General features: G+C 57.6%; 1 protein-coding gene across 1 annotated transcript; it reads left to right on the plus strand.

Moving 5' to 3' along the window:
• The first annotated feature begins 2705 nt into the window (after nucleotides 1-2705).
• Nucleotides 2706-58564, plus strand: TMEM132E (transmembrane protein 132E). The gene is made up of 9 exons (XM_027034387.2): nucleotides 2706-4313; nucleotides 46040-46970; nucleotides 48417-48563; nucleotides 48840-49032; nucleotides 49836-49979; nucleotides 52329-52534; nucleotides 54071-54359; nucleotides 55277-55468; nucleotides 56451-58564. Exons 1-9 carry the CDS (start codon nucleotides 4247-4249, stop codon nucleotides 57504-57506), a joined length of 3225 nt encoding a protein of 1074 aa, XP_026890188.2. The 5' UTR covers nucleotides 2706-4246; the 3' UTR covers nucleotides 57507-58564.
• Nucleotides 58565-69742: the final 11178 nt, after the last annotated feature.

Below are 69742 nucleotides of genomic sequence, written 5' to 3' on the forward strand. Positions count from 1 at the left end.
TGGTTCAGCCTAGCTCCCTCGGGGACATCCACGCAGGGCACAGGGACCTGACATAGAGCCCCACTGACTCTTTGGCTGTCTGGCAGGAAGGTGGGGCTGCTCCAGGCAGCGCCCAGGAGCTGGGGATCTAGGACATCCCCAACCATTGCCAGCCCTCTGGCTAGAAAGACACCTGACCCTGAACAAACTGGTAACAGCAGAAAGGAGACGCCACCACCTGAATGAATAAGGCGTCCATTTGGGGAAGAAGAGTACATACATGCCGGTCCTTCCTCCAGTCTGGGCTCCTACCCAGGTTCCAGGTGGGATCCATGAGGAAGCCCACAGGTGAGGTAGGGGCAGTCTGTGGGTGTGGCAGGAAAGGACCGCAGGAAGGTGTGAGCCCCTTTCCCAGTAAATGACATACAGGATTGGGATTGTTACGGCAGCTGGCTGTGTCTACCTCTTGCCCGCTGCTCTCTCCCTGAGCTCTAGAACAGTAACAGACCCACGGGGCTCTGGAGTTGGAACAACTTGGGCATTTTATTCTCCAGGTGGGCTGCCAGCAGCCCTCCACTCCCTAGGGTGAGGAGAACCAACTGCCACTTGGAGCAACAGAGGATAATCAGATATGCTGACCAGGCAGAAGACTCTTCGGTGGGGCGGGGGGGGGAACCAGAAGAACCTGGGACTGAAATTACATAGCAGGCTGCCCCCCTTTCCTGACCCTGGGCCTCAGTCTCCTCTGTAAGAGGAACCAAAATGTATGTTGCCTTATAACTTATCACAGTGGCCATCAGTGATTGGCTGAAAGTCTGTCTTCCCCTCTAGAGTGGAAGTTCCATGAGGATGGGCTAGGTCTACCTTGCTCTCTGTTGTGAGCAGGGCCTGTGGGGCTGGAGTCACTCACCGAAGTGTTGTGAAAGGAGGAGGGAGGGGAGGCTACTTTCCCTTCACCTAAGAGCCGGGGGAGGGGAGGGTGGATGCGGTGCAGAGAAGAACCAGAAGTCTCCTGGGCTCGGTTTCCGGAGAAGGCTGGGAGAGTGGCTGGAAATGCTGGCCCACGTCAGCGGCAGACATCTGGAGAGGATGGCTTGCCCCACATCACTGGCGGCAGTGGGTCCTCAGCTCAGAAAAGCAAACTTGTGTCTCTCCTCTGGACTTATTCTTTACAGGCCCTGTGCCCCCTTCCATTTGGGGAGGGAGAAAGGAAGGTGGCTTCTTTTCCCCCTTTCTTCCATACAGGGAGCTCCTGGCTAGCCTCTCAGTGGGATGGCTAATAAGCCTTTGGGTGACATTAATTGCCGTGAGGCATTAGGGGCCTAATGAGAATCATCTTCCTTGATGACTCCAGCACCATCCATCCATCCCCAGGGCCTCCAAGTGCCTGGCCAGCCCTCCATAGCTGCGCCTCAGAGCTCCAGACAGATGTGGGCATGGGGGAGGGGCGAGAGGGAGGGGCGAGAGCGGCTCTAGGCAGGCCCCGGTTCTAAGCTGAGACAGCAACAGCAGGCTGCCAGGGAGGAGGGAGGCTTCCAGGAACCGTCCAAGCCCATTTTCCAAAAAGAAAATGCCAGTTTCCTGGATAACAGGGTTAAGAAGTCTAGGGCAGAGTCAGGCACATGGGGGACATAGATTGAGCACCCCAGCTAGCCTTGTTCTGACCTACCTCACCCCACACTCTCTGGACGCATGCACAAGTGTGGCAGAGTGGCCCTCAAGATCCATAGTCACCCCCCCCCCCATAAGAGGTATGTCCATAGGCTTGAAGACCCCGTCCCTCCCGAGTTGAGTGGGATTGAGACCCGGCCCCTGGGGGCTGGGGCCCCACACCCAAGGATGCTATAAAATCATTGCCATTGATCGAACGCCTGGCTGACGGTTGACGGTTGACTTGTCGGGTCTGATCTGGGTTGCGCTCTAATGGAACCGGCCTGACGGTGGGAAAGAACGCCACCCCCGTCGCCCCTCCCCCTCGTCAGCAGGTGCTCTGGTGAGTGTGCCAGAGGGGCAGATCCCCACCACTACCCGCACGTCCCTTTAAAGGCTTGCAAAACAACCTGTAGAAAGGCACGTCCCCCTCCTCTCCCCCCCTCCCCAGCATCGGACGGGTTTTTCCCCAGCTGCGCCCCAGATCCATCCCAAACGAAGCTGAGCCGACGAGTTCCCGCGCGGCGGAGGGGCAGGGCGCGGCAGCTCGGTCGATTCCCACCCAGTGCCCCCCGAGAGCCCCGCACAGACTCAGGGGGTGGGGGTAGAGTGCCCCCTACCCGCGCCTCTGGCAGAGCGGCTGGAAAGCACCTCCGGCGCCCGGCGAGGAGCGTGCTTCCTTTGAAAAGGGACATCGGTGGTTGCGGTGGCGTCTACCCGGGGGAAATGCAGCCACCGCAGCCGGCCGGCCCCGCTCGGGCCCCAGCGCTAGCCTACAATGGGGAGGAAAAAATAAAACATAAAAGAGAGGCGAGCGGAATCGCGAGGTCGGCCGCGGCCCGAGTCTCATTAAGGAGCCGCGCGCGCCCCCAGGCTGGGAATGCGGAATGGACACGTGGACCGGGGTGGGGGGAGCAGGGTGGGGGGGGGGTGTCTCCGAGGCGCGCGAGTCGTGGGCCGCGCGCTCCGGGCCCACGTGACCACGGGGAATCTGGGAGGGGAGGGGAAGGGAGCGAGCGCGCCAGGCTCCGCGCCCGCTACTGCCGGGGTGGGCGCTGAATCCCGGACGGGGGAGGAGGGCGGGCGGGCGCGAGTGTGTGTGTCTCTCTCGAGTCATTTACGGCGGAGCAGCCGGCGCGAGCGCCGAGGAGGCAGCGGCGGCGGCGGCGGCGGCTTCGTGCAACTGTGGCTCCCCCCACCTCCTCTCGCTTTTTGCTCCTTGATTCTTCTCCCCCCACACACGTCCATGGGGAGCCGGCCCCCCTGCCGGCACCTCCTCTCGGCTCGGCCCCGTAGGCTCCAGCTGCCGCCTCCCTGGCCGCGGGCTGCGCGGGCGCCCGGTGCCTCGGCCCCTGGCGTGGCGCCCGGGTCTCGCCGCCCGCAGCCTGGGCTGGCGCGGCGCTCCGCTCGCCCAAACTGACTCCGAGAGAGGCAGCCGATGCCCGGCTGCACCGAGGCAGCGCGCGAGCCGGTATCCGGGGGCAGGGCGGGGGCGGCGGGGAGAAGGAGACATCGGAGACTCTGAACCCCCGAAAAGTTCAAGGTTTGTGCAGGTCCCCCCGGGGAAGGCGACGAGCGAGGCGGAGCGGCGTGCCCCTCTGCTGAGACAGCGAGACCTGGGAGGAGAGGGGAGCGGCTCGGGGCCGCGGCGGGCTGGCCGAGCCCTTCTCCATCCTAGTACGGCTTACCGGCCGGGAGGCTGGAGTCGGCACCCCTGGCAGGGAGGGCGCGGGTCGAGCGCATTAGCCGGCTGTCCCGCTCCCCCGCTTCTCCGAGCCCCATCTCCATGGGGCAGCGCGTTCCGGCCACACCACCCTCGCCCCAGCCGCGGAGCCGCTGCCCGGGCAGGCGGCGCTGAGCCAGCCTGCGTGGAGCCCGGGCCCTGGTCGAGACTGGAGAGAGCGCGCTGGAGCCGAGCAGCGAGCTCTGCGAGGGGACGAGCTGCTGGCCGCCTGCCTCGGGCATTTTGTCCCGGCGTCGCCCAGGGTGGTGGCGACCCGCGTCGCCGGTCTCAGCACCGCACGGAAACTTTTCCTGCTCCAGATGGATTAAAGTTGCCTGGATTTGCTCTTTCTTTGCGAAAGAAATCATTCATTTGCACCTAACCTGGAATTTCTATGCTGGGGCTGCTGCAGGGCGCTTGGAGGAAGGAAGCCGCGCTATCTTTGTGGGGTTACTACCGAAACCGAAGAAACTGGGGCTTGCGTCGGAAATCTGCACCCTCGAGCGAGTTCGGGTTCGAGCTGGGCCTCGGGGCTGGGGGATCCAGCACTTGGCTCTAGGCAGTCCCCGAGACGCCGGTGGCCACTGGGCTCCGGGACCGCACGTGCGGCTCCCCCCTCGCCGCACAGATCCTGCAGGGGGCACCAGCCGGGGGAGGTGGAGGCTCCTCCCGCCCGGAGCTGCGCCCCTACCAGCTCCGAGGGTGTAGCCGGCGGCGCCTGGGACGCCCCCTCCCCTCAAAGTGTCCCCGAATTGCACTCCCTGGCCCCCCAGAGCTTCGGCAGAGACATTCGGGCGCCACGGCCACCCTGAGTTGGATGTGACCAAGCCCAGCCTGGGGCCAAGTCGTCGAGGACTGTTGCCCCCTCGGCCCCTTCCCGCTCCCGCCTCGGCCATGGCCCCAAGGATGTCGGGCCGCGGCGGCGCCGCCCTGCTCTGCCTCTCGGCGCTGCTCGCCCACGGTAAGTGTCGCGGCGCGGATTGGGAAGTGAAGATGCGGCGGGCGCCGCTGGAGGGGGCACAGGGGAGACTGGAGAAAGGCGAGCCCCCACCCTCCGGACTCGCAGCCGCGGTTCCCAGCCTGGCATCTCGGGCTGCTGCTCGAGTTACCTTCAGTCCCCTAGCCCTTTGGCGGGAGCGGCGGCTGCGAGCCCCGCCCTGGGGACCGAGCCCGGCTCCCGAAAAGGGCGGTGGGGGGAGGGGGGGTTAGGCACTCCAATCCTTTCCTGGTTAGAAAGAAGGGTCCAAACCCTAGAGTCTGGGGGCGTGTCCGCCCACGGAGATCTATGGGGATCCAAGGGATCCGCTAGATCGCATCCGGGCCGCCCCTCCTTCCACTTTCACCCCCGCAACCTGCGGGGCTGGGGGCCGTTTGGGTCCGCGGGGATCCTGTCTTCTCCGCCGCGGGCGCGCAGGCCGGTGCGGGGCCGCGCAGCCGGCCGCCTGGCTTCCTGCGGCGGTCCTCGGGAAGGGAAGTGGACTGACCGGGGCCCCGGGAGCCGCGGCGGCTCGCCGCTCGCCGCCCGCCGTCCTGTGAGCTGCATCTAAATGGCCGGCTTAGCCGAGCCTGGAGGGCGGGGGTCTGGGCCACGGGCGCGGGCCGGGGCGGCGAGCGGCGCGCGGAGGGGACGGGCTCCGCGCTCTCGCGTTCTGCAATCTGTTGCGTCTGCTCCCTAGGCTCGCCCCGGGCTCCGCGGTAAAGGGGGTGGGAGAGGGAGGGGCCGGGGTTGGCGCGCTTTGGCAGTGGGACAGCAGGCATACGGGTAGGGGACAGAGGGTCGCTGAACAGCCCCCCCCCCCCCCACCTCCCCAGAGTGGGAACTCCGAGCCGACGGGAGAAGGCTGCAGCGGGCCTTCCGCAAGCTGGAGGCGCTCCAGGAGGCGAGGGGCGCTGACCGAGCGGGGAGAGAGAGAGAGCTGGGGCGGAGGAGGAGAATGGAGAAGAGAGGCCCCCTGCCCCCTCCCAACACGAAACCAGCAGACCTGGGACACATTTCCCCCACAGGGGGTGGGGGTGGGGAGGGCTTTGTCGCCCCATGCTGAGGGGTGAGCCTGGACAGGCAGGAGGCGGCTTGGATGGAGAGGGCAGGGGGCTCTCCGGGTTGATGGAAGACCCTCGATGTGTCGGGCTCAGCGTTTGCCCACATCTGCCCAGTCCTGAGGGGCCAGCCCAAGCCCCTCTTGAGCTTGCCCCCCGCCTCTAACCAGCTGCCTCTCTCACCCTGACCAAGGCGCTTCCTCAAGGTTGAAAGAAGGAAAGGAATGGGTTCCGGGAGTCTGGGGGCCTGGGGTTAGGAGTGGGTGGGGAATAAGGCCAACCTCCCTCTAGGGTAGATTGGCTCTTCTCTGCCCGGGGGTTGACTCTGGGTGGGAGCCGGTTTGAGTTCAGTTCACCAGACACAGCCAACCTCAGTTCTTTATCAGAAAAATGGGCAGGGCAGCGGGAGGGGGGTAGGGGCAGGGGGAATGCAGCTGGGAACCAGAAATCTCCGCTCCGTGTGCAAGACTGAGGGTGGGGAGGGGGTGGGGAGGTGGGCTGTGCCCGTCTGGGCACTGGAGGTGCAGGGGCTGTGCCTGTGACCCGGCCCTGCTGAGCAGGAAGTGTGGGCACCTAGCAGGAGGAAACTGAGCTGGGGCCTGGGTCTAGGCGTGGTTCTGCCCCGCTCCTGCGGTCTTGTGTCTTATTGTCGGGTCTCCTTTCTAGAACCCAGCCATGGCCCCACCTGGGGGCAGCTCAGCCGGTCTTATTAGGTTCCCACTGCCCAGCTTCCTGACCCCTCAGCCTGGTATTAAAGATCCTTTCTCCTCCCTCACCTGTTAGAATCCTGCCTGCTCAGAGACCCAGCCCCAGTGGGGCCTTGGCGTCCTGGCCCTGCTTCTCCTGAGGGGTAGCAGTCTGCTTCGTTTCCTCCTGAGATGTCCCTGTCTTTTCTGCACCCCGTTAGTCCTGGAGTGGTGGAGTGGTGGAGGCAGGTGGGCTTATTCTCCTCTGTCCCTCCACACAGCCAGTGCTAGTATGCACAAGACCCCTGGCTGACCAGCAATCAGAAAGAAGCTATTTGCAGAGGTGGGGTGGGATTCCCCCACTGAGCAAGTGGTTTCCCTTCCTGGTTACCTGGCTCCCTTTCTGAGCCCCTTCCCGGAGTTCCCATGCCATGCCTAAATCTCCCCATCCTCAGGGAAGGGTGCCAAGAGATGCTCAAAGCTTGGGGAACTCCCCACTCCAGAGCTGGATAAGGCCAGAATCGCAGAAGTTCCTCCCCGCCTTGAGAAACAACCCGTCTTCCCTGGACTTTCCTCCTTCAGGGCTGACACCCACCCACCCGGACCGTTCCTCTGTCAAGAAAAGCGGTCATGGATTTAATCTCACTTCAAGCTAACTGTTGGTTGGGATTTCTGGGCTCTCCAAAGATGCTGAGATAGGGGAGGGACTTGTAGTCTTCGGTGCCCGGCAGGCTACTGAGGCCACAGGCTTCTGACCACACAGCCAGACTGGGAGCCAGATAGCCTAGGCTTCTGTCTGACTCTGGCGCCATCCGGCAGGGTGACCTTGGGCTGTCTCCCTCGTGCTCCCCATCTTGCACAAGCAGTCCCTCGCGGCCCTGCCCCCCTCACATTCTGCCAGAACCGCTGGGCAGATACCACGTGTGGACAGAACCCCACTACGTTTTTAGGGCCCAGCTCAGCCTGTGGGACAGCAGCCCTTAGCCTCAAGGCTTCTGCCAGAGACTATCAGAGAAGGCCACTTTCCTGCATCTGGTCTTTGGGGAGGCTTTCTGCTCCATTTTTAGTTTGAATGGGAGTTTAGGGGGGCAGGGTGCTGGTTAAATGTGTTGTAGAGCTGATAATGTCAGCCTCCTACTCAGTAACCTGCACTGGCTCCCCGCTGCCTGTAGGATCAAGGATACACTCTTTGCCCCCCCCCCCCCCTTCCGGGATCAGAGGCCCTACAGGATCTTGTCTGGGTCTGCGTCTTCTCCTCGGTGGCACTTCCTGCCTCTCCGCTTTTGCCCCCACCAGCCCCTCCCTCTGGAATACCAGCCTCCAGAAATCCTTACCTCGCCATCAGAGCCCAAGTCAAACCTCATCTCGTCCAGGGAGTCTGCCTCTGTTACCCCTGGGCTTCCCACCAGCAGCCCCCACCCTGTGACAGAAACAATGGCTTTTTCTAGTGCAGCCTTGGCTCTTTGTGTGGCCTTTCCAGCACTCCTCGTGCGCCAGAGTGTGGGTGTGTGAAGGGTGTGCGTGAGCCTGTTTGTGCGTGTGCACCCCTCCTGGTCCCCACGTCCTTGCATTTAGCACAGAGGCTATGTGTTCTTCATTTTTGCCCCACTCTCCAGTGCTTGACATATGGTAGGTGCTCAGAAGAAAGGGATGGGGTGGGAAGACAGCCCCGTCTTGAGGGGCCCTCCCAGTCACAATTGAAAAGGGAGCTCTGGGGGCGCCTGGGTGGCTCAGTCGGTTAAGCGTCCGACTCCGGTTCAGGCCGTGATCTCACGGTTCGTGAGTTCGAGCCCCACGTCGGGCTCATCCCTGACAGTATAGAGCCTGCTTGGGATTCTCTCTCTCTCCCTCTCTCTCTCTCTCTCTGCTCCTCCCCAACTTTTGCTTTCTCTCTCTCTCAAAAAAAATAAAGCTTTAAAAAAAAAAAAAGAAAGAAAGAAAAAGAAAAGAAAAGGGAGCTTTGGCGGTGGGAGGCAGAGGGGGGCCATGCAGAAGCCGGGACAAGGAGGAGGTAGGCAGAGACACCAGGAAGAGAGCAAAGGAATGGGGCAGGGCCGTGCCCACACCCTCTTGAGGGGCACATATAGGGTACACGTCTCTGGAGTGACATGTTATAACAGCACTCCATAGGATACGAACGTAGCATCCCACGGCAATCTGCACAACCTCAGATGCGTGCGTCCTCACCTTTTGGTCCCCAGCCTGGCAACCTCGAGCCTCCCTGGTAGGTTGGGGCCACGCTCTCCCCACCCCACCGATGACCCTTTGGAGCTGCGTGAGGGACACCACAGAAGAGGGTCAGCACTGACCCCTGGAGTGAGGAATGGTGTTCCCCCACCCCCCAACACACACCCCCGTCTTGGTCCTGGCCACATGGAGCCCTACACCACAACACAGCCTTGTTATGTTTAAGACCAGTAGGTGGGGATGTGTTATAAACTTGGCGGCAGAAAATGAGCTTTATTAGAATCCTGAGGATAACTCAGTGCTTGGCTGTAGGAGGCAAGGCCACGTTGGAACATGAGGGGAGGGCCTGGGGCCCTCGCTGGGGCAGCCTGGCTGGAACTGACGGACCCCAGGCCTGAGATTGGCAGAGAGTGCTCAATGAGGCCGCAGAAACTGAGACCCTTAGAGGCACTAACTCCAACCCCTGCCACCCACCTAGGGCAGGGGGGCGGGTGGGGGCGAGGGGAGGGCTCGCCTTGCTGCCCTACACATGGTGATGTCCATCCCCAAACATGTGACTGAAAAGGACCACACGGCCACCGCTGCAACCCTCACGCAGATGAGGAAACGGACACTCAGAGAGGGACGGGGATTGGCCAAGGTCACCCTGCCAGTTTGTTCTGGAATCAGAACTAGCACCAGAGCCCAAAGGGAGTTCCTGGAGTGGCGGTCTGCTCCAGGCCACTTGGCAGGGATCCCACCGTCTCTGTTGCCGCCCCCCCAACCCCATCTCCCGGCTTTGTCCAAAGTCGCACTTCTGGCCTCAAGCCAGCCTCGAGTCCCAGGCAGTCGAGACAGCCAATCACCAGTGGCATTCACAGACCTCGCCGGGCACAACAGGGAAGGTGGAGGGGTTCCGGACATGATCTTCAGCTCTCTTTCATGCGTCCAGTTGAAGAGATGAGAAAAAGGCCCAAATTCTGAAATTCAAGGTAGTTTGAAATCAGAGTTCCCTAGGAGAAAGGAGGCGGGGGTTCAGATCCTGAATTTGTCATCCACTTGCTGTGCAACCGCAGTGAAGCCATCTCCCTCTCTGACTTTTTTCCTTCTCTGTCAATGAAGGGACAGTGTCCCCCACGCCCCCATCCACGTCTCTTGTTGTGATGGACAAGCCTGCTGTTTCGTCCCTTAACGTGTCTCTGCTCCGTGCGGTGCCTCCCTGCACAGATGCCCACATTAGATGCTAACAAGGGGATCGGCTTCCCTCTCTCCGTTCCCTCCCCAGAGTTCTCCTTACTTCTTCCCTGGCGGTACTGAACACAGAATTTTAATAAGAGATTAATGAGCCAGGTGTGGTGGGTTTTTTTTTTAAGAAAATGAATTTTTTTCTATTTTCTTACTCTTTTTACATGGAAAGGGGGCCTCCTTACCATCAATTCAGTCAGCTCTGCTGCCCTCCAGCTGTCCCCAAGGATGGGACACTGGTCTCTGGGAGGCCAGTGCAATAACAGGGCACAAGCCTCTCTGGGGACACAGGCAGAGAGGCCAGAAGTCCCCTTCTCCTTTCTTCTGTCCTGTTTGCCCCTTTCAGTCCCGCCTCCCCCAGCCCCCCCCCCCCCCATGCACACACCTCCACCCCAGGCTCTGGAGACAACCCAGCAGGATGTATGGGACGTTGGAAGCAATTACCTGGATTACTCAATGGTTGTTGCAGGAGAGAATGAATGCAAGAATGAATAATTCGGTGCCGGAAAAAGGTGGAAAAGGTAATTGAAGGAAATCCCTTTTGGCCTAAATTTTCTGCCTTTGGAAAGTTTTGCTTTTTTTTCTTTTAATGTTGCATTTATTTTTGAGAGAGAGAGAGAGAGAGAGAGAGAGAGAGAGAGAGAGCAAGCCGGGGAGGGGCAGAGAGAGAGAGGGAGGCACAGGCTCCAGGCTCCGGGCTGTCAGCACAGAGCCGGACGACGTGGGGCTTGAACTCCAAGTGGCAAGATCATGACCTGAGCTGAAGTCAGACGCCCAAACTGACTGAGGCCTCCAGGCCCCCCTGGAAAGTTCTGCTTTTTATCAATCTTGAATCCTTCCTGCACTCTCTTGCTACATTCTCGCCCACACCTTCTTGGCCTGTGAGGATAGGCAACCCGTTACTCTCTTCTCTTGAGTGACTTTTCCTGTTCTGCCCACACGGGAAGCAGGGGGCAGGGCACATGCTTACTGGCGGAGTTTAGCAGCCTGTCTCCATTTCCTAGGCCCCTACCTCAGGGCCCTCAGAGCTGGGGAGTGATATCCCCAGGGTCAGCTGGGTAAACAGGACAACACTCAAAATAGTTGAGCTTTTCACAGGCATCTTTCTCCAAGAAGCCAGGTCTGAATGGCATCAGACCCTAGAGAGCAGTCCCCTGGCAGCCGGGACACCCTTAACCCTGAACCCTTGCCCAGGCACCCAGTCCCAGAGGTGGCCAATCCTTAAACAGAATGAGTCACAGTCGCACTGAGTGACAACCTCCCTGCTTTTCTGAGGGACAAAAGGAGAAGAGGGAAAATGGTTTCTACCCCCCGGGAGTGCCCAGTAGGACAAGGGGCGTCACAGTCTCGTGCCAGAGAAGCCCCAGTCCGATGAAGGAGGCACAGCCCAAGCCCTCAGAGATGGCCTTTGTCCCCTTGCACGGTGAGGGTCTGACGGAGAGAGACAAGATGACCACCTTCGCCCAGAAGCGCGGGACCCCACCTTGCAGACCTCCTCCTCCACTCCCCGCCGCCCCAGGGCTGTTGGAGAGCATGGCTCTGGGCCAGAAGCGAGTGTGTTTTGGGTGGATTGATACAGACGATGCAGCAGACTTGTCACGGCAGGAGAACGGTGTCACGGGGAGCTCACGGCCCAGGCTCACGCTCGCATGTGCACCCACATGGTCATGGGCACACCCAGACATGCTTGAGAGATCAGGAAGTCCTTTGGGGTTCAGATCGACAAGCTCATCTGAGTTCCACGGCAGCGGCGGGGCGAAGGCAGTGCTTGCGATCCCCATTTTACAGATGGCAAAACTGAGCCTCCACAGAATCCTCACCACACCAGCTCTACTTTCTAACCCTGAACAGGGAAGTCTTCTTTGCCGTACCTGTCTGTCTCTCACAGGGAATAAGCACGGACATGGACAGACAGACACGTGGGCTCCCTCATCTCGAGCTCCTCTCCCCTTACTCTCTAGACCTCTTTCAGTCCCTTGAATGAATGTTCTTTTCCGTGCCAGAGCCTCTGGACATGCTGTTCCCTCTGACCAGAACACCCTTCCATAGCCATCTCCTGCTCAGCCTTCAGGCCAGAGTCTAATCACACTTCCTCTTGGAAGCCCACCCTGATTCTCAGGTGGGCAAAGACCCACTGCCTTCTTCAGCTCCTTGCCGATTTGCCGTGCACATAACTGTGCTGTGTGGCCTCCCGGCTGGCCGTAACATGAGTGGACCTGGAAAGTGGGTGGCCTCTCCCCGGCCACTGTATTCCCGTGGTCTGCTGGGAGGTCTGGGACAAAATAGGTGTTTGGTGATTTGTCAGATGAGTCCATGCACATCCTTGTGTACATACACATCTTCCCCGTCACTCTGTGAGTGTTCAGTCGGGGCTTCCTGTGGGCCAGGCGCCGTTCAAGGTACTTGTCTTAATTTAACAAAAATCCCTGCACTCATGGGGGCTGTGTTCTTGTGGAAGGTGGTGAGGCACGCAGACAGCAAGTAATAGACATACTGTATTAAATAAGTGAATTATATGTTAGAAGGCAAAAAGGGCTATAAGGAAAATAAAAAAGGTAGGGTATGGGGAATTGGGAGTCTGTGTGTGTGTGTGTGTGTGTGTGTGTGTGTGTGTGTGTTTTGGGAGGGGTTGTGCAGTATAAAATGAATGCTCACTTGATAAAGTGTCATTAAGCACACTTGAAGGAGGTAGGAAGCAAACGAAGCGAGTAGGGGAATATTACAGAGGGCAGGCCCTAGGGCAGGAGTGGGCTTGACCATTCAGATTCAACAAGGAGGCGAGACTGGGCTGGACAACAATGCGGGATGAGGACAGCTGCGGCAGACGGGTGGCTCTTGTAGGAACATTGACTTGTAGGCTCAGGGAAATGGGGAGCCATAGCAGGGTTTGGAGCAGGGGTGACCTGGGCTGCAGGCTTGCAGAGCCCCAGAACCTGTGGGGTCAGTGCCGCAAGGAGGGACCTCTGTCTGCTCCCTTTGGCCCATTGACCCTCACAGTCCCGGCTGTGGCTGCCTTTCCGGCTGCCCCACAGCCACCCCATCGGGGGCAGGCCCAGGGTGCGGAGGGGGCAGGCTGCAGCAGAGACGGTCCAAGCATTGGCAAAGCTGATTTCCAGACCCACCCGGCCGAGGAGCCGTGGGGCTGTCCGGCCCTCCTCTGATGGGCTCGGACCTCTGGAACTGCAGCCCTGGATGCTCCCACGGCCTCTTCTTGCCAGGCCCCCACCATCGCCTCCGTGATGGATGCCAGATGCCAGTATCTTCATCTCAGCTGGGGCATTTGGGATGCTAAGTTAGCTGCAGTTTATGTCACAGATTCTGATTTTGTTTTAACTAATTATCATCCCTTACCAAAAAAAAAAAAAAAAAAAAAACCCCACTCCAGCGGTCAGGCGGATTATAGGCACTTGCTTGGACAGCGATCTTCTAGACCACTCTGATTTGGGAAGGAAGACAGCCAGGATGTGTCCCGGCTCTGTGTTCCAGGAAAGCAAAACCCAATTTCCCTGGATCCCTGAACACCCTGCAGTGACTCCAGATTACCTGTTGCTTTGACCTCTCTCTCTCTGTCCCTGTTTTATGTCCCGCAAGAGCTGGGTTGGTGGCCCCTCCTTCCACCACCAGCCCCCTGCCACCCGCATGACCTCTGCAGCCCACACCCCTTAGGCAGGGAGGCGACCTGCCCCCGGGGTGGGTGTGGGGGGCCGCACTCTCCTGGGCCCTGCCCCTCCTGGGGACAGAGAAGTGGTAGGAGGCCTTTGTCCAATAGGAAAGAACTCTTGGATTGAAAATAGGAAAAATTACCATTTTCTCAGCTGCCAACACAGCAGAGAAATGATCTCAATTTTCTGTGGCTGTTCTCGGCAGGAGGAACACTGCCAGCCGCCTGCCCCATGCATGAGAGGTCTGAAATGCTGGAGGGAGGGAGGCAGGAGCCGGGGAGGTAGTGGAGTGAGATGCGGCGGGGGGGACTGGCATAGGGCGGAGGCCTGCAGCCCTCCTCCAGCGCGGCCCCCCCTGACCACAAGCCTGTGTCAGAGGAGCTGTTGAATTATCTAACTGCCTCGCTCATCACTTCTGTTAACTGAGTACCTACCATAGGCCACTCCCTGTGCTGGGCCCCAGGAGTCGTCCCCGGGGAGCCAGGAGTAGACTTTGGTCCATTGTGTTTCAGCCCTGATGCCCACCGCTCTCCTCCCCTACCCTCACGTCTTCCCTGTGCTTGACTCTAAAACCAACCTGCCCGGCGTCGTCACTTCCTGTGTGACTTCAGGCAAAGCCACTGAACCACTTCGTGCCTCGGTTTCCTCATCTGCAAATGATTATAAAAGTACCCAACTTGTAGGGTTGTTATGGTTCGATAAATGAGTCATTGTTTCATGTCAGATGTTAAGAATAGTGACTTGGGGGCTCATGGGTGGCTCAGTCGGTTCAGCGTCTGACTTCAGCTCAGGTCATGATCTCACGGTTCATGAGTTCGAGCCCCGAGTCGGGTTCTGTGCTGACAGCTCAGAGCCTGGAGCCTGCTTCGGATTATGTATCTCCCTCTCTGTCTCTCTTTCTGCCCCTCCCCCGCTCACACTCTGTCTCTGTCTCTGTCTCTGTCTCTCTCTCTCTCTCTCAAAAATAAATAAACATAAAAAAAATAGTGCCTTTGGGGCACCTGGGTGGCTCAGTCAATTAAGCATCCGACTCTTGATTTTGGCTCAGGTCATGATCTCATGGTTCGTGAGATTGAGGCCTGCTTTGGGCTCTGCGCTGACAGCACGAAGCCTGTTTGGGGTTCTCTCCCTCCCTCTCTCCCTCTCCCCTAGCCTGCTCGCACACAAAGGCTCTCTCTCTCAAAATAAATAATTAAACATTAAAAAAAAAATAGTCCCGCCCATACCAAGTGCCAAAACTGAAGGTTGTCAATGTCATTGTTGTTACTATGCTATCACATGCCCGGCACCTTGTTAAATGTAAAAATGAAGAAAATACGGTGCCTGTCCCAAGGGGGGCTCTAACTGGGTGCCCTGAGCAAATGAACCATGTCTGCACAGACTGTGATAAAACGCAGTCGTAGGTTGTCGGGAGGGATAAAGTCCTAGGTTGTGGGGGGAGAACTCTCATAACTATTCAAGAGGTCAGGGGAGGCTTCACGGAGGAAGTGCCGCCCCTGAAGACCAATCAGTCAGCATCTACTGTGTGTCTGATACCCTAGGGAAGACAGAAACACAGGGCAAAAATGGTTGCTGGCCTACAATTCAGTCCAGCGAGGGAGAGCCAAGCTGCCTGGGAAGGAGTAGCAAGATAGGCAGACTAAATGCAGAGCTTTGACTCCATGTTCCATTGAGTGCTGGGGAGCTACTGAGTGCTCTGGAGTGAGGGAGTGACATGATCAAAGCAGGGTTCTCAGCAGTGAGTTGGTTGGGGGCAGTCTGCAGATTGGAGCAGCGCTGAAGAACGCTGTTGGGTGAGGGCTCTTGGGAAGGATGGTAAGTGACCCTAGCTGTCCTAAGAGGTACCACCATATGGCAAGGAGCCCAGCCTTAGAACCAGAGAGACAGATCTGAGTGCTGGCTCTGCCATTCTTCCATGGCCTGACTTCTTTCTACTCCTTGGTTTCCACCTGTGAGACCTGATGGCAAGTGTGAGGTACAGAGCCTGCAGCATAAGGCTCAGTGTTTGGAACTATCTTGATTATTTTAGCAGTTAAAGCCCATGGAGGAAAGGGCACTTTGGCCCACAGCCATTTATGACCCCTGGGAGTTGGGGGTGAGTGGGGGGGTAGTCAGGAGTCCTGGAGAAAGTGGCTGGGTAGGAGGAGAGAGGCAAGATCGCCCTCAGTATTTTCAGCAAAAGCCCAGCCTCCCCCCTGTTTCCCACCTCCACTAGCAGCCAGGGTCAAGGGGACGGATCCCAGGGGTCCCTGCCAGCTTTGGGTTCCAGGGAACTCTCAGACGAAGCCCTGTCAGGTCAGAGAATGGGGGTGGGTTTTCAAGTCGTGCAAATGTAGGTTGGCATCTCAGCCCTTGCCTCGGTGCAGCCGGGTGACCCAGAAGCCTCGGCTTCCCCCTCTGCAGAATGGGAATAATAGCATCATCTCTCTTGAGCTGGGCTGCTGCAAGGGTGTAAGGGTGGATGTGCCCGGAACAGGAGCCGTGAGCCTGCCGGAGGGCTCAGCCCAGTAAATGTGGTAGGTTCTGTTTGTTTCTTCCCTCTCTTGCCTGGAGCCAGGCCTCGCTGCTGGGAAGCATGGTTAAGACAGTGCCAAAGACTTCCCGGAGATCTGTTTTCTGGTGGTTGGGTTTTTTCATTTCGTTTTGTTTGGGGTCTTATTTTTCTTACCCTTATGCCTCCTAGCAACATGCTGCCTGTTTGAAACACAGCAGTGGCCAGCAGCCGGCCCCTCACCCTCCCTCCATTCCTCTTCCTTTCCCTTCCCAGGAAAGCCACCACCCGCGTCGGCCCCCATTCCCAGTGCCTCTCCAGCCTGGGGCCAGGGGAGGCGTTCCTGGGTCCCCCAGCTGGCCCCGTGGCACTGCCTGGGTCTCACTGGGCCAGTGAGGCCATGGCTTCCTGATATTTGCATTGCATTCTCTGCAGGTCTGCCCGGTGGCCAGAAATGGAGTCTGGGGTTATAGACGCGGAGCCAGGGAGGTTCCCAAAACACGTGCTCTGATGCGTCCTGCAGCCCAAAGCACACGGAGGCCCTGGTCCCAGAGCTGCCTCATCCCCATCCTCCGGCTCAGATTGCCCGTCTGCAAACAAAGAAAAGCAAACCGGTCCTGTAGGGGCGTTGAGGGCAGGGTAACCGAGGTTATGCACCCTGCCGGCACAGCCAGAACTCAGTACAGGTCACAGTAACCATTTCTTATTCATCGTGAGCCCCTAGGAGTCCCCTCAGGGCCCCAGTCTTGCCAGCCTCCCACCAAATCTTCCTCTGCCTCTGGGCTGTCTCAGCCAACCACTGGCCTCAGACACAGCCTTCTTCCCACTGGAGTTCATTCTCCTTGTCTCTGAAATCGGGGCTGCTATACTGGGTCCCTGAAATCAGGGCTGCTATATTGGATCATTGCTGCCCAATGGAAATATACCACATGTGGAAGGTACATTTTCCTAGTAATCACGCGAGAAAACAGTGAAAAGAAACAGGAGAAATGATTTTGAACATACTCTAACCGATATATTCAAAAGGTTGTCATTTCAACATGTAATCAGCACAAAAGTTAGTGAGGAATCATTTTACATTGTTGGTTTGTTTTTTTTTTAATTTTATGTTAAATCTTCAAAAGCCCCTGTGTCTAACTCTTACACATCGCGATCCCAGGCAGCCGCGTTTCAGTGGCTCAGTAGCGAAGCCTGGAGAGTAGCCACCACCCTGGACGGTGCAGGGACAGATGCTCCCCAAGGACCTTACCAAGTTCTCCCCTGGGAGGTTCCTTGGGGAGCCCTGGAGTCAGCCCCCTGGGACTGATGAGCTGGGCCACTGTCCTTTCCGCAGTCCTTGGAGATTCCCTGCCCACGTGGAGTCGACTCAGTTCCGCCCCAGCCCTGGGGTGATTCGTGGGGGACCTGGAGACACATCCATGCAGGGCCCGGCAGCTCCCGGCGGCTTCCCCTTCCCGTTCTACCGGGAGATCCTGTAAACCACACGTCACACCAAGTCCCTCTCTGGCTCAGAGCCCTCCACCTCACTGAGAGTGAAGGCCAAAGTCCTTACTGTGGCTGACAAGGCTGGCACGATCTGTCACTTTTCCCGACAATACCTCTCTGACCGGATCTTCCTTCTCAGCCACTTGGCCCCCACCACACTGTCCTCTGCTGTCCTCATACACGCCAGGCACAGAGCCTCAGGGACTTGGCCCTTGCTGTCCCCCATCTGGCCTTTTCCCCCCAGATAAGGATGACTCATGCCCCCACGCCCTTCAGGCCTCCACTCAAGTGCATGCTGCGGGAGTACCCCTCCCTGGCCATCCCCTATCCAAACTGGCCCTGCCCACACCTCCCTCTGCCCCCCACTGTTTCCCTTCACCGACAGGTCGACAGGCCGTGTAGTTACATGTCTGCTTGTTCATAGACTGGCACGCCCTTGGAATGGAAGCTCCTGAGAACAGGAGCCACATCTCTTTTGTTCCCTGCTATATTCCCAGCACCTGGCTCAGGGCCGGCAAGGAGAGACACTCAGTACAAATCTGTGGAAGGAAAGAATTAAAAGCTTGCTTCTTTCTCTCCTCTCACCTTTCTCCCCAGGGAGCCACTGGGAAGAGAGATCTAGGAGTTAAATGGGTGACAGAGACCAGAGGGAAGTAATTTCTTCCTCCCTGCCTCCCTCCCTCCCTTCCTGCCTGCTTTCCTTCCTTCCTCCCTCCTTTCTCCCTCCCTCCTCCTTCCCTTCCTTCTTTCTTTTCTTCCTTCCTTCCTCCTTCCTTCCTCCTTCCTTCCTTCCTTCCTCCTTCCTTCCTTCCTCCCTCCCTTCCTTTCTTCCTTCCTTCCTTCCTTCCTTCCTTCCTTCCTTCCTTCCCACACTCATCTGCCACATCCTAACTTGGTGGTCTTACGAAAATTACTTCACTGCACCGTGGCTCAGTTTCCACATCTATAAAATGGGAGAATAAAGGCACTGGTCCCATAGGGTTGTTGGGGTGAATAAACACCTTAATGCCAGTAATGTGCTCAGAGCAGTGCCTGGCTCATAGTAAGTGCTCAGTAAACGGTAGCTCCAGTTTTACTCTGCACACATTTTTGAGCACCTACTCCGCGCCTACTGTGACAAGCAGTGGTCATGTGTAGGGAAGACGTGTTCACCAGCTGATGTGGGACAAGGGTGGAAACCTCCAGTGCAGTAGAATCGGTGCCAGGGTAGCAGAGGTGCCGGTGACTTTGGAGAGGGACAGGGTGTGGCTTCCCATCGTTTTGCAACAACCGCTCTCAAAGGCTATGCAAACTGGTGACTTGAGCTCCGGTAACAACAACTGGGGTGGCCATTCTGTGCAGAGTCTTGCCCGCCCAGTGACTGCGGCATGCTCGAGAGAGTACAGCAGAGCGGTTCGAGAACCCCGCTATGAACAACACCCACCTCTTAGATCATGGGGTCCGATGGGCTGTGTATGTAAAGGAGCCAGCACTGCCTGGATGCAGAGTGTAGACCAGAGAGACTAGACCTATTATTACCCTGGCTATTGATGTACTGGCCAGAGGGAAGGCAGACAGTGTGAATCTCCCTGCACACAGCGCCCTGCCTGCAGCTGGCACTCTGTCAGTGCGTGTTGAATACACGGAAAGCAGGTGTCCTCTGATGTCCTACCTGCACCGTGGCACAGAAGGGCCGCTCGGTGGGGTGAGATACTTAAGGTCAGAGAAGCTTGGGTCAGGGAAACTAGATGGGAGCTACGTGCCCCTCTCATGCCTCCCATCCATATTTGAAAGATAGGGACACTAAGGTCCAGAAAGGGACAGATCTTGGCCCAGCTCACACAGCGGTCTGTGATGTCAAAGCCACACCTAAGACCCAGGTCCCTGATGCCCAGCCCAGTGGGCTTGCCAGGGTGCCCTCGGAGGTTTTGCATGAGGGCGTTGGAGGCGAGGGCGTGGCCAACAATCACTGGAGGAAGCCGGTTGGTCAGTCGCAGATCAGGGTAACCCCGCCATCTCCGGCTTCCCCCACGGTTGTATCTGGGGGGTAGGTCTCAGCGGGCATGGTGTTTACACCGAGTAACCAGATTCCATCTCCAATAATCACATCACAAACAGCATGAAATGCGAACTGTGGGGAAGGCTTTGCTAAATGTGCAACCGGTTTTCTGATTTTCCCTCCGCTCGCTCCTCGCCCCCACTTCTCTCGCCGCCCACTCTCACGCCCGCACATGGATGCACACATACGTGACCTGCATTCTCCAGACATCCAATTCAGGCCTCTGATCCCAGACCAGCCAAGGTCACTTAGGTCCTTGTTCGGGAGAGCAGCTTCCCCTGTCTGGGGGGCTGGGCAGGAGGAGGGGGTGTTTGAAGGTCAGGTTCTCATCCCTCAAGTTCGCCACCGTTTCCTACCGAGACCAAGAGGGTGGTACCCTGGGCAGTTCAAAAGTGGCTACCACACACTTTATCACCTCATCACAGGTAAGCCCAGCTTGTGAAATTGGCAATCCTGATCCCCATTGTATGGACGAGGAAACTGAGGCTCAGAGAAGGGAAGTGACTGGCCCAGGTCGTAGAAGGGGAAGGCTGCCTTTGCCTCTTGAGAACTGTCGTCTGCTCCCCCTGGGCCCTATCTCCTGAGTCTGTTGGTCCAGGCCCAAGGCCCCTCCTCTTGCCCCAATATCAGAGGAAGAGTCACATCCGTTCAGCTTGGTCCCAGAGCCATCAACTCACCCATGCAGGTGCCCCAGTTACAAAAGGGGAAACCAAGGCATACATCCACTGGTGCTGGCTCCCCTCCTCATGTGTCACATCTCTTCGCCCACCATATACTCCCCATCCATCCATTTCCTGGGTCCCTGGCTGCTGCTACCCCAGCCTTGAGAGATTTGTCAGAGCGGGACCCTGCAGGCCCCCTCCCCCTCCCCACACCCCTCAGAATCCAGATTCTCCTTCTTGGCAACCCTGCAAAGCTGATCTGCATAAAACCATCCCCGGGCCCTGCCTTTAAAAGTCTTCATCTTTTCTCTTCTCCCTAAACGGCCCCTAAATGATTTCTGTAAATTGCTCTAAGTAGCTCAAAAAAAAAAAAAAAAAAAAAAAAAAAAGAAATAATAATAACTCAGTGAGTGGCTGCCTGACCAGAATGTGGATGGCTCTCCTGTCTGGCCGCAGCTCCCAGCTCCTTCAGGCCCAGCACCCAGGCACAGGGTCCTCTGCTCCTTAACCCAGGAAGGGGCGGCACTGCCTCTGAGACCCCACCTTGCCTCCTCCCTCAGGCAGGAGCATCTCCCATCAGACAGGAAGATCCCTGGGACACTGACATTCTCCCTTCCCCTTCCCCCACCCCTCCAGCCTGTGGACCCGCCAAAGGCAGAGCTGTGCCTCCCTTCTCAGTCTGGGGCTCCTCCCCCATCAGACATGAGGGTTTCCCAGGAGAGACTGCACCTGCCCGGTCAGGCAGGGGGTTCTCTCTGGGCAGGACTAACTCTCCTTGTTCTGCAACCAGCTGCCCTGTACAGCCTCATTTCCTTCACCCATGTTAGAAGCTTGGGCCCTGATTCCTAGACTGGGCTCCATTTCTATGACTCAGTCAAGCATGCACACATTCATTCATTCATTCTACGAAGCTTTCCTAAATACCTCCTTTGTGCCAGACTGACTGGGCACGTGCCCTTCTGCAGAGTTGACTCCTTTATGGCGCTCCTATGAGCAGGACCCCCAGACATAGGCCTGGTTCTCCTGGGGGTAGGGTATCCAGCCAGAGGGCCAGCCGGGGTGGCATCCCTCATGGACATGAGCCCAGCCTCACCCCTTAGCCACCGTGATGACCTCTTGGCCAAGGTGGACCAGAGAGGGGCCCCTCTTGGGGAGCAGAGGCCAGGGGTGAGAGGGAGGTGCTTCCAAGGAGACCCTGGCCTACCCCCCCGCTTCCCTCCATAAACTCTCCACAAGCCCCCCACCCCCACCATCTCCTGGCCACAAGGGGCTGAGATCAGGGCCAGGAGACCCTGATCCTAGCAACCTAAGTCCTAAAATGGTGGCATGGACTTGAACAAGTCTCTTCTCCCTTCTGGGCATCAGTTTCCCTTTCTAAGAGGTGACAGAATTGGACTCCATCAGTAATTTTTTTTTTCTGACCAGGGAAATACATAATCCATAATATATTATAATATGTAATATATATTGCCAGGGATATACATAATCTATAATGTATCATATACTATATATTACATATGATACGATTACTATAGGATGCAGTCAAAGCAGAGCTACTGGTTAAATGGAGAAGAGAGGTGTCCCCCGCTGAGGGCTCATCTGCCCCACCCTCCCCTGCCACCCCAGGGCAGCCCTGGAGACACCCGAGGGAGCCCAGCTGGCAAGCCCTGGGTCTACTTAATCCATCCCTGAGGCCCCATCCACTCTGCCTTTGGGGGGGTCTGGCTAGAGCTGCCTGATTAGGGGCAGTCCTTCCACCTCCCTGGCCCCAGTTACCTGGGACCACACTCAGTTCCCCTGTGGGGTGAAGCCCATGAGAAGACTTAGGGCTTTTGCCTGGGCCCCCAGCACCCCCTAGGGTCCCTGAATGGGTCCATCCTCCGGTTAGAAGTGCTGGCATGAGAGCTACTCAGAAGGTGGCAGGTGGGACCGGCCCCAGGACAGCCCCGTCCACCCCTGACAGGAGGCGGATTGTTCTAGATGGGATGAATCCCGTTTGTCACCCTCCCTGCACTCCCGGTGATGCGCAGAAGTTGAAAGGGGGAGAATAAACAGACACAGCCCTCCGCTTCCTCTCCGATTTAATTGGAACCTAATTAAGTGAGTAATTGCTACAAATGTGAAATCACCTTCCACCAACTTGGGGACGTGAGCCTATGCTCAGCCTGACCCTGTGGGACCCAGGCAGGGACCCAGCCCCGGCCCAGCAGTGCAGGCTTTCCAGGGGCTGGGGAAGTGATGACTCACAGAACTCCTGACCGCGCCCCCCAAAGCTGGGAGATATGCGGGGGATCCCGTCCAGCCCCTGCTGCCCGAGCACAGCCTCTGGCCTCCACCCTCGGGTGTCACATTTGGCTGCCAAACTTGATTGACCCAGGATGTGGACTCCTCGCCCCAGGTCTCACAGACACTTGCTTGGTCCGAATGCAGGTGCGTGGAAGTGTCACCATCGAGGCAGGGACAAGGGTCCCCAGAAGAATGGGGGTGAGGAGGGGTGAGGGGCAGGTGTGATGACAGTGTCTGTGGATTCAGGGGCAGGGAACGAAGTAGAACAACTCAGGGAGCAGTTCTGAATCTTGGCTGCACATTCAGGAGTTTGTAGATAACTCCTGGTGTCTAGGGTCCCAACCCTAGTGATTCTGAGGCCACCAGCTTGGGGTGCGGCATGGGCTCCCAGGTGATTCTTCAGACTCACTACTGGGGCAAAAGGGGTCGGGGAGGAGTGAGACAACTGTCCCCTTCCAGGACCCACCCAGACCCGCCCGCCTGGTGTGGCTGGGGAGGGGTCTGGGAACCTGCATCTTACAAAGCTTCCTAGAACCTGGATGATCCCGGTGGGGATGTCCCCATGCTGGGGTCCTCTGGGGAAGGGACACTTGGAGGGCCTGGGGGCCAGAGGCGCTGGGGTCCCTGGGGAAGAGGAGGAAGCTAGAAAAGGTATTAAGGATGGGCCTGTCTATTTTTAAGTGATTTGAAGAGAAACTTTCTCTGGTTTTCTCTCTTCTCTTTCTCTCTCTTGCGTGATCCTGTTTCAGGACCCAGAACTCAAGGTGACACTCTTAGAACTGCTGTTCAGTTTCATTACACACATAGTAGGTACCCAATAAATATTTAGTGAGAGGCGCCTGAGTGGCTCAGTCAGCTAAGCGTCCGACTCTTGATTTCGGCTCGGGTCGTGATCTCACAGTTCATGAGTTTGAGCCCCCATCGGGCTCTGTGCCAACAGCGTGGAGCCTGCTTGAGATTCTTTCTCTCTCCCTCTCTGTCTCTGCCCATCCCCCATGCTTGCTCATGCTTGCTCGCTCTCTGTCTCTCTCTCAAATAAAATTTTAAAAATATTTAATAAACACTTTATAGGCAAAATCTGTTGGGTGGGCTAGCCTGGGAATGTAACTGCTGTCAATAATACTGGCTTTATGGAGGAAGGCATTGAAATGTGTTTCTAATACCCAATTTCCAGCAAACTTTTGATGAGCAGCCATGTAGAAGCTGGTGTGTGTGTGTGTGTGTGTGTGTGTGTGTGTGTGTGTGTGAGGGAGAGAGAATATTCTGCTCCCAGTGAGCCCAGCATGGACCTCACCCACCTTGGGGCCCACAGTGAGATGTGATATGGGTACCCAGATTGAACTCAGTGGGCATTTATGGAGATGGCAGAGACAAGTGTGGTCAGAGGGAGGAAGGCCTGAGTGGTGGTTGAGGAGAAGATCAGAGAAGGGCTGAGGCATCCAGGACAGGCAGACGGGCAGGGGTTAGAGTGGCCAGTGCTGAGCTGGGGCCCGGGATGTGGCTGTGAAGGACACAGATGTCAGGGTCCTTTGCACATGGCCTCCTCCACTGTGGGGGGGGGGGAGGTACAAGGACAGATCAAAGATTCCAAGTAGAAAAAATGGCTGGAGATGGGGAGCTGTGAAGGGGAGGCCATGAGGTCACGGGACCCCCTGACCTGGAGCTTTAGCCCGGGTCCAGCTCACCGTGGGCCTCTAACAGTGTTTGCTGTGGGAAGAGAGAAGGGACAGTCCCCACCAGGGAGCAGGCAGAACCCAGGAGAAGTTGGAGTGGGGAGGAGTCTCCTTACTGCCTTCTCATGACACAGGATTTGGGCAGTGACAGCTGACCAGAGTCCTGGGAAGAGTGTCACCAAAGACCAAGGAGGGCTCTGGCTCACAACCTTCTAGGGGTTTGCAGGAGACCCCAACTTGACCATTACCCCAGCGTCATTAAGGAATATGGTGGAAAGAAGAGAGAAGCAGAGCCTGGTCCAGAGGCCTGGCCAACAGTGTCCCTTCCCGGAGCCTCTAAAGTGTAAGAGTCAGGTAGCATCTCCAAGGAGGAGTGACAGTCAGCCTACTGGCCATTGGTCCCCAGGGCATCGCTGTCACTCCAAGCGGCAGCCATTAAACTCAGAATGAGGGGCTTGGGAGAGCCCCCCAGCTCTCTAGGCTGCCTTATATCTGGGACCAGGCTGTCTTTCCTACAGCCAGGCTCAGCCCGGCAGGGTGCTCTGACCTCTGGCCCAGGGCTGTCTTTGTCCCCAAAGTCCCAGCCCTACTTCCTGCTGACAGAGGACTCCAGAGAGGCGGCCATTCACAGGAGAGGTGACCCTGATGGCCTTGGGGGAGGGGGCTATCCCTGACCACACAGGGTGACAGTGATTAAATGTACCAGCAGCTGGGCCATCCGGGCCCTCCCTGCTGCTAATTTGGGTCAATTAAGCCAATTTGTCTTTGTCGACTTGAAGTCCCTTCTCTGTAATGGCTGCGGTCCCTCTGGGGCTTCCAAGGGAGGAGGGAGCGGGAAGGGAAGGAGGAGGCAGTGCCCTGGCCTCGGTGGCCATTCTCCCATCCCCATCCCAAAGCCCCAGGCTCAGGGACATTCCTGAACCTTGTGACCCCTCCCATTGCACTGCCCAAGGGCCTCTGCGGCTGTCACCCCCGCAGGGGCCCCATAAGGTAGGTCAGGCAGGGTTAATCCCTGTCCCACAGATGAGCAATTAGGGGTCCTCCAGGTAGGAGATGACTCCAGGTTAGCGGAATAGGAAGATCTGAGCCAGGCATTCAAAGCCCAGTCCAGCGCTCCTCTCCCCAGGCCATTTGGACTTATAATTTCCTGAAGGCGCTCAGTCTGTGCTACTGAGGCCCAGGGGAGCCCCGCTGCCATGGTCCCTGAGAGGCTCCAAGGAACACAGTTTGGAAACCACTTCCCCACTCTCTCAGGTTCCACCTTCCACAAGAAAAGGGAGGCAGGGACAAAAATCAGTGTCTCCAAAGCAAAGCCAGCTGCCTCTGCTTGGCCTTCCGGCCAAGGAGAGAACAGCCATCTTCTGGAAAGGGCAATAGTGCTGCCTGGAAGCTGGGCCCTGGGAGCGTCTGGACCTGGCCTCACCCACAAGAGGGGTGGGAGCAGCAGCACTTTAGGCAAGCACGGGGTCAGAGACCAAATCCCCAGCCCGACATGCAGCTCCAGCTACCCGGAGTCTCGTGAGGCCCCTTCGCTCCTCTGGGCCTTAGTTTACCCATCTGTAGCATTGCCGGACGCGAAGAGGAAATTGGGCTAGGACCCTACTGCTCTCGCATTTGACAAGTCCTCCTAGAGGGAGTGGAGGTCGAGGGGAAGGAAATGGAGTGCTCCCTCTCTGCCTCCATTCTGTCGAAGTGAGGGCAGACGCAAGAGGTGAGAGCAGTCCTGGAGGACTGGCAGGGAGGAGGGGGATCCAGAACTTCACAGTGTCCCCTGAGGGCAGCGCCTGCTCAGATTTCATCCCCAGGGACCCAATCTGGGCCTAACACTCAGGGCAGAGGGAGGGCATCAGCCGGGGCAGTGGTTTCCGGGGGAGGCGGGCAGGAGAAGAGAATCTGGAAGGCGCCACAGGCAGGGTCAGCGTCCGGCATACAATGAGTCGAGCTCCCCGTTAAGCCCCTACCAGGTGGCTTCCTCAACCCATCTCATGACCAGAGTCACTTCCACCAAGAGCAGAGGGTGGGGGAGCACGTCCAAGTGGGATGGGGTAAGTGCACCGTCTGCAGAGAGATGAGAGTCCCCTCTCGGGAGACCTCCAGCTGCACAGGGCCACACAGTGGCTCGGCCTCCTTCGGGAGTTCGTCCTGTAAGATGCGTCCCAGCCTAGGCCGGGCTCCCAGGAGAGGAGGAGGGCCAGATGGCCAGGGCGGGGCCCAGAGGTGGTTTGTTGGTGCTAAGTTCTTACGTGAAGTCATCTTTGTGGCTGCGTCTTGGCCGACAGGAGACGGGATGGGTGAGGGTCAGGTGCAGGACTGTGGCAAATGCGGGAGAGCCTCACCTCCCCGGCATCCTCTCCCGGGTCATTCCCTTTGAGGGAAAGCCAGTGCTGCGTCTCAGATGTGTGTGACCTCAGAGTCTATGGTATCGGGGCCCCCAGGACAGGAGGCTAGGGCGACAGACTCACAGACCACCTGGAGCCTCGGGGCAGAGGCTTCAGGGCGGGAAGGGACCCAGGGAGGGGCCAGCTTAGCCTCTTCCTGTTGTTACTGGTGGGGAGACTGAGGATCGGAGAGAGAGGTCACAGGGCCGGCACGCCGTGTAGACGTGCTCCGTGAAAGCCAGCCGACGACTCCCAGCCTTGGCCAAGTGTTGCCTTCGGGGTCCTATTAAATAAACCTCCACGCCATGGTAGGTGGGAAGAAGGGACGTATGCCGTGCCCGCTCCTGCACAGGCATCCATTTGACAGGGGACACACGGGGCAAGGTGGGTGGCAGAGCTGAGCAGGCTTTGGCCTGGACCTTGGAGGGAGCCCTCAGGGGCCGTTCCTTCCCTGGGTGTGATCGGTGGCACTGTCCTCCTCCGGCCAGCTCTTTCCCCCGGGTGTCCGCATGTCCCCCGACCCTGCCTTCTCAGCCTCCTTGCAGCTTCTGTCTGTGCCTGCCACTCTCAGCCATGTGCCCTGGTGGGCAGCCCTCCCCCCTCGGCCGTCTCGGCCACGCTCAGATCCCTGGGCACCGGACCCAGCCATCATCCGTGTCTCCTCACACGGCTTCCTCACTCTGGTCACCCACCGAGCCTGGTCACCCCTGAGCCCTCCGTCATTCACTGCAACTGCCCTCCTTCCACCCAGAAGCCCAAGTGGGCAAACTGCCCACCATCTAGACCTCTCCCCCTCCTCCTCCTCCTCCCTCCCTCTCCTGGCCTTGGGTCTGGTTGACCGAGTTGCTTTAAAGTGACAGCAACAAACACTATATGTTAACCAGCTTGGATTTAAACAAAATTTTTTAAAAAATAAGAAAAGAAAAGAAAAGAAAAGAGAGGAAGGGAAGGGAGGGAGGGGACAGAAGGAAAGGAAGGAAGGAGGAAGGGAAGGGGAGGGAAGGGAAGGGAGGGACAGGAAGGGAAGGGAAGGGAAGGGAAGGGAAGGGAAGAGAAAAAGTGACAGCAACCGTAGTTGTCACTTACTGGTGTTTACCCATTACCTGGCGTTTTTCTAAGGGGTTCGCACATATTAACTCATTTAATCCTCCCAATGACCCTCTCAGGCGGGTACCAGTACTATTTCCATTTTGCAGACAAGGAAGCGGGCCCAGAGAGAGTGGTAATTTACCCAAGGCCACACAGCAGCTGGTGAACGTGAAGCCAGGACCAGGCGCACATATGCCCTCGAGTCTGCGCCTCACAGTGGCTTCTCTGGGAAGGGCCTCTGCTTCTTCGCTGTCACCACCCCGCTCGGGGCTCCACGTCTCTCTGCTGGACCGCTGCACCTGCGTCCGGTGTCCGGGGCGGACTTTCAAAATGAAAGTCTGACCGTGTCACCACCACCCTCCCACCTTTCCTAGTTGCCTATGTATGGGGTGGAGGGAATATAGGGTGGCACCCGAGGCCCTGATCTGGCCTTGCTCTTTCTCCTGTGCCATCACCCACCTCTCTGCCCTCTCCCCCGGAACACATGCCCTCAGGCTGCCCCCACCACCCAGATGGCCACTGGTGCCTGAACTCCCCAAGCCCCGCAAGTCCCACAGCGCCTCGCTGACCCGCCCATCCCTGACTCTTCCTGGCAAAATCCCGCTCACGGGCCCCAGCTGAGGGCCCTGCTGAGTCCCCGTCGGACTCCATTATTCCCTGCTCTGTGCACCCTCGGCAGCTTAGTTAGCTACCTGTGAGTCTGTCCCTCTTAGAATCTAGTTATGACCTCTCTGGGCCTCACCTGCACATGGAAAGCCTTTGAAGGACCAAATAAAGGAATGGAGGCATTTTCAGGAAGATCAAGTCCTGAGCCTAATGAGAGTGGTTTATTATTAATAACCGTTGCGAGCCTTTATTACTGAGCACGTATCTGTACCAGGCACCACACGTGGAGTTTGCTTCGTATCCTCACGGCACCCCCTTGAAGCATCCACCTTAACGGAGAGGTGGCTGAGGCTCAGCGAGGCTGAGTCGCTCGCTCAAGGTCACCCAGCTGGAAAGAGGCAGGGCTGGGATTCAAAGCCAGGTTTCTCAGAGTCCAAACTTGAGCTGCAGAACCCCCCACCCCCGCCACTGCTTGCACTCCCGCTGCCCAGAACGGCCCAGAATAATGGGGCAAGCCTGGAGGGGCCGTGCCTACATGGACAGCACTGAGCGGGACGTGCCTGTCCTCTGCTGCCTGAAGAGCGGCTTGCATTTCCGTATGTAATCAGCCATGAAGTCCTAAGTGAGCAGACTCAGGTCCCTTGTCCCTGACTGTCACACGGGCAATTGGGGCCCTCAGAGCATGAACCATATGAGGAGTGAGGGCTCAGCCCAGCTCCAGAACCACGTGGTTCTTCACAGCGGAGCCCAGCGAAGGTATCTCTTTTTAGAATAAGGGGTCGGGTCGGCTGTGCTTGGCGCCCCCATCTCCGTAGCTACGCGGGACAGGAGGGGCTGCCCCTTTTAGGCGAGCTCCTATGGAGACCCTTCCTTGGTCATCTAGAGCCAGCCTGGAGGAGGTGCAGTAGCCCCCAAATACACCCCCAGCATCAGAACGGCCTGACCCCATCCCGCTCTTCCACCTGGGCTGCAGACAGACAGGGAACTGCGCTGTGCCTCCAATAAGCCATGGTCTCGTCCACTGGCAGAAGAAGGGCTGAGACGATCTTTCAAAGTCCCTCATCAGCACCAGGATTCCACACATCCAGGAAAGGCTATCAGTCAGCTATTGCCGTGACGATGCCGCGTAACAGACTTCCCCATCTGTCTTAAGGTGTGCCTATTTCTCGCGAGTCTGCCTGGCGTCTGGGGTTTGGCTATTCTAGACCGGGTTTGGCTGGCTGGACTCCAAGCCGCTGTTTGGACCCCGGGCTCTCCATGTCTCCCAACATCCTCTTTGGACCAGGTGCTGCTTGAGGGCTTACTCTTCTTGTGATGGAAAGTCCCAGTCGTGCAAGCACATCTCAAGCGTCTACATGCGTTTCCTTCGCTCAAATCTCACTAGCTAAAGCAAGTCCCGTGGCCAAGCTCCAGATCAGGAGCTGGGGAGGTGTACCCCACCTACCACAAGGCCACGGCCGGGGCACAGCTGCACTGTACGGCTGCAGGACGTTGAAGAACTGAGACCAATAATTCCATCTGCCACCCAGGGAGAAAGTGAGCCAAGTCAGAGCCGGAAAGGGACCAAGATATCACAGGCATAGAAACTGAGGCCCAGGGAGGGGATAGGACGTGCCCAGGGAGGTGCGGGACCCAGTCTCATACCCTTAGTTTGTGCTTGTGTTGGGCGGACCGGACCACCTGGAGTGGGGAGCAGTGTCCACCCCAATCCCATGACCTCTCCTACCAAGCAGAGACATGACTGCTTCAGTGTCTCCAGCTGCAGTCCTATCTGCCCTCCCTGCCCGCGCCTGGCCTGCCAGAAAGACAGCACTGGGCCTCTTATCCCCTCTCTGCATCTCGCACTCACCCCTTCCCCCCCTCCTCCTTTCCTTTCCTTTCCTCCGCCCTTCCACAGCAGACAGCAGTTCCTAAGAACGGTAGCCTCCCAGAATCTCATGGTTGGAAAGTCATCCAGGCCAACCCTCTGCCTGTGCGGTATCACCGATGGAGATCGTCAGCCTCAGGTGGCTGGGATCCTTCTGGGGATGGGGAGCTCACTACCCCCACGAGGCAGTCCTTTCTGTTATCGGGCAGCTCCGACCCCAAGAAATTCCCAACTCATTTTTAGTTCCAAGTCTTCCTCCCCGCCCCCCCCCCACCAAATTCCATTCACTGATCTTAGTTCAATATTTAGGAAAACATACATGCCAGCCGGGATCTGGGGATACAGAGATGAGAGTCTGCCCACGTGTCCAAGGGGCTGCAGTCCACATGGGAGGCAGACAATGGTACAGGGTGACAGGCATTTGGGTGGGAGGAATCATGGTTGTGCTTGTGAGACGTCCTCACCTTCCTGGAGCGTCAGGACATCTTGTCCTCTTCCCCAGGGCATCTTGAGACGCTCTGGTGTGAGCAAAGACTGTTGAGAATGTGACTCTGTTATCTCCCTTCTGGTTGCTTCCTCTCGGAAATGAGCAGTGACGCGGGGCCCTGAGAACGACCAGGGGGCATTAGGCCCACAGAGGAGTTTGAGCAGATCTCTTTAGCAGAGATCGGGAAGCAGGTGGCCTTAGCATGGAAGAGAATGTCATCTGCTCTTATATGGCCCCTCCCAGAATCTGAGGGCTGCAGGGAACCTCGAAAATGTCTAGTGGAATATCCATCTGGGTGCTTGGAGTCAGGAGGGGTAGGCACACCAAACATGGACACAGAAGCCACTGTTCCCCCATCCGGCCCTCACAGAAGACATTGTTCATCACGTGTGGCTCTCTTTTTCCCTTGAATGTGGGCTCAGATTCAAGCCACTCTCAACTCCGGCTCCTCTGCAGGAGGGATAAGAATTTCTTGACCGGTCTTGCTTTACAGCAGCCCACACAGGCTTCCTAGAGGAGGTGGGATTTGGGGATTGAAATGAGCAGACATGGGGCGAGCACGTTCCGGGTGTGGAGTTGGGGGGACGTCTGGGGAGGGCCCTGTGCTCAGTTATCCTGCCTTCCCGGCAGGTGCCTGGGAGATCTCTCTCAGAGAGCCTCTGGGAGGCGCTGGCGTGGAGTGGGGCAGGGACAGGGACAGGATGGGAGAGGAGGGAGAAGAAGGCAGTTGTGAGCGGAGGGGGCCATGGGGTGAGATGCGGGGCTAGGGCAGGCGCCCACCTCAGGATGCCTGGAGCCCAGGCTGACCTGACGGGTTGTTGCAATAACATGAGCTCAGGAAATTCTTTGTAATTATGGCACTTGCTTCCCATGCCCTGTATCAGCCCCTCTGAACAGCAGTTTTATCCGTGTCTCCTGCTTTTGCCCGCTGTCTTGAGTGTATGTTGGGGGTGGGGTGCCTGGGAGGCGCTGGGAGATAAGGCTGGGCCCCACCTCTGGCCTCCCTGCCTTGCTCCAGATCCCTAGGGGCTCCCCATCACCCGCAGCATGATGGCCCAAACTTTTAAAGGCAATTATTCACGTGAAAGCCTTTGTGAAAATCCCTGTCTACAAAACCTGCCGAGGACCTCTGTGGCACCCCCCTGGCACCACCCCCAGGCCTTGTAGGGTCCGGGACCCTTCTGCAGGGCCCCAGGGCCCCTGGGAATACAGTCTGAAAACCATTGGGATAAAATCCCCAGACTCATCCGTCCAGCACCAAAGCCTTTCCCACGCCCTCGCTGCCACCTGCTGTCCACCTCAGCTCCCTATGCCACCCAGCCCAGAGCTGCCTTCACCCTTGGCCCTGTTGCCCACCCCCGCTCGCTCTGCCTGAAAGCCCCCCACCTCCCGGGTCTCATCACACTCCTTGGTTGATGTATTTCTACCCTGCTCCAAGGCCCCGCCACTCAGTCCCTCCTCCCCCTCCCGGCGTTTCTTGTGTGGGCATCTGGCTCCTCCTAGAACACCCAGGGTACCCTGCACTCCTCCTGAGCCTTGCAGCATTCTACCTTTTAGCGTGGTTATTTATGTACCTGTCTGGTCTCCCTGTTAGCCTGCAAATTCCTTCCGGGCAGAAACTATCTTCTTTATCTCTGGCTCCCTGGCAGCTCCCAGCAGGGTTTTGAGCAGAGAAGGGGCTGAGTAAATATTTATGTGTTGAATATCTTTATTGAGGACTGTTGTACTGGGTGGTCAGGCTGCAAGGTGAAAGGCCCAGCCCCTGCCCTCAGCAAGGCTTCGGTCTAAGAGGAAGCAAAACCTGTACAGAGAAAAATGCGGAATGGTGAATGCGAGCAGCTCAGAAGTGCCTAACCCGGTCTTGGGGGCGGTCAAGGAGGGCATCATTGAGGAGGTGACCCTTGAGAGGAGTCAAAGGTCAAGGAGCACCCACCAGGTGGAGCGTGTGGGGAACAGCACCACAGGCATAGGGAACAGCATGTGCAAAGGCACAGAGGCAGAGGGCATGGCTGGAGTGGCCCAGACCCAGGTGTGTGGGCTGGGGAGTGGAAGGAGGTGACTCGAGAGCAAGTAAGGACCCACGACCGGGGCACTGTGGGAATGAAACACTCGTGGGGATGTGGGACCGGGAGGAGGAAAGAAAGCATCCCATAAGGAAGAGGAATGGGTTGCAGTGAGGCAGAGCGGAGGAGGAGGAGCAGGGTGTCTGTGTTCTCCAAACCTCAGTCTTCTCATCCGTAAAGTGGGTGGTTCCAATCAGAGTCTGGAAGACCCCAGCCCTGGATCAGAAACACCCATGGCGCATCAGGTAGATGACTGACCATCAATCATTGTGGTGCCAAGAGAAACCAGGCACAAGAGGGCCTAGGCTTCGAGGGGCAGTTAGGGTAAGGCAGAGCAGATCCGGAAGGCTCCATGGGGCCGAAGGGGGACACCCGTGAGCCAGAGTCCATGAGAGCACTCAGTAGGGATGTCCACACCTGTTCTTTATAACACCCGTATAGAGGTGGGTTTCCTTGGCCCCATTTTGTGGGTGAGGGAGCTGAGGCTCAAAGAGTAAGTGGCTTGAATCCAAGGTTGTGACGCTGACCCTCTGCTCTCTTCCCAGCTGGCAGGCGGATCTCATCATCCAGGGCTCCCTGCCTCCACCCCCAGGAAACCAGCCCAGGTCCTACAGTCACCCTGCGGGACACTTCCTAGTTCTTTTTAACGCCCTTTGACAACCCTGTGGGGCAGACAGAGAAAGGATGGTTAGCCTCCTTCTTAAAGTGACCAACTGTGTTTTGCCCAGGCCGGGGGGGGGGGTGGGAATGGGGGACTGTCAGTATCAGATTGGTCGCCCTACTCATTCTGCAGGCCCAGGTCACTCCTTGCAGGGGGCAATGCCCTGGTCCCCAAACTGGCCCTCACACACACATGTTCCAGCCCAGGGGCCAGCTCAAGAAGGGGCCTCCCTGGCCAGCTACCCAGTTCCCAAGGCCCCAAGCTGGGGGCCACAGAAGACTCTCTAGTGAAGACACTAGACAGCTTGTAAGTGAGTCAGGAAGACCAAGGCAAGGCTCAATACCAAAGGACAATCATGGGGTCCTCCTCCAGGTCCGGATGCCCAGACCAGCTTGGAGTGCGCTCTCCTCCTTCCTGGGTGGCTCTCTCTTCCCCAGCTGGAAACTCCCCAGATGGGGCTTTGGCTGTGCAGCCCCAGCAGACCACCCCCCCCTACCGCCACCCTGCTGACCTGTCCCAGGGGCCAGGAGTCTGAGTTCCAAACCCTGCTCTGCCACAGAACCCCTGAGATCTTGAACAGATACCTTCCTGTCTCTAGGAAGCCTCAGTTAAAACAGGCTCAGAGGAAGGCCCACCTCTCGGACCGTTGTCAGAATGTGAGACCTGGGCTGTGGACGGGCCGAAAAGTCCTGTGTTCGTAATAGCGCCAGCCGCCGGAGCTGTTCTGGAAACACAGCTCAGTTGGTCCAGCATGCCAGGTCTCCTGCTTCCATTGCTCCCAGGAAATGAGCCCAGGGCTAGGGAAATCAGGAGGCCTGAAGGAGCCTAACCCCAGCTGTGTGGCCTTGGGCAAGCCTCTTAGCGTCTCTGAGCTTTGGTTCCCTCATAGGCAGAAATAGGGATGTTATTTATTTCCTGGAGTTATCGTGGGGACAGGAGTCTAGCCTAATGCCTGCGGTCCGTAGGCAGCCTCTAAACATGAGCTGGGCCCCCCATGGGCTTGCTCGGCCCTTTGGGGCCACTCTGTTCACTGCAGCCCTGACCCCCAGACTGAGCTGGGCTGGGCTGCAGGGGTGAGGTGGTTTCCCAGCTGTCCCCAGAGCCTCCCTTCCCAAGGCCCAGCTCCAAACCCCACCCCCAACCCCATGGGCAGGCGCACACACACACACTCTCTCTCTCTCTCTCTCTCTCTCTCTCTCTCTCTCTCTTTCTGTTGTTTGCGGCTAATTGTTTATTAGGAGATGCGGGGCGGCTGCGCCAGTGGGAAGGCTCAGCTTGCTCCGCTATAATTAGGATAATGCCCACTAGTCATTTAGTGAAACTCAGAGAGCAGCCCCTCCCCCGCGGTTCCTGCTGCAGCTCCCAGGCCCGGCTGCCCAGCGTGCTCCAGTGCCAGGCCGCCCCACCCCTGCCCTCAGCCCACCTCCTTACCCCTCCATCCCCCTGGGCACCCGCCAGGCTGAGGTTTTCCTCCCTCCCTCTCCTGGTTTCTTTCTCTCTGTCCTCTTCCTCTACCTCCTCCCTGCTCTCCTGACTCTAGCTTCCTCTCTCCTTTTCTCAACACCAACCCCCCCCCCCCCCCCGCCCAGTTCCCTCATCCTTGCCTCATGTTTGCTTTCCCCCTCCCCTTGCCCTCCTGGGAGCCTGAACCAGAAGCTGGGTTGGGAAGGTCAGCAGAGTAGGTCAAGCCTGGGTTTCCAGGCCCCAGGCGGGGGCAGTTCTAGTGGAGGCTGTGACCTCCTGGGGGACCCGCTTCCTTCAGGCCTGCTCCCTTGGAGGGTCCCTCCTTGCAGCTGCCCTCCCCTCTTCCCGCCGGAGGCTGAGGACTGGACCGGTAGAGCAGGGCTTGATCTCCAAAAGCCCCCTCCCATGAGCACAGCAGTATGACTCTATTGCCCTATCCCCCATGCACTTAGGATCTTCCTGAAATCCCAGAAACAGGGGTGTTTGGGGGGGTTAGGGGCTTAGGGTTCTGGGTGTGAAGGTGGGGACCCCCACAGGAATGGCCAAGCAGGGAGCCGTCCGCCTCACGGGGCCCGAGGTGGGGAGGGGCAGCGGGCTGCTGAAGAGTATCCATTAGTTCACCAGCAACCAGGGGCTGTTCCAGCAGCTTCCTTTTGCTCTGAGCCCCACAGCCACCAGTGGAAACCAGACCTGGCCACATATGAACCCCCAACCCCTCTTCCTCCACCCTGGACCCCACCCCCCACCCCCGCTCAGCCCTTTCCACCACAAAAGAGACCTCACATCAGACCCATTACAGCTGGGCAGACTGAGGGTTTCACTCGCCCTGATAGTTGTTGCAGGGGGCAGAGGTGAGGACGGGGTCCCTTCCAGCTTTTCAGAAGTCAATAAAAGAGCTGTTCCCCAGGGGTGAGAGATGCTTGCCTGGAAATACAAGGCCTCCTTGTCCTCACAAGCCTGTCTGAGCCTCTGGTCCCCATCCTGGGATCACAGATGCAGACAGACTAACAGACAGACACACACTCACGACTCATAAGGGCAGGCTCACAGAGCAGGCACTGGGAGGGGGGCCTGGGACACTGGGCATCTGGAAGGGGCCGGGCTTCTGTCCCTCCTCTCCTGGGCTCCCCCAGCCCAGGAACCCTGTCTCTGGGCTCAGGCTCCTCCAGCCCAAGGTCACCGTCCCACATCTTCAAGTCCTTGCCCCCAAGAGGTCTGTATCACCCTCTCTAGGGCTAACGCTTCTCACCCTCCCTCTCTTCATGGGCCCCAAGGCTCTGGACCCCCGGGCCATCTGTGGCTTACAGCATCCCACAGAGAGAGCAGAAGCTGGAAGGGAAGGGAGTGAGCCTGGCTCAACCAGTCCCTCAGGACCAGGCTTGGTCTTGCCCTGGGATTGCTTCCCTCTGGCTGCAAGGCTCTGGGGCCAGCAAGATAGTGCCCCTGGGACCAGCAGGGAGCCGGGGAACAAGAGCCCTGGCTCCAGCGGTCTCCCATCTGCCTTGCTGTGCACCCAGGATATCCTCCCTGCCTGGGCCTCAGGTCCCCTGCCAGGTGCCCAGGAGCAGGACTGGACAGATGGTCAGTGCCAGCACACAGGGGCCACAGCAGCTCCCTGGGGGGCACGGCTACCCAAACTTCCGGTGCCCTGGCCCTCCTTTGGGCCCCTGAGAAGCACTCCCAGCCCCCAAGTTAGCAGAGCTTGATACTGTCTCTCATTCACCAATACTCTCCTCCTCCCCTCTGTTTCTGCCTGCATCTGATTTCTCCCCTTGTTCTCAAAGATGACCGGTCACAGCTGAGCGGCAGGCAGCCGCTGGTCTCATGGAGCAAGAGTGGCCAGGTCAGGATGCCGGCCCAGGATAGGGCTGGAGCAGGGGGCCTGGAAGCTGGAGACTGGCCCAGACTACGTGTGTGCGCGTGCGTGCGGGCGTGCGTGGCTGTGAATCAGCACACACAACCTCCCAGGGCCCCCCCCCCCACCCCACCCCGGTCGTTCATTTGTTCATGGCTCTGTGCAAAGCACCAGAAGGCTTGGACATAGTGAGGAAGGGGAACAGTCACTGGGTTTCGGAGGCTCTCTGGGCCCTGGCTCAGGAGGCTGTGTGGGTTCCCTTCGGTGATGGGGACAATGACTGCCAAACCGTAGCTGACATTTAAAGAGGCTGACTGTTGGGGCGCCTAGGTGGCTCAGTCGGTTGAGCCTCCGACTTCGGCTCGGGTCATGATCTCACGGCTTGTGGGTTCGAGCCCCGTGTCGGGCTCTGTGCTGACAGCTCAGAGCCTGGAGCCTGCTTCGGATTCTGTGTCTCCCTCTCTCTCTCTGCCTTCCCCCACTCACGCTCTGTCTCTCCCTCTCTCAAAAATAAATAAACATTAAAAACAATTTTTTAAATAAAGAGGCTGACTGTGCACCAGGCATGGGTGAAGTACTTTATAGGTCATCTTATAACACGTGCATTTCCTTCTGAGAGCAGCCCAGCGAAAGAGAGACTATCGCCCCCTTGGACACTTTAGGAAACTGAGGTAGAGGGATGCTAAGCCGTTTGCCCAAGCTCACACAGCTGATTGATGGCACAGCCAATCTGAGGGGAGCCTTCCTGACCCTCAGTTTCCTCATCTGTAAATGCAGGGTAGGGATCTTGCCATCGCTACAGCTAAGGGACCAGGAGTTCTCCTGTAGATGCAGGAAGCGACCTGGCCAATCATCAGTGCCGCAGGCAGCAGGCAATTTGGGCGGAGTGGACAGGTGCCCCTTCTACTGGTCCCTCCCTTCGGCTTGTTCCAGCCCGGTGTGGCAGGGGGTGTGACAGCATGGGGAGGCTGCCTCCCCAGGATTTGCAGCCTCCTGGGGGCTGTGGGATACTGGAGGCTTGGCTTGCCACGGGTCCTCTCCCTGGAGCTCCTGCTCCGCTCAGCCCATTCAGGGCTACAGGCCCACGGGGGTCCTCAGTGCTGTCACACCAGGTGCATGGTGAGACAGCCTCGCCTTGAGGGAACCGCTTTGGGAAGAGGCAGAGCGAAGCTGGGGAGGGAGAGATAGTGGGGCTCAGGGTGGGGACAGACATCTCAGGACCCAGACCTCAGGGAGGCACCCATTTCTCCACCGGGCTCCTCCTCAAAGAGGTGGTTCACCACAGCCCCAGCCTTGGGTGGGGACATACCTATATCGACCAGCCCGGATGGCATCACATAGGGAAAAGGCAGAAGCATTTCTGCACCAGGCTCTGGGCTTGGTGAGCAGAGCCCGGGGCTGGGTTTAATTTCCTGCTGGCTCCCTGGGCCCAGCATCTTTGTGCAAGACCCAAACTGTTTAACAGTATATAGAGGCCCTGCCTTAGGGGATACGGGAGGGCATTGTTTGGGGCCCATGGGCCCAGCTGTCACCTCTCCTTTATCCGGCTGACCCCTGTCTGCCCTAGAACCCACCAGACTCCCTGCACACATGGCCCCTGCCCACCCCTACGTCCCCCATGTGGCAGGCAGCTCAGGGACTGTCCGCTTCTTCCTGATGAGGTGCAGAGAGGGGAGGAAACTGCCCCAGCTCACTCAGCAGGCCACCGGCAGATCTTCCTGAGCTGGATTCCAGGGGCCCCCAAAACTAGTAATCCTTTCAGCCTCGGTGACACTTTCGAGCTCCTTGGGACACTGTGCTTCATGTGCCTGTCATCTCTGTACTTGTCCTTTTTAACTCAACAGACATTGACAGAGGGCCTGCTGTGAGCTAAACAATGCATCCAGTGCTGGAGAAAAGCAGATCAGCATTTCTCCCTTCTCACAATGAAATAACCAATACGTGTTGAGTGAATAAATGAATAAACACTGAACACCAAACACTGACTCTGTGCCAGGAATTACACCAGGCAATTTGTTTATTTAGTCATGGCAACCCTATGAAATAGGTTCTATTATCCTCATTTCCCAGGTGTGGCAATCGAGGCTCAGAGAGGTTAAGTAACTTGCCTAAGGTCGCACAGCTAAGGAAGTGTCAAAACTGGGATTTGAACGTGAGTTTGTGTGGCTCCCAAACCACACAGGTTCTTCCTTCCTTTTCTTTCTTTCTTTTTTTTTTTTTATTTTCCTTTTTTAAAAAAATCTCGGAATAGCTTCAAACACTTTCCTTCCTTTTCAATGACATTTATTGTTTTCTTTCTAATTTTACAAGCAGTACATGTTCATCGCAGACAACTGGAAAGTACATAAAAGCATAAAGTAAAAACTAACAATCACCCGTAATCCTCACCCCCCAGAGATAACCACTATTAGCATTTTGATGTATTTCCTCCCGGTGTCTACATCTTTTTATGTAAAATTGATATCATGCCATAGAGCCAATTTCACACCCTTCTTTGTCTAGTTCAAACTATTTTGTGAGCATTTTCCCATCTGAGTAAATATTTTTTTTGAAAACTTGATCTGTAATGCTTGCACACATCCATTCTTAAGCATTTGCTTTTATTTAACCATGTCTTGCTTTTGGACACTTAGGTGTTTCATATTTTTTACTTATAAACGTAACAACGCAGTGAGTATCTTTTTACGTAAATCTCTGAGCCGATGTCTGTGGACAAGATTCCCCAAGGGGAGTTCCTGGGGCAACGAGCATGAGCACCGCCAAAACCTTTAAAACGTATCTTGAAAGTGCGTTCTAGAAAATTGTCTACAGTGCCCTCCGACAGTAGGGCGTGCAGATGCCCCGTTTCTTAAAACCCTTGCTAATACTGGATCTCACTAATGAAAACAACCACAAATGAAAACCAAAAACCTTCCTCAAGACAGGTTTTTCCCACTTCAGCACCTCACTCCATGGTTCCTGGCATATGGGTTGATGATTGATTCTCCGTGTTACTGATATGGGGAAATGGGTCCTCAGAAATGGCATGCTTGCCCCGGGTGGGAGCTACTCGTTAGCCAAGGAAGAGCAGGACTGGAACCGGGGCACCCCTCCTCCCGGCCAGAGCCCTCTTCCAGGCACCCTCAGAGGGGAGCTTCCTCCCCTGCAGCTCTCCAGGGCCAGGGGTGTTTCACACCTCTGCTGTGGGCCTGGAGGTTTGAGCTTGGGGGGGGGGGGGTCACTGTGCAAACCCATCCCTAGCCTCTTGATAGTGGACACATAGACCCCAGGATCCTCACCACCTACAGCAACCATATCTCTTGCTCCCATTCATTCATTCATTCATTCATCTCTTCACAGATTTGGCACCTGTATGTGCCAGGCACCGTTCTAGGCTCTGGGTACTTCATCATCCACTGTCAACATCACCAAATTATGTCATACAAGTCACTTCAGTGTCTCCCAGCCTTTCCTGCTGGGCGCCATGTTTTCCAAACTTCTGTGATAACAGCGCCTGGGGTGCTTGATAAACACACATCATCAGGTCTCTCCCCTGGAAACTCCGATTGTGTTAAGCCTGGGTCCAGCCCTAGAATCTGTTTGCTTTTGTTTTGCTTGCTTCCTCTGATTCTTAACATTCAGGCAAGTTCAGGAGCAAGTGCCAAAGGCTCCCCAAACATTGACATCTGGTGCGGCTCCTGTGTGTGTGTGTGTGTGCACGCGCTCACACACAGGTGAGTAACCAAGCGGCTCCCAGCACAGCCCAGCACCCTCAGGCCCTGCTAGGACACCCTGCTGTGTCCCTCAGCCTCAAACTCACCAGAGCTAATGACGATCTTTTTTTTCCGATTTGCAAGCGATTAGTTTTAATTTGGGGACAATTAGAGGTAGAAGCAGGAGGCATCTGATCTTGATTAGAAGCCGGGAAATGGCCAGAGGCACCCCCATCCCCAGCCTGCCTGGCTGTAGCCTCCGTGTAGATTAATTTATATTTTCAGTAGGTTCGTGGGGGTGGCAGGCTGGCCTGTGTGTCTGGGGAGAAAGTGGGAAGGTTTTGTGGGGGTGGCCAGAGGCCCCTGCTGTGCTCCCAGACCACAAAAGCCAGACTGAGTTGAAGAGGGAGGGCCTCTGTGGGGCACCTGGGTGGCTCAGTCATTTGAGCGTCAGACTCTTGATTTCAGTTCAGGTCATGATCTCACAGTGTTGTGGGTTCGAGCCCTGCATCGGGCTCTGCGCTGGCAGCTTGGTGCCTGCTTGAGATTCTCCCCGACTTCCTGCCCCTCCCCCGTTCATACCCTCTCCGTCTCTCAAAATAAATAAACCTATAAACTTAAAAACAAGGAGGGGGGAGGGCCTCTGTCCAGCCACTGGCCCTGCGCAGGTGTCTCATAAGAGGGTAGAACTGAGACTTGTTAAGCACCCCCTGAGTGCCACCCTTTGCGCTGCACAAAGCTGGTCCAGGCCCCGTGTCTGCCTGTATCGCCATCGAGCTGGAAAAGCAAAAGCATAAATAAGTAGGTGCCTTCTGGTGTCGGGGGTGGCTTGGGAGACTTCTGCACAGGTGAAGGGGCACGCAGGCCAGCGTCCTGCCTGCGGGGAGCATTCACTGAAGTGACTAACGAAGCAGTTCGATGGTGATTTGCATGTTACACCCAGACCAGGGCCAAGCTCCAGATCAGTCGGACCCAGAGCTGGACAGAGCAAAGCAGCACCCACGGGTCCTAGTGAGAGGCGTGGGGGAGTGCTTCAGGAGGAGGCGGAGCCGGGGCGAGCGTGGAAAGAAGATGGGACCCCACACCCCATCCCAGCTGAGCATAACCCCAAAGTGGCCCTGGGTCGGTGCTCCCCAAGGGACTGGGCAGATTCAGTGCCCAGGGAAGCTGGGTGGGGGAAGAAGATTCGAGGAGGATGGGAGTTCAGGCCTGTTGCATCCACAGACACCCCATTCTTCGTTACCAAGCTGTAAAGAGCTGTATGTGCCTTCTGGGGCTGTGGGAAGAAGGAGCTGGCTCAGCTGAGTTGGGAAGGGTCACACTCTGGGTCTAGTCTCAGGGAGAAGCTGAGACTGCCTCAGCCGCCATCATTATCCCTGAGCACAAAACCAGCATGATCCCCGCCCAGCTTCTTCCCCTGGATGGTGTCTCCACTCCTGACTGGGGAAACTGAGGCTGTTGGGGGGCAGAAACAGCCAATCCCCATGTGTTCATCTGCTTGGGCGGCCCTAACAAAGCACCACGGACTGCATGGCTAAAACAACAAATTTTGGCTTCTCGGTTCTGGAGGCCAGAAGTGCAAGGTCAGAGTGGCAGCAGGGTGGGTTTCTCCCGCAGCCTCTCTCCTTGGCTTGCAAAGAGCAGTCTTCTCCCTGTGTGTTCACGTGCTCTTCACTCTGTGTGTCTGTGTCCTCATCTCCCTACTTGTTGGGACACCAGGCGTATTGGATTGATGACCTCGTTTTACCCTGATGACCTCATCTTACCCGAATCACCTCTTTACAGACCCTGTCTCCAAACACGGCCACATTCTGAGGTCCTGGAGGTCAGGTCTTCCACGTATGAATTGGGGTGGGGGTCACAATTCAACTCCTAACACCCATCATGCGCCTGAGAAGATGTGGAGAAGCCCTCTCTATCAGAAGGCGGCTCAGTTGGTTGAGCGTCCAACTTCTGCTCAGGTCATGATCCCACAGCTTGTGAGTTCGAGCCCCATGTCAGGCTGTGTGCTGAGCTCAGAGCCTGGAGCCTGCTTTATATTCTGTGTCTCCCTCTCTTTCTGCCCCTACCCTGCTTGTACTCTGACTCCCAGGGCTGCACCCAAATGCCTCCGGAGGCCCAAAGCTGTTTACACAGAGGGGAACCTAGCTGCTGCTCCGGGGGAGAGTCAAGGCCACTGACAGGAACACAGTGCAAAGGGTGGTCTGCAGGGTGAGCTGGGCCCAAACACAAGAGCAGGAGTTGGGAGCCTGGAGGCCAATGCTCTGGGGAGCAAGTGAGAGGGTGAGGGGCAAAGAGTGGCCAGGGTTCAAAGCCAAGCCTGAAGAACCCTGTGGGGTGCCTGATGTGGGGCCCGAGGGGTGGATGTGCGCCAGCCCGTGAGATCAGCCCCCCTGTGTTGGGGGCGGGGGGGGGGCCAGGCTGTCATGTCCACCCCAGCCACACCCCTTCAGCACCTCTCCCCCACCTCTGGGCCCAACCAACCTCAGTTCTGTGTAGATCCTCCCCTCCCCTGACTGTTGTCATTCAGGGAACCTGCCAGCAGCTCTTTCCTCCCAAGGCCAGGCCCTGCTTTATGCTGAGATAACAGGCCAGTGCGCACATTAGCGCACACACACACCTTCCCAGATAGCCTTCCAGAAAACCTGACCTGTCTGCTGACAGCTCCACAGGCCTCAACTTCCTCCCCTCCAGCCCCCCACCCACCCCAGACCACCTCCAGGGCCTCTCCCACCTCCCTGGGGAAACTGAGGTCCAGAGAGATCAAGCAGCTTCCTTTATGCTCCAGAGTAAGTGGGCAGGAGAGCAGAGGTTATAGTGCTGGGGCCTCAAAAACACTCACCTCCACCACAGAGGAGGCCTCAGGGCCTCAGAGGATAGAATGACTCACAGTGGTGACTGGAGGGGGTGTCGTGTGTCATGATGACACAAATACGAAAATTGCACCACCCTAATACTGTCTTTTCTGGCTCTCCTTTCTGAAAGCGAGCTGTTTTCTTAGCACAAGTCGCTTCCCCTTTCAGAAACCCAGACTCTATCTGCAAGGTTGCTGCCTGCCACCGAGAACCATCCCCCTCAGCGGCCATCCGGTCTCCTCTCGGATGCCTCGTGGAGGAGGCCCTTGTACCCCACAGAGCGTCCCAGTTGTCAGGTTCTGAGAATTCCGCTCATTCCACAAAAATCTATGGAGGGCAGAGGAGTGCATGCGGACATGGCCTCCAGGCCCCTCCCCCATGCCCCTCTGAGTCTTCTGCCCATCTGGTGGCTCCTGCCCCCACTGTGCCTCCAAGGGGTCCAGATGGCCAACCGTGGGGTGGGGACGATGAGAGTGTCGTCAAAGGGGACTAAGTGCTTACTTAGCAGCCTTTGGGATCTCCAAAGACAGTAAGCAAGGCAGGGTCAGTGGTTATGAGTTCCGTGTCCCCAGCCTGTCCACCCCGGATGCTGAGCACTTACTGCTATGGCAGCTGCCCTTCCCCAACCCCAACGGGACAAGCACGGTGGCCCCTCCCCGCCTCGGCCCAGTGCCCACAAGCCCTGAACATCCCACCACACGGAGCAGTGCCCCCTTCCTCCTCTCCCTTGGCCTTTTAGCCACTCTCCACATCCTCATGAAGGGGCTGATGTCACCATCTCAATTTTAGATATGGGAACCAAGGGAAGTATCTTGCCCATGAGTGTCACGGGGAGAACCTTGCACCTGAGTCCTGGATTCTTTGTTTGCCTGCTTTCTGCCGCTTCCAAAGCAGTTTGGTTGGTTTCTGAGCTCTGGCTCAGGCTGTTCCCCTGGATTCCAACATGTGTCACTTGGACCAGCCTCCCCCGATGGCAAGGACAGCATCTCAGAGACTCCAAGGGTAACTGTGGGGCAGGGACTGCAGCCAGGAAGGCTCTTCCCATCTCTCCAGACATCTTCCTGTCCTCGTCTTGGACCTAGCTGTCCGCCCCGCCACTGCAGCCAGCATACCTTGCAGGGTTCAGAGCATCTAGTGGGGAAGGTGGCCTGGGAGCAGAGTTCTCCAGGGAATGGGAGGAGCAGTCTGGTGATTAAAGCATGGGCTGCCTGCCGCACGGGCCTATGCCCTGCCCCAAGCCAAATGCCTCTTTTTTTGAATGAGGAAATTAAACCACAGATTAAAAAAAAAAAATAGGCCATAGGCACCAGAGCCTCAAGAGCGGGGAATTTTTAGTTCATTGCCTTTATGAGGAATTGGATGTGAAGGTCTGTAGAACTATCAAGGTTTCATTGATGGTGGCAAAATAATAAATGGGCATAAACTGCAAGGAACCACTATAGCGTTGCTTAGGAGGCTCTTCCTTGGGACACAGGTCTCTGCAAATCACTCCGCGTAAATCAGGCATGATTTGTCAGAGGCTTGCTCAGTGCACGGCCTCCTAGATAACTAACTTCCATACAAGACAGGATGCGAAGTCCCGTCCGAGAAGGAGAGTCCCAGGGATTTGAGGTCATACCTTGGAAGGCTTCCTGGAGGAGGTGGCATTGGAGCTGGACCTCGGAGGAGGATTCCGATGTGGATGCGTGCAGTTGGGAAAGGGGAGAATTTGATGCAGAAGGCACAGCATGAGCAAAGAGGGGAGATGGGGCAGGATCAGCAAGTGCTACAGGCAGAGATGGTCCAGTCATGCTGGCAGCGTGGGTTTGGGAGGGGAAGTCCTGGGGCAAAGGGGAGCCTGGAACCCCACAGTAGAGGACCCTGAATGCCACACTCAGGCCCAAAGTGAGTTTGGATTTTGTCTTGTAAGCAGAAGGGAAAGAGTCTATAAAAATGCTTACAGACATTGGCATTGCGATGCACAATTTATAGAGTTCTTTCTTATTTGATTCTCAAAAACAGAGCAAGTGACAGCACAACATCCTTTAAGACCAGTATTATTATTATTATTATTATTATTATTATCAATTACTATTATTATTAACTTGATTTTAAAGGTGAGGAAAGTGACTCAGGGCCGATGAGAAGATCCAGAGCTGCTTCTCAAACCTCAAACCCCCACAGCTTGGTCCTTCCTATTCCAGAACAGTGTCCAACGGGAATTGAGCTGGCGGTGAGGGGCCAGCAAGGTCTCATTTGTGTCCAGGAGAAACAAATCTCTCTGCTGCTGTGGAGGGGAGTGGATGCCAGGGAGGTGGTTAGAGGGAGAGGGGAGACCCAGTCAGGCGGTGTTATGTTGTCATAGCAGTGGGATCAAGGCCAGAACTGGGGCAGGGTTCTGGGGATGGAGGACAGGGGGCAGCTCAGGACACCTCACAGAGTCAAGAGGTAGAATTGCTTTTGGCAGGGTCCTGCTGGGATGTGGGGAGGGAAACAGAGATGGCAGACCCAAGGCTTGAGTTGGGTTTGGGAGAGTGGGGTCCCATTCCCTGTGTATACAGTGCATGGGGAGAGGGCGTGGGGTGGGGGGGGGGGAGACAAGGGATCTCTGGGGGCCCTGCACCATCTGAGGCAGAGGGAGCAGGAAAGGGCTTGGGTTTGAAAGTCAGGTGGCCCTGGGTTGGAAGCCTACTGCTGGCCCCTTTGGCTCATGTGGCTCGGGCAAGTTGCTTAAGCATTCTGCACCTTTACCTGTGACATGTGAGAATAAGCTCTCAAAAGAGAGAAGTTGTTGACAGAACACGATTGAATCCGTGGAAATGGTAGACTGTGTAGCTCAGAGGATCCATCTGAGGATCAAATAAGCTAATGCCGGTGGCGCCAGCGTGGAGCAGGTTGGAATGGTAAGAGCGCTTTCTGGGGGCCCCCTCTCCGCTCTCGGCCCTTTACCCGCACTCACTACTCGGGAAGTCTTCAGCAACCTCACCTGGAGGCAGAAAGCAATTTCATCCTCATTTTACAGATGAGGATGTGGGGGGATAAACCCTCTTTAAAGCCTCACAGGGCTTTGCGCTAGTGTCCGGTTTACACGCACGCTGCAGCAAAAGAAACCAGGCAACGGTGAGCGGAAGGTTAACACAGCAGCACAGGGGGGCGCGCTTGTCACGGACGCCCGCTGCGGGGTGGGAGGCTGGGGTGCCCTGCCGTGCCAGCACAGCCTCTGCTCACCCCTCTGGGCTCTTTCCCCTGTCTGTCCCCAGCCTCGGGCCGCTCGCACCCTGCCAGCCCCAGCCCACCCGGCCCGCAGGCCGGCCCGGTGCTGCCGGTCAGCTACCGCCTGTCGCGGACGCGGCTGGCCTTCTTCCTGCGGGACGCTCGGCCCCCGCCGCCTGCGGTGGCCAACGGCTCCCTGCAGCGCTCCGAGCCCTTCGTGGTGTTCCAGACCAAGGAGCTGCCCGTCCTCAACGTCTCCCTGGGGCCCTTCAGCACCAGCCAGGTGGTGGCCCGGGAGCTGCTGCAGCCGTCCAGCACCCTGGACATCCCCGAGCGCCTGACGGTCAACTGGAAGGTGCGGGCCTTCATCGTCCGCGCCCGCGTGCCGGCCTCGCAGCCCGAGGCCCAGGTGCTGTTCTACGTGGCCGGCCGCGACTGGGACGACTTCGGCGTCACCGAGCGGCTGCCATGCGTCCGCCTGCACGCCTTCAGGGACGCGCGGGAAGTCAAGAGCTCCTGCCGCCTCAGCGGGGGCCTGGCCACCTGCCTGGTGCGGGCGGAGCTGCCCCTGGCCTGGTTCGGGCCCCCAGCCCCCGCCGCGCCGCCCGCCGCCCGCCGCAAGTCCCCGGATGGGCTGGAACCCGAGGCGGCCGGGGAGAGTCAGCAGGCTGAGCTCTACTACACCCTCCACGCCCCGGACGCGTCTGGGGGCTGCGGGGGCGCCCGTCGGGGGGCCGGGCCCGGGGCAGGCGCCCGCGCAGAGAGCCCCACCCAGCACCCCCTGCTGCGCATCGGGAGCATCAGCCTGTTCCGCCCGCCCCCCAGGAGGACCCTGCAGGAGCACAGGCTGGACAGCAACCTGATGATCCGCCTGCCTGATCGGCCCCTCAAGCCTGGCGAGGTGCTCAGCGTCCTCCTCTACCTGGCCCCCAACTCCTCCTCTCCCTCCAGCCCCAGCGTGGAGCATTTCACACTCAGGTAGGGGGCATGTGGGGGGAGGGTCGGCCCGCATCCCAAGGTCAAATGCATACCTGGCCGCTTGCAGGGGTGAGCCAGCACCTTAATCCGACTTCTTCCATTTCTCACTTGAGCTACTTCAGGAAGGCACCTTACTTATTTGAGCCTCAGTGTTCTCATCTGCCCGGTGACAACAAAAATTTCTGCCCTACCTCCGTAGCTCACAGACATGGGGAAGGAGAAATGTTCGTTTTCACAAGCATAGGTATCAAGAATCATAGAATGGGGTTGGAAGGGCCCTTAGGCCTTAGCTGGTGTAACTTAAAACGGTGTACCCATTTTGCAGCTGAGGAGACCAAAGGCAAAGAGAAGAAATGGAGATCAGACAGCAGCCCGTTGGCTGGCAGTCAGAAATGAGCAGTAGTGTGTCCATGTGTCAGGACATTTGCCCAATCTTGGAATTAAGAGAAAAATTTTCAGGAGTCCCAGCCTTTTCTGTACCCTGAACAGGATACAATCCACAAATTCAGAAATACCTTAAGCCATATCACATCCTCACAAAACAGAATGGAATTTAAACCATGTTGAATGATTCTGAGAATGTAGCAAAGGCCCCACCAAAATATTCCCCCCACCCCAGGCACTATGCATAGGACCCACAACATTGCCGTTAGCCTCCGACTTCTTTGAGTTAAGTATTACCCTCTCTCCTGAGTGTACCACCTTAAAGTTCAGATCTTCCTGGAAGGGATGAGACCTGATTCAATGATTGATACGTGAATGTGAATATGAGTTAAATCAGTCATCACAGATCTTGGGCTACATTAATAGGAGTAAACATGTAGAGTTAGGGAGGTGATCACCATTCTGCTTTAGCCAGTATGAATCGGAGCATAGCTGAAGTGTTGTATTTAGTACAGGGCGCTACATCTTATGTGTGCAGTGTCCAGAGGACGGTGACCTGAACCTGTGGCAAAAAGTAACAATTGGAGGAGCTAGAGATTTTAGGCCTGGAGAAAAGAGAGACTCGGGGAACACCCGCTCCCCTCCGGCTGTCTGAAGAACTGTTACAATTGAGACGAAGGAGGATTGTTCTCTCCTGCCCCAGCAGAACCCATGACTAAGTATAGGAATGGGGTTTCCAATCCTTAAGGGCTTTCTGAGAATGGAATGGGATGTGCACAGTAGTGAGTTCCCTGTCACTAAGGTATGCAAGTAGAGGTTTGGTAAAACTTGGCAGAGAGATGGGGTAGAAGCAATTGTAGCCTCCACTGAAGGTCAGCATTTTCAGCCACATGATACCAGATTCCCCAAGTTCATCTCAAGCATGAAGTCTAGGACTCAGGGTAATGTACTCACCTGCTCCCCCTACTCCCAGCCCCAGCCTGGGGGGTGGGGGTGGCCAGGTGGGCAGCCATCGGGCCCTAGGCTGACCCTCTCGCTCTTCTCCCTCCCACTTTGTCCCAGGGTGAAGGCCAAGAAGGGTGTGACCCTTCTGGGCACCAAGTCACGGAGTGGTCAGTGGCATGTGACCTCGGAGCTGCTGACTGGGGCAAAGCACTCAACAGCCACTGTGGATGTGGCCTGGGCGCAGGGCACACCCCTGCCCCCCTGGTAAGCTGAGGTGGTGCCTCTGCCCACCTCTTTGCAGGATAGCACCTGGGAGGGGTGGGGGAATTCTTGATGGAGGAAGCCAGACCAACAGAAGGGCTGGGGCTCGGATTGTGGGGGCTCTGGGGTCTGGGTCGGGGCACCTCAGGTAGCTGGAAAAGGCTCAGAAAGCTCCAGGAGGCAGGATGCCAAGGAGGGCGGGGGTCCTCATCGGGGTCCTCATCCCGAGCTGCTCCCAGCTCTTCCCCCCGGGCTCTGCTTCCTTCCTCCCCGCTGCAGGGAAGGCCAGGGGCCCCTGGAGATCCTGCAGCTGGACTTTGAGATGGAGAACTTTACCAGCCAGTCGGTCAAGAGGAGGATCATGTGGCACATTGACTACCGAGGCCGCAGCCCCCTGCCTGACCTGGAGCGGGCGGTCACCGAGTTGACGGTCATCCAGCGGGATGTACAAGCCATCCTGCCCCTAGCCATGGTGAGCGGGGCAGGTGACTGGGCCAGTGGATGCACACGTCTGTCACGGGCGCGTGTGTGTGACAGGCACATGCACAGCTGAGCGTGTGTATAGATCAACGCATGTCCGTGTGAGCCTGCGGCCAAGTGCATGCCTGTGAGTAAAGGTGTGCGCATGTGTGTGCGCGCGCTCACTGGAGGCAGGCAGTGCTCTGTGCCTGGTGCTGGAGTAGGACAGCAGAGGCTCGCGGGGACAGAGGTGGGAGAAGTCACCCATGGAGAGGGCACTCAGGAGAGGCTTCCTGGAGGGGCGGCCATGCAGTTGAACCTGGAAGGAAGGGCTTATATAACCAGAGATGAGGAGGGTGCTCGAGGCTGAGGATTGTGTGGGCAAAGGTGCAGTGATGGGAAAGTGAGTAGTTTGTTCTAAGGAGCAATGGACTTGGGGGTGCCATGGGAGGTAAGGCTGGAGTCACTGGGCCAGCCTGAGGGCACCTGGAATGGTCAGCAAATGTGTTGGATGTGACGCTGAGAAGCATGTCAGATGTTGAGAGAAGATGGTGGGGGACTGGCGAAGGGTTGTCTCCTGGGGGCACAGTGGCCTCCTGAAGGCTGTGGCAGGAGGCCAGGTGAGCAGAGCACCTGAGAAGGCAAGTGAGACTGGGCGGAGGCCCCTCTCTGCACATGCGTGCTGGTGTCCCCAGGGGAAGGACGCGTATCTGAGGAGTGGGGGCTCCAGGAGCCTGGGCCTTGGCTGGCCTGTCGTGGGAGAGCAGATGACCACCATAAGCACCCCAGCTCATCAGGGCCCCACCCTCCCTGCAGGACACAGAGATCATCAACACGGCTATCCTGACGGGCAGGACGGTGGCCATCCCTGTCAAGGTCATCGCCATTGAGGTGACTGGACTTGTCCTAGATGTCTCTGCCCTGGTGGAATGCGAGTCTGACAATGAGGACATCATCAAGGTGGGCGTCCTGGAGATGGGCCCCCCACACACAGGGAAAGAGGCCTCAGACCTTCAGGGGGAGCGGAGCCCCAAGCCAGTGGGGATTCACATCCCAGGCAGCTCCCCTTGGTAGGCAAGTGGAGGAGAAATGGGGGTGGGGGAGAATAGCTTTGCATCCCACGTCTAGCCTGAGGGGGGTGAGGAAAAGCCCTGGGTACTGCTATCCTAGAGGGCTTCCTGCAGGAATTTGAAAGAGGCCATTTGGCAGGCAGAGGGGAGAAGGCAGTGTTGACAGCCTGAGCTCAATCCAATCCAGCAAGTGATTATTGAGCCCTTGCCCATGACAGCCATCAGGGAAGGCAGCGGGGGTAGGGAGGGGAGCCTACCCCTCAGGGACACGCCCTGAACCCAGATGCTGGTGACCTAATGGAGAAGCTTCAGCTCTGGGAGGAAGCCCCAGAAACATGAGAGTTAGTCCAGGGGTGAAGGTCATGTAAGGAAGGACTCTCTCAGGGCACATGCCCCCAAGTCCTCCAACTCCTGAAGCGCCCCCCCCCGCCCCAGCTAGAGCTCCTCCCCAGAGACCCACTCTGGGCCCCCAGTCCTCACGACCCAGCAAACAGGACATCGGTCTGACTCAAATCTCCCAATTTGCCACCTCCCCAAGAGGGCCTCCAGATTTGCCCCTGGCCCTGGTTTTGGATGGTGTCACAGGCCATGATGCACAAGGGTGCAGCCCCAGTATCTGTGTGGTGGGTGAGCTGTTTGTTGGGCCAGCCTCCAGCAGGTGCCAAAATCAGATGATCAGACAACAGAATCTGTTCCCTGTGTCTGTAAATAGCTCAGCGTGAAGGAGAACGGGAGGAGTGGGCCGTGGGTGTCCTTCTCCCTCTGGCTAACTGGGGCTAGCCTGGAGTGCGCTCGCTCTCTCTCCCCACATTCTGCCCCAGATCCCTCCAGGTCTGGGGAGCTGGAGCCTCACTTTACCCATTCCCCACCCAGGAAGAATGCCCCCTTCAAAGTCAGCCAGAGCAGATGGCTGGGTACCACAGCCCCATCCCCTGCAGAGCAAAAGCCTTGCCCAGGCCCTTTGGGGCTTCCCGGTGCTGGCAGGCTGAGTCAGGAAGAAATAGACCTGTTCTCAAAGGCTGTCACCCAGCACCTGCCCCTGCCCCTGCCCCTGCCCCTGCCCCCCGCCCCACGCTCCCCGACCCCGGCCGCAGAATGGACCAGAACAAAGTCTTGACGGCTTAGATACCAAAGGGGAATTCGCAAAGATGCTAAGTGGAATCTGTTTCCGTTCTCAATGAAATACACTCAGGTTCTTTATGGAGTTGGCCAACACTCTGAATGGACTTTGCCAGCCTTCTGAAGTGGGAAATGAACATTTCTGGCAGGGCTGCTGTCCCACGTCCCACCACCCCCCATCTGAGATGCTTAAGGGAGCTGGCAAGAGTTTGGGACGAGCCAGGGGCTCATCACAGATGAACCACAGCCCTGGCCCCCTCCCCGCCCCCACCAGAGCCTCCAGAGTGTCCCACGCCCGCAAGCCGCATGATTAGACCCTCCTCGCACGTGAGGGTGGGCACCCAGGGGCCTGTAGCAGCAGGAACACTTAAATGCGTTGCACACAAGATTCACTGCTGCGTGTGCCGGGTACATACTGGGCACACTTGACGTGCACACCCACCTACATCTGCCCTGAAGTACCGGCACAGGTGTCAGCGAGTGGGCACAGGTGTCCACCAAGATGTGTTCAACAGGCACGTGCCCACCCAGCGAACCTCTAGGAGTATAAGCCGGTGTCCTGGTGGGCATGCATCCGTAAGAGCTGCACCCACTGGTGGCAACCATCCACCTGTCTGTCCTGATTTTTCCTCTCCCCGTCCCCCACCTCCACCCCAGGGCTAGAGCAGTCCCCGCGCCTGAAATTAACCAGCGGCTCATTTTCCTGGGGCCACAGGGCCAGATGGGCCGTGGAGGAGTCGTGGGCTCAGGACAGACTCCCTGCCCCCTCTGCACTGTGGAGGGTCCTACCAAGTGACACCTGCACCAGAGCGCAGGCAGTCATGCAGGGGAGGGGAGCCAGCCCCTGGGGGCGGGGTGGGGGGGGCATCCGCCGCAAGGCTCATCTGAGGGATGGTCTGTGTAAAATCACGGGCACGCTGGCTCCTTGCCAGGGAGCAAAAACCTCCCGTAGTAGCCACTGAGAGATGATGCTCGGTGGAGAAACAGTGGGAACAGGGACACCAGAGGCTGACGTCTCCCCCCTGAGGAAATAAATTCTAAATTCATCACCTCCCCTCCAGCCCACAGGATGCCCCCTGTAGGGCAAGACAGGCCAACCAACCTCCCTCCCCCTCCCCAGGTATCCAGCAGCTGTGACTACGTGTTTGTGAGTGGAAAGGAGTCTCGCGGGTCCATGAACGCCAGGGTGACCTTCCGCTATGACATCCTCAACGCTCCCCTGGAAATGACAGTCTGGGTCCCCAAGCTGCCCCTGCACATCGAACTCTCGGATGCACGCCTCAGCCAAGTGAAGGGCTGGAGGGTACCTATCCTCCCCGACCGGAGGTACAGCCCCTCCACACACAGTGGACACTCGGGATACTCACAGGTGGACACAGCCCTGGCACATAGTCTGATCCACGCATGTGTGTAAGACCCCAGGTGTATACAGTCTGCAGGTCGGTGATGCAATCAGCAAACTTTTATTGAGCAGCTTCCTGTGTGCTAGGCACTGATGGGTGCTTGAGACATGGGGTGAGTGTGGCCAGTGCCTGACCCAGCCACGCCATGAACATGGTAGACACGGGAAGCCCTGTGCACAGGGAATCGAGTGGCACTAAAGGAGACAGACAGCCACCTGTTCCTCCAGGAGAAGTCCAAGCAGGCTTCCTAGAAGAGGTGACTCTGGGTATGCCTCTCTGGGGCACGTCCTCCACTCACCCCTCATTGCTGCTGGAGAGGAAAGCCAGCAGGGCAGAGAGAGAAAGAGTGGCAGGCAGCTAAGAGGGGAGGGGAGGGGCTGGGGGAGAAGCAGGCAGCCAAGGGAGAGCTGGGCTCAGCTCAGTTCTGTAGAGATTGGGAAAAGCAAGGTCCGGTGGATTGGTGGATCGGAGCCTCTCAAATTTGAATGTGCACATGAATCCCCTGAGGGCCTGTTCAAATGCAGATTCTGACCCAGTAGGTCTGGGAGGGGGCCTTCTGCAGGGGAACCAGCCCCTGCCCTGCCCCCCCCCCCACTAGGTGCTGCTTTGAGTCATGACGGGGGAGTGAACTCTGCAGCCAGACAGGCTGGGTTTAAATCCTAACTGCTGTTTACTAGCTGGGCCACCTTGGACTACTTACATACCTCTCTGTGCCCCCGTTTCTTCGTCCACAAAACGGGCACATTAACACTTACCTCATAGAATGGTTGTGAGGATTCATTAACACGGGCACAAGAGACCTGTGTGAAGGGATATTCTGGTTGCTGGATGCGTCCAGAGCAGTAGCAAAGCACGAGCCACGCCCTCTGCTCTCTCTCCAGAGCACGCTTCCCTGACAGTGAAATCTCCTGGTTTTAGCCTCTTAGGCAATCTGGATAGGCTGAATTTCCCAAATCCTCAAGTCCTGGCGCCCTTTTGCTTACTAGCGCCTCCCTCGGCTCACCTCTCTGCTCTCAAGTTTCACGATGAGCAGCAAGGGGAACCAGGCCGCACATTCCACACGCTGCTTGGAAATCGCACCAGCTAAACCTCCGAGTTCATCTGCTTGCCGCACGGCTGTAAGGATACAATCTGGCCGAGCGTTCTGGCAGTCTGTAACAAGGGCTGCCTTCGCTCCAGTTTAGAGCTGAGAACAAGGCCAGGCGCCTGGCGCCGAGAGAGAGAGATGGCACTTGTCAGGATTTGACATCAGCTTCTCCCGGGCGTGCCCAGCAGAGGCTGGGAGGCACAAGGGAGGGTCAAGGAGGTGCCTTTCTAGGAGAGGAAAGGCTGGGGACTCCGGGCTCCAAGCTTGTCAGAGACAGAAGGAACGGGGCAGGGAGGGGGCTTGCCCCTTTGCACGGCTCCCACCCACAGCGCAAGGGTGAGGGAGTGACCCCCCTGTGCCCCGCCCCCCCAGGTCGGCCCGGGAGAGCGAGGACGAGGATGAGGAGGAAGAGGAGCGTAGGCAGAGCGCCAGCCGCGGCTGCACCCTGCAGTACCAGCACGCCACTCTGCAGGTGTTCACCCAGTTCCACACAACATCGTCCGAGGGCACCGACCAGGTGGTCACCATGCTGGGCCCGGACTGGCTGGTGGAGGTCACCGACCTGGTCAGCGACTTTATGCGGGTGGGCGACCCCCGCGTGGCACGCATGGTGGACAGCAGCACGCTGGCGGGCCTGGAGCCAGGCACCACGCCCTTCAAGGTAGGCACAAGGCCAAGGCAAGCAGCTCTGTGGATCTGCGGGCAGAGAACACAGACGTTCCCGGGACGGGATCTCTAGGACCTCTGGGGTCCACCCCAGCCAGCCCCCAAAACACACTCTCTTCCCCTCACCCCGCCCCTGCCCCCCCCTCACCACCACCAGAGGTGAGCTCCTTCACTGCCCCCTTGGTGAAGGCTCTCCCTGCAAGCCCTATCAACCTTTACCCACCCGTGTAGATCGCTCGGCGTGTTCCCTGAGAGCAGGTGTGGATGCGGAGAGGCGGCAGAGGAGAGGGCCCAGGAAGGGGAATTCGGGGACCTTAGGAATTCAACTCTGACCCTCCTACAGCGGGGTGCCTGGGCAGAAACCATCCATCTAAGAGGTTGTGAATAATGGCCCCTGGGCTAGGATCTGCCCGCAGACGTGATTTATCTGTAAAGCAGTGGATCCAGTGTTGAAATCTTGGGAGGTTTCTCATTTTTCAAAATCTAGATTTCTGGTTTTACAAAATACCAGGCCCACATTCCCACCTGGCAATCATCAGCTGGTCGGTACTGGTGCCTCCTTGACATGAGCGTGAGTTCTGTTTGCCAAGGTCCCTACCTTCCCCCTTTGTCTCTCTGACATCGAGGCCAAACATCAATGGCTATTTATCGCTGTGGGGGGCTGTTGTTGACCTTAAAATCTGCCCACCTGTCTCATCCGTGTTCCTGCCTGGCTCTGGCGAGCCCCTGACTCTCACTTGGCCTCTGGACCCTGGTTTCCAGTTGCAGCCCTAAGGCAGAGCCCAAGAGTCTTGCCCCCCAGCTTGCCCCCAGGGGTGGGCCTCTCTTGCAGCACTGGCTTTTCTTCCCAGGCTGGGAATTGGGGGGGGTGCTCTCCTGGCCTTCACCCATCCCTGCCCCACTCTGCCTCAGGTGGTGTCCCCGCTGACGGAGTCTGTGCTTGGGGAGACGCTGCTAACAGTGACGGAGGAGAAGGTCAGCATCACACAGCTGCAGGCCCAGGTGGTGGCCAGCCTCGCCCTCTCCCTGCGGCCCAGCCCGGGGAGCAGCCACACCATCCTGGCCACCACGGCCGCCCAGCAGACCCTCAGCTTCCTCAAGCAGGTAACTGGATGCCCAGCCGGCCAATCTGGGGGCTTGGGGTGTGGAAGGAAGAAGGAAACTCCAGTTTTCCCTGGGGCCATGAGTCCCCAAGTTAGGGCTCGAATGGAAGATCTGTCTGCCCTTTGTGCCCTACACACCCGGCCCACCCCATTCCCCTGCCATCTGCACCGGGAGTCTGGCCAAGGTCCCGCTTCTTGCATCTGCCACCAGAGATGCTCCTGCTGAGGGTTCCCTCTCCCAGATTCTCAGAGAACCCCCGTCACCTGTGCCTCCACCCCCAGGAATTACCCTCAGCCATCTCTGGAGCCCCAGTTACAGCCACCCCCCCCCCCCGACAGATCCACCAGGGCGTAGGCTACAGGACAGAGGTACAAAGGTGACAGGCAGGAGCACAGGGAGCCAGAAGGCTGGTGTTGAGCACCGGGCCAAGGGTCCCCTGCCCCTAACCCGCTCCATGACCCCAGGCCAATCCCTTCTCCCTGGGCCCTGCTTCCTCATCTGCAGGAGGGGCAGTGCTCAGAATGTTTTAACGGAGGACAAGGGTGGGGTGGGGTGTGTGTTCTCAATGTCCACGTGTCTCATGGGGATGATCCCAAGGTCAGGCGTGGAGATATGGGGTTGCTCCTGCAGCAAAAGGGACTTGAGGTAGACCCAAGGCAGAGCATACGTTCAGCCCATCAAGGGGCGAAGGATAAAGTGGGCAAGGAAACTCTCAGGGCCGTATGAGGCCATATTGAGCCCTTGACGCTCCCCACAACCTCCAGAGGAAGACTTCCTGCTCCTCCAACAATTCTCCCTAAGCACCTGCCACCCATCAGGCACAGTTCCAGTGCTGGGAGTTACAGCAGGGAGGCAGAGTACCCCAGTCCCTGTCCTCATAGAGCTCAGCATCTGCTCGGTATCTCCCAGTGAAGCCAGCCAGGACTAGCTCTCTGACTCCTGTCCCCTTCTCCTCCTCCTCCTCCTCCTCCTCCTCTTCCAGGAAGCCCTCCTGAGCCTCTGGCTCTCCTACAGCGATGGCACCACAGCCCCACTCTCCCTGTACAGCCCCCGGGACTACGGGCTGCTGGTGAACAGCCTGGATGAGCGGGTGGCCACGGTGACCCAGGACCGGGCCTTCCCGCTGGTGGTGGCCCAGGCCGAGGGGGCGGGGGAACTGCTTCGTGCAGAGCTCACCATCGCTGAGAGCTGCCAGAAAACCAAGCGCAAGAGTGTGCTGGCCACGACCCCCGTGGGCCTGCGGGTGCACTTTGGGCGGGACGAGGAGGACCCCACGTACGACTACCCCGGGCCCAGCCAGCCGGGCCCCGGCGGGGGCGAGGACGAGGCCCGGGGAGCCGGCCCACCGGGCACCGCGCTGCCCCCAGCCGAGGCCCCGGGCCCGGGCACCGCCAGCCCCGCCGTGCCGCCCACAGAAGACTTCCTGCCGCTGCCCACCGGCTTCCTGCAGATGCCGCGCGGGCTCACGGACCTGGAGATCGGTATGTACGCGCTGCTGGGCGTCTTCTGCCTCGCCATCCTCGTCTTCCTCATCAACTGCATCGTCTTCGTGCTGCGCTACCGGCACAAGCGCATCCCGCCCGAGGGCCAGACCAGCATGGACCACTCTCACCACTGGGTGTTCCTGGGCAACGGGCAGCCGCTGCGAGGGCAGGCGGAGCTGTCGCCGCCCGCGGGCAACCCGCTGGAGACCGTGCCCGCCTGCTGCCACGGCGACCACCACAGCAGCGGCAGCTCACAGACCAGCGTGCAGAGCCAGGTGCACGGGCGGGGCGACGGCTCGTCGGGCGGCTCGGCCCGGGACCAGGCCGAGGACCCCGCCAGCTCGCCCACCTCCAAGCGCAAGCGGGTCAAGTTCACCACCTTCGCCACGCTGCCCACGGAGGAGCTGGCCTATGACTCGGTGCCCGCCGGCGAAGAGGACGAGGAGGACGAAGAGGACCTGGGTTGGGGCTGCCCGGATGTGGCGGGCACCACACGGCCCACCGCGCCCCCAGACCTGCACAATTACATGCGCAGAATCAAAGATATGGCGTAGAGGCGCCGTCCCGCCCCCTCCCCCCGGGGGGGTGGGCTCTGTGTGGGACGCGACCCGGACCCCTGCTCACACTGACGCAGGCGGGCCGAAGCGGATGTCGTACTCCCTGCCCCTGCAGCTTTGCTCTGTGCTGGGAGGCCGCCTGCCCCAGCTGGGCCTTCCCCGCGGCCACCTCGCACCATACCCAATTGTGCCACCGAAGGCGGAGGGCTCCTTCCTCAGGAGCTTGCTAGGAGGAAAGCAATCCTTGTTCGACTCTTTCCAAACCTCCTCCCATCTTAGACAACCCCCTGCCCCAAAAGTGAGGCATGGAGGCCAAGCTTGGGGTGAGGTGGGCCCACACTGTGCCCCGCCCCTGCCCCCCCCACGTCCCCTGTCTTCCCCCTGTGTGGGGGAGCTTTGGGGGGGTCTTGTGTCACAAGCTGCACAAAGACTTTTCTCAAACCAATATTCAGGGATTTCTGTCCTGCAGGGTGGGGAGACGCGGCTGCCCGCCCTGCGGAGGATCTTGCTGTGGACAAAACATGTGGGGGATGGGGGAGACACTTGTAGCATCTGCTGGCTTCCGGGTGCCCCCCCCCCCAGTCCCTTCCCAGGACCTGGGAGCTGACCCTACAGAGGGGTCTGGGACCAAGCCAGGCACCTTCCTGAGATCTCAGGACTCCCTCTTCTATCCCCACAGGCTGTGGGCGGAGCCTAGAGGGGGAGGAGCCCTGGGCCGGCCCTGAGCAAGCCACACCCCAGCACTGTGGTCTGAGCAGTCCAGGGAGGCCCGGTCCCCCTGCTAAGCCCACAGCAAGGTCAACACTACGCCTTAGCCGCCCCTCTCGCTCTGCTGACCACTCCTCCCTCTCTTTCCGGGGGAGCCACCCATCCCCCCAGGGAACGGAATCGGTGGGAGAGGGAGGGGGCACCAGGGGATGCTGTGGAGGACCTCGGGATGGGCAAAGGCAGCGGGGAGCCTGGCGTCTCCCTTACCCCTCCCAGCCCACAGCCACTTCTCTCTTGGGTTCTACCCACCACTGTGTCGGATTTTCTTAAATAAATGGGGGTGACCAGACTGGGGCGGGGCAGCAGCTCCCGGAGAACAGAAGGCTCATGGTGGCTGGCTCTGCGTCTGGTCCTTGTGCGTGCGTGCACACACACACACACACACACATGTGCACTGTGGACACACTAAATGACAGAGATCGACACCCCGCTGAACCCGGCTGCCCCTTCTTCCAACATCCACATCCCTTCGGGCCCTGTCTTGCCGAAGGGGGTGCCCACGTCCGGTGTGAAGGATTTGCTGGCCCAGAAATGTGCCCTTACAGAGAGGTAGCTCCCCTAGGAAATGCCAAGGTTGCCTCGGGAGGGTGGGGCAAGCCTCAGGGCCTCGCCTCGGGCGAAAAGGCTTGGGGAGTGAGGGGGCACAGAAGAGTAAGGAGAGGGGTGAGAGCAGGTTGGTGTGCACACCTGAGTTGCTTCTGGATTCCCTCTCCACCTGTAGTCCACCTCCCAGAGACGGTCCCTCCCTGTCACTGTCACTGTCACCACCTCCCAGGGAGGCCTCTCTTCTGCATGGATTGATGAGGAAAGCCTGGGGCAGGGTCTCCATGTCCAAGCTGTAGGCAGGAGAGAGCGAGGGCTGTTGGGTGAGCACATGGCCTCCGACGGCCCTGGGGCACTGCTCCCCAGGAACTAGCAGCAGCCCCGGCCCGGAGGGGCACAGGGACCTGGCCAGAGCAAGAGCCCAGCCGAGGCTGCCTGGCCAGGCTGCAGCGCCCTGGACGGGTGACTACAGCCACCAACATCTGTTCCAGAAGGGACCAGGGAGGAGGCCCGGACCTCCCTCCTGGCTCAGAACCAGGGCTGCATTGGCACCCGTGCCCAACATGCTGTTGCCCACCATGGAAGGAAGCCTGCTTTCCTCAGTCTTCTGCTCAACAGATCATGGTGGCCCTGGGGTTGTTGTGAGGACCAAATGACACCACATATGCCCGGCAGGAGACTAAGCTCCTAGCGCACACCTGCTCGTAGAGGTTCCCAGCAAATGGAGTTTCTCAGGCCTCAATGTTCAGGATCCATTTGTTTATGCAACACATTAAGCTCCTGCCATGCACTGGGCCCTCCCGGGGAGCGTGGGGGCAAGATCATGGGCCTGTCCCCCAAGGAGCCACAGCCCCACTGGGAAGATGGACGCGTCAACTGACGACGGTTATCTGGAATGATTGATGCTACGATAGCTTTACCCTGGGTTGGTGGGACGCAGTTTGCTGAGGATGGGGCCAAGGGCATTCCAGGAAGGGAAGGGAGCGGGTATAAAGGCCCAGACGTCGCCTTCTCAATACCCTGTACTTTCTTTTGCTGCCGTGTCTTTGCGCATGTTTTCTTTGTCTCTCTATGCACATGCTTCTGGAATATGAGTCCCAGGTGGTAGGGGGAGCACAACAAACATACGCAAAGTTGTGGAGGCCAGAGGCAGTGCGGTGGGTTCAGCATGGACTGGGGAGTCAGGCTCAGACTAGAGGTTCAGACGGTCTCTGACTGGGTGCCTACAGGGGCACCCAGCTGCGGAATTGTCAACTGCGTCGTCCTACCTGGGGATGAGGGGAAGGAGACACAAGCCACGGCTTGCCACCGAGACCTCCTTCCCTAATGAACCTCAGAGGCCAGGCTGCCCCAGAAAACAAGGTGAAAGCTTCCACAGAGGTGTCTATCAGCATCCAGGCTTTCACAGACAGGGAAACTAGGACCCAGAGAAGGGGAGCCGTTGGCCAAAAGTCACACAGCAAACTTAATAACGGAGCCAGCAGCCTGCCTCCCGGTCTGTCCTATAATTTGTGTCCCTTTCTGTTCATCCCTCACCCCCTGTCCGGATGCGAGAACTCAGAAGCAATTGCTAGAAACAGCGAGCCCTGACCCTCGTGCAGTTCAAGAGGGAGCAGGCTTGGAGGGAACGAGACAGGACATTAAGTTAACAGCCCCTCTGGAATGGCCCTGGCACCGAACTTCTCTTTAAAAATTTGTCTTCAACCCCAAAAATGAATCGAGGGACCTTGTAAAGAATAGTTACTGACAGAGAGCTGCTCGGGGAGCACTGAGACACCGGGCCCATGAATCAGCTTGCGAGGGAAATGAGATTTCCCAGACAGCCAGGCCTGGCAAAGGCAGAGCCAGAGGTACAGAGAAGCCAGCTCGAGCCTGTCCCCACCGTGGTGCTCAGCTCCTTGCCCCACCCCACACCGCTAGCTCCCCACCCCCACCAGCCCTGCGTGTGTCTTCGTGCCTGCTTTCAACAAATATTGACAGGCACCTACTATGTGCCAGGCACTATGTTCCCCCTGAGAGAAGGCTTCAGGAGAAGAGGGAGAAGCCATGGAGCCCGCTGAGAAGGCTGAAAATACAATGCATGGGCCGGAGAAAGGAAACTCTCAACTGAAAGGATGATTCTTCCCAAGACAGGTTGGCAAGGACTCCTGGGTCTGACAGTGCATTTGCTGTGTGGCCTTCAGCCAGTGTATCACCAGTTCTGGGCCCTCGTTTCCCCTTTTGTACAAACATGGAAATCACTACTGCTAGGCCATGTCCACTGACCTCCCTCACAAGGCCCCAACTGTTTCAACACCTGTATCACTACAAAGAGTCTAGAGAGGTAGGAATTACTACTCCCATTTCCAAGAGACCATAACACAGAGAGGGCAGGTAACTTGCCAGCGGTCTCCAGCTCAGAAGTGACCAGGCAGGCAGCTACAAATCTATCCTCCTTTTGCTACCTCCTTAAGCACCATTGGCAACTGAAGGGGAAAGAGGTTGCAGAGATTTGGGGGAGGTTAAGAAGGGGGTCTCTAAAGATTTGATGGGCTGGGATGGGGGCAGCCTGTGGGGCCACCGTTCAAGGCATGGATAGATCACAGAAAGTGTCTGGGGACAGATGGAACATTATGAACCCTATGACCTCTCTGCCATCGTCAGAGGGACAGTACTCGCCTGCTGAGAGAATTCTATGACTTGCCTCGTGGCACATAACGGATAAACAGCAGAGTCCGGATGCAAACCCAGATTACGTGGTTCCGAGTTCCAGGTCTTTCTGCTGCCCCGCACCGCCCTCCTCAGCGGGCATCTGGACTCCAGAGGATCGTTCTGATGAGGCCGAAAGAACAGCCAGGCTGGGAATCCAAGGGCTTGGTGCAAGTTCTCAGCCATGAGTCTGGCATGGCCATGTGTGGAACAAGCCAGGACCCTCAGCTAGAATCCAGGGGTCAGATGGTCCCTCCAGTCCCTTCAGTCTTGACGCTTTGTGTGTCTTCAGGTGGGAATCCCTGGGCACCACCCAGCCCTGCCAGGCCACACCTCCCCCACCTCTACCACCTTATAGAGATAGATGCTATGGGGTAGAAGGGAGAGTAATGGGCCTCAGCGGTCCTCAAAGCTCTGCCAGCCTCTACCCGACACCAGCACGGGTTTGGATTGGCCGTGTTGGGGTGGGAAGAGCATGGTGAAGGAGCAAAGGGGGGTGGGAACGGTAACTATCCCTGTGTGCGCCAGACAGGCAGTGGGTCTCAGGGCTGAGACAGAGCGTGCAGGGTCCCCTGCCCACAGGGAGCTCCCAATCTGATGGCAGAGACCAGAATCTGTTCCACGGGAGCTCCCGGTCTTGGGGGGGGGGGGGGCGGGGAAGCCACCTGCCTGTGACGAACGCCCAGTCTGATCAGGGCAACAGGTCGCACCCTGAAGAAAGGACATCATGCATTCAGAGAGATATAAGCACTGAGCCCACAGAGCAGAGGGGATGAAGTGGACGTGGAAAGCAGACAGCTCATCCAGGAAGGCAAAGGGGAGTGTCAGTGGCGCTGAGGGGAGTTGTGAGGAAGGGTCTACCAGATGGCTGGGACTGGGAAATCAGGACCCAGCACCCAGAGGTTTGGGAGATGGGATGGATTTCTCCTGGAGGAAAGGGATGGAGTCCTGCGGGGTCCTGACCAAGAAGAGTGGGTATGGGGAGGCAGGATGTGACCCTCCCTCGGTGACCCTGGAGAAGCCCTGGGCTGCTGGGGAGAGAGCCACTGTCCAGGCCTTGGAGAGGCAGGGGCGAGGGCCCCAACCCTTTACACCCTTAGGGGAGGAAAAGGAGACTGGCGCATAGTGGGGAGGCCTGGATGGGGGCCAACAGGCTTGGATTCCAGCCCCCTGGGCATCCCCATTCGCAACGGGCCCTGGCATGAATCTCTGGCCCTCCTCTGGCCCAAAGGATCTGGACTGGATGGCATCAGAGGGCCCTCCCCGGACTGACCCTCTGTGCCCTCCCATCAGGAGCCCCGTGGTGCCCCGTGTGCAGACACATATACATCAATTCGAGCACAGGGATCACTGTGCCAGGCAACCCCTCCCTGGGCAGTAGGAGGGGACCTCAGGCAGGGGTACTGCGGCTGCTCCCCATAGCTCTCCCACTCCCTCCTGCAGTGGCCCTGTCAGCCAAGAGAACTGATGGCGAGCAGAGCAGGGCCAGGCACGGATCTCTGCGCCCTGCCACCCAGCACTTGCCCTGAAAGTGGCCTCCACCTACAGACCTATCCGGGAGGGGGGCGGGAGAAAGCCACAGCCAGTGGAAGGAGGCAAGCGAAGGGTCACCTAGGCACCCCCCCCACCCTCCTTATTATTTACTCCCCACAACCACCTGAACAAGACAGAGTGGAGCCCACCCGAGGGATGCACTTCATCAGCGCTGAGTGAGCTAGAACGCTGTTCCAGGCCCTCCTCCCTCTCACACTTTTGCCCACGGGGTCCTGCCTCTGCCCCTCTCCTCCGGGGTGCTCTGGTCCAGATCCCAGTCCCTTGGTGGGAAGACTACCCAGGGAAGGGGTGGGCCCAGAGGAGGGGAGCTAGGCTGTGGTTGGCCCTTGGGTCGGGGACCACTTCCTCCAGGGAGGGAAGAGGGGAGGAGGGAGAGCGCAGACCACTCCAGCCGCTGCAGCTCAGCCAAGGAAACCTCCAGAGACGCCAGAGTCACGAGGCGACCCCTCCACCCCAGCAAACCAGGCTCCGGGAACAGACACAACAAAGCGCCAGAAGCATCCAGTGATTAGAGAACTGCCTTTGTCAAAAGATGAGGAGCCAGGCTCTGGTGAGTGGTGCGGGGCAAGCAGATCACGCATACACACGCTCCCCACGCGCGTGCAGAGCACACATAAACGCACGCTCTCTGAGCACCGCTGCGCATCCACACACCTGCCGAACTCACTGCCCCCCAACACGCATGCACACACAATAAACACATGCACACATGCACACATAGGGCGCGTGCACACTATAGCCCCAGAGCAGTAATAAGCAGAAGCAGCCAATGTTTTTTTCACTATTTTTTTTAGTGTTTATTCATTTTTGAGAGACAGAGACAGAGCGCAAGCAGGGGAGGGGCAGAGAGAGAGGGAGACCCAGAATCCGAAACAGGCTCCAGGCTCTGAGCTGCCCGCACAGACCCCGACGCAGGGCTTGAACTCACAGACAGGGAGATCATGGCCTGAGCCGAAGTCGGAAGCTTAACCAACTGAGACGTGTTTGAGCACTTGAGGGGGCAGAACCCTCCAGGCCCTCCCCGCCCCCAGGCAGGAAGGCCCAGAGTTTGAGAGAAGGTCTGCAGGGGCCTCATGAAGAGGGGCTGGAATGAAGACAGGTGGCACACTCTGGGCTCCAGTTGTCCCCAAGGGGTCTCTGCAAAGGGGTGCTGTTGCCCCTCTGTGGAAGTACCCTGGGGCGGGGGGTGGGAGGGGGGTTGGTCGACTGTAGAGCAGCTTGTCTGAGGGAGGGGCGGTCAGGAACATCTTTACCCCACACTTAAAACAATAAATAAATAGTCTCAGGCACTCAGAGGAATTTCCATTTACATGCAAGCCGTCACTGAGTTAATTACAAAGATTCTTATCTGTTCATTAAAGCAGACTGGAGGGCCCTCTATTTGGAAACACTTTGCAGTTAAAGGGACCATGTTATTAACTCTAATGAAATGATTTATTTTGGACTCGTGCCTAGTGAGGTAGAACCTGGGACCAGAAGCCCTCATGGGGTGGGGAGGGTGCGCCCTGGTTCTCTGCGCTGACATTCTTGGTCCCGGAAAACCTCTGTGGGAAAGGGGACAGGGATCCGCAGAGATTAACACCTCTCCTGTGGATGGAGGGAGCCCCGCTGAGGCTGGCTGGAGGGGAAGGGTGCCCAAGGGGACTTGGGGGCCATGCTGGCCAGTCTGCCTTTGCCGCAGAAGGCAACCGAATTGATTCCTCCCTGAGCTCAGTTCCTTGTCTATGAAATGGGGGTAAAATAGCACTTAACCTCATTGGGTGCTTGTAAGGATAAAATAAGTTCCTGCATGTGAATAACAGAAAATGTCCGGCCTACAGCTCACCTGAGTAAATGCCAGCTATTAATTTATCATCTTCCAGGGAAAGATGAATTTTCTAAAGTGATGTGACACCTTGATCTGATCCTCCCTATGATGCTCCCAATTTTTTTTTTTTCCCAGCTTGGTGTTTAGATGTGGGACTTCCCTCTTAGGTTAAACCACCTCTCTGGGGTACCTGCACAATTTGGAGGGGAGGCTTGCAGTCCCTAAAAGGAAGATATCAATGTTTTGCTAATTTGGGGCAGGGGGAGTTCAGTCAATTCATCTGAGAGCCCAAAAGGGATCTGAATCCAGGCTGGTGTCAGAATACCTACATTTAAAATATTTTTCAGGACGGACTCTACTGATATTCCTTGGAGCCATTCTAATACTAGGAGGTATGAACTGAATCTTTTGCGTGTGCTGGGAGCAGAGGGGTGGAGTAACTCGATTCTCTTGGTCCAGGTGACCTCATCAGGAGTAGGAATGCTTCAGGAGAGCAGGCCCCTGGAGCTGAGGGCAGGGACAGTTGACTCAGAGAAGCAGGATCTCAGCTAAGGGGGGCCAGGGGGCAGCTTGCCAGGCCACACAGATCCTGCTCCCGCTCCTCAAGCTGGCATGGAGCTCAGAGGACCACTGTGGGCCATAAGCAGGCAGCCAGGCAGAGATGTATATCTGCAGGGTGGAGATAAGGCCCAGCCCAACAGCAGGGGGCTTATCTCCCACTGGCCTGTCTCTCGTGGTGCTCACAGGCTGGTTGGCCTGCTACCATGGCTCCCCCCCACCCCCAATTCCCAGTTCCAATCCCCTCCTGAGGCCTGCATCTCCGTGAGCCCCCCAATGAGACCCTGCACCGGAGAGGGTGTGTGGTTCTGTTTGGGCCACTCTGTACTCCAGGCTGGGAGGGAATGAATGTATAGCAACTTTGTTTCTCGGCCACTGGGGCCCATAGGTTAGGAGGCAGCCCCGGCTGGTCCCCAGGGACATGGTGGGCAGCTCCTGACTTTCCTGGCCCACCCGGGACCGACAGCCCATAGGAAGGCATGGCAGGAGCAATGCTCAAAGACCAGACTGGAAGAATCCCTCCCTTCGAGTCTTCAGGCTCAGCCCTCCCTACCTGTGCTTCAGTCTCTTATAAAAAAAGGTTCTACCTTGGGGTGCCTCAGGTCTACCTTCCGGAGGGTTTCCTGAGGGGTGCGGACGGGGGTGAAACAGAGTCCAATGGCCAAATAGAAAAGGCATTGAGAAGCTCAAAATTTCCTCCTGGAAACCACATTAGGAGAACTCTTGCTGGCAAGGGAGGAAACCCAGACTCCAAAGAGATCAGAAGTAAGAGAGAACCCAGGGATTTGGAAACACAGAAGCCTTCTCCCCTACCTCACCCCCACCCACCGGAGCTCAGCAAGCAAAGAGGCAGGTGAGGCTAGGAGTGTGGGCTATATCCTGGGGCCCACTGAGGTCTGAAGTTGCACTAGGAGTTACCTGAGTCTGGGAAAGGGAATGCTCTCCCCCAGAGCTCTCTCAAGGCTCCCAAATCCCTCCTTTCCATTATTTTAAAAAAAATTTTAATGTTTTTTATTTATTCTTGAGAGAGAGAGAAAGACAGAGCATGAGTGGGGGAGGGGCAAAGAGAAAGGGAGACATAGAATCAGAAGCAGGCTCCAGGCTCTGAACTGTCAGCACAGAGCCGGACGCGGGGCTTGAACTCACAAGCAGTGAGATCATGACCTGAGCCAAAGTTGGACGCTCAACCAACTGAGCCACCCAGGCACCCCACCCCCCCCCCACCCGCTTTTCCATTATTTACTTCTCCGTGAAATTCCCTAAGTTCCAGGCCCCCAGGTGTCTCCGCACCCCGGGATGAGCACATCATTGAATAAAGACTGTGGAGCTGACAGGGCTGGGTTTGAGTCTTGGGTCTGCCATTCACTTCTCGAAAGTCCCTTCAAATCAGCATCTCAGTGATCCAAAGTGTAAACCAGGGCTAAAGTGCTCTTGTGAAGACCAGCCATCTTTTCCATACTGTCTAAGGCACACAGTAAGTGCTCAATAAGTGGTGGGACATTCATATCGGATCTTTCAATCACCAGTGCATCATCTGTCACCAGCCCTGGGAGGAATCCATTCCAGTTGTGGAAGAAAACAAGACCCAGAGCGGTAGAACGATTTGCCCCAAGGCCTAGAATTTCACTGATTCGAATCCGGAAGGAGCCGGATTCGGATCTGGGTCTCCAGACCACTGTTCCTTCTTCCCAGCTGCCCCATCCCCAGGCGGACCTGACCTTCGGCGTTTCCGTGAAATGACTGCCCTGTGTCAAGTTTTAAGATTGGGTAAGGCTACCAGGCCCGAATGCAGGGCCTCATATCTCCTCTCCCCTGACCACAACCTCATCCTCTCTCTGTCTTCGGAGGCCCAGGGCGGGCCTCCAGCAGAGCGGAAGAGAAGGAGGAATGTTCCTCTTGTCTCTCGCTCTCCCCTGGGCCCTAGAGCGGGGCTGAGGGATAGGCCAGTGCTCTGTCAGCAGCCCCGGTCCAAGATGGATGTGGAACCTGGTAGGATGGTGTCGGCAACACTTGGTGAGATTCATTTTCCCCGCTGCTAGGGGAGAAAAATGTGGCCTCCGCGCCATTTATCTGCTCTGCAGCAAAGTGGTAAACAGGCAAGCCTCTCGGAGAACAGCCTGGAGCGGAGCCCAGCTCAGCAGGCCTCCCACAGGGGCTGGGATGCTGGGAGAAAGCACTGGGACTCATTTCCCCGGGGCGCCCACGACTGGAAGGACTCCCAGGTGTAGACCCACGGGGTGGGACCCTCGGGGGAGCCACACACACCCTCAGGAAGCAGAAGTTAGGAAGTCAGATGGACCATCTGGCCGCCGAGATGGATCCAGGAGAAAAATGTCTGGGTGCCCCCTGTCCCTGAAGCCCTGCCTTTGCCTGCGCTGTCCCCCGCATGGGGTGTTCTCTCCGCGTCCCTCCTGGGAATACCTGGGGCCAGCCCACAAGTCACCTCCTCCGAGGAGCCTTCCCAGATCCTAGCAGCTTTATTTCCCACTGCTCTTGGCACATATCCTCTGAGCAAATTTGGCTTTAAATGGTTGAATAATTTTTATCCCACTTCTGCTCCCCGCAACTGTATCATTTCTGAGCTTGGTCCTCCCGCACTTCCCCTATAGTGAATTATCTGTATTCCAGGGCAGCCCAGGACTGGGCTAGAACATGCGTAAAATCAAAGTTCACTATTTCCTTCCCAGGTCAAAGGCTGCCTCCTTCCTGGCGGGCTCTGTCAGATGCCCTTGTCAATTCTATTGTGCTTCCTGGGAAGGCAAGTAGACACGCTGAGTGGAGTTTGATGCTTCCTTCTCGGGCCCTCCCTCTCCCTTCCGCACTCCCCGCCCCCATCACTTCTTCTTATACAACAGTCCCACATCTGTTCTCCATAAGCATCAAAGTGCGTTCATGCCCACCCTCCTGTCTTCGGGCCTTGCTTGCAAAGAAGAGTTGCTACTATGATTCCCATTTAACAGATGAGAAAACTGAGGCCAACACATAGAGAAATCTTGCCTGGAGTGACAAGAAACCAAAGCACACACGAGGACTAGATTTAATCTGAACCTTCAGAAGCAATTCCTTTCCACATTTTTCAAGTTCCCAGCCCCAGCATGAGATCCGCCCCTCCCCCTTTTGTCACCCACCGGCAGGGACAGGGCTGGCTCCAATGCTCTTTCTCTCTGCCTTCCCACCTGCTAGGGCTCGCCAGCACCACTAGAACACCCTCCTACCTGGCTTCCACCACAGCCTGTGACCTCCACACCCCTCAGTGAAGCTGCACTATGTCCCCTCCCCCTGCCCCACACAGGTGTCTTTTGGGGGAGCCAAGATCGGTTGACCCAGGCGAAGGATCCTCACAGGTTGCCAGCCCTAGGAACCTCGGTGGAAGCAGTCAGGGCAGCCCAAGCACACACCACACATCAGAGGCTTTGCTGGAGGCCCCTGGTCTCACTCCGCCTCCTCCCCACCCCCACCAGCCCCTTCACCCTGTGGTTCACAAGGAGAAAGGCATGCAGGGTGGCTCAAGAAACCAGGATTCTCTCACTCGGCACCCCTCTTTAGCAGAGATCATGCGGACGTGAAGATGAACACAACCCAGCCCAGCCTCCGGATCCATCCACACGCGTGCCATAGGACATGGGACAAGCCCTTCTCCCTCCCCATCTGTTAAGCAAGAGGGCAGAATCAGAGAGATCTTGGGGTGGGGAGCATGAACCCTTTAGAGAAACCATGAACCCTCCCCAACCACACACACTTTTCTAAAATAAATTCCTCCTCATACAAAATTTCACTTGCCACTCCGTGGGGGTGGTGGACAGACCCCTGAGGACCCTCCTTAAAAACTCCATGGAAGCTAGGGGCACCTGGGTGGCTCGGTGGGTTGAGCATGTGATTTCATTTCAGCTCAGGTCATGAGTTTGGGCCCCGCGTCGGGCTCTGTGCTGACAGCATGGAACCTGCTTGGGATTCTCTCTCTCCCTCCTTCTCTCTCTCTCTCTCTCTCTGACCCTCCCTTCCCCCACTCATGCTCTTTCTCTCTCTCCAAAATAAATAAATAAACTAAAAAAACAAAAAATACACATTCACAGAGGCCACTTCGGAAGCTCTTGTAAGACAGTTCCTAAGAACATTTCCAGCTTCAGCTCTCTGACATGGTCTGCTTCTGCACGACCAGGAGGAGGCCAGGTGGACAGCAGTCTCTCCCTGGTCCCTGGCGGCAAGCCCCAGGAAAGGCTGGGGGCGGGGGGCCTTTCTCACCTCATCCCTCACCAGGGGTGTTAGTGGAGACGGCATGGCCATTACTCACTGAGCCAATCTCTCACTCCGACAC

This window comes from Acinonyx jubatus, chromosome E1 (assembly GCF_027475565.1).
Source record: "Acinonyx jubatus isolate Ajub_Pintada_27869175 chromosome E1, VMU_Ajub_asm_v1.0, whole genome shotgun sequence".
Classification (NCBI taxonomy): domain Eukaryota; kingdom Metazoa; phylum Chordata; class Mammalia; order Carnivora; family Felidae; genus Acinonyx; species Acinonyx jubatus.

Bases quoted from the DNA above. Each gene is read 5' to 3' on its own strand.
- TMEM132E (XM_027034387.2), top strand. From the start codon at position 4,247: ATGGCCCCAAGGATGTCGGGCCGCGGCGGCGCCGCCCTGCTCTGCCTC. The intron at 49,033-49,835 runs GTGAGCGGGGCA...CCCTCCCTGCAG, and splicing joins CCATCCTGCCCCTAGCCATG to GACACAGAGATCATCAACAC. The intron at 49,980-52,328 runs GTGGGCGTCCTG...CCCCCTCCCCAG, and splicing joins ACAATGAGGACATCATCAAG to GTATCCAGCAGCTGTGACTA.